The 72,089-nt window shown below is 32.9% G+C and overlaps 6 protein-coding genes and 1 pseudogene across 8 annotated transcripts; 3 read left to right on the top strand and 4 right to left on the bottom strand.

Annotated features, from left to right (window-relative positions):
- Positions 1 to 18,523: 18,523 nt before the first annotated feature.
- Positions 18,524 to 28,211, bottom strand: LOC130939157 (nicotinamide/nicotinic acid mononucleotide adenylyltransferase-like; annotated as a pseudogene).
- Positions 28,212 to 29,918: 1,707 nt separating this feature from the next.
- LOC130941858 (nicotinamide/nicotinic acid mononucleotide adenylyltransferase) lies at positions 29,919 to 33,378 on the bottom strand. 2 transcript variants are annotated; one of them, XM_057870482.1, is made up of 10 exons: positions 33,099 to 33,378; positions 32,900 to 32,976; positions 32,690 to 32,763; positions 32,187 to 32,272; positions 31,820 to 31,903; positions 31,606 to 31,690; positions 31,065 to 31,144; positions 30,628 to 30,729; positions 30,462 to 30,520; positions 29,919 to 30,358 (listed from the first exon to the last, which is right to left on the bottom strand). In XM_057870482.1, exons 2-10 carry the CDS (start codon positions 32,971 to 32,973, stop codon positions 30,256 to 30,258), a joined length of 747 nt encoding a protein of 248 aa, XP_057726465.1. In that variant the 5' UTR covers positions 32,974 to 32,976; positions 33,099 to 33,378; the 3' UTR covers positions 29,919 to 30,255. The 2 variants fall into 2 exon arrangements, with proteins under 2 accessions (XP_057726465.1, XP_057726466.1); XM_057870483.1 differs by having other exon boundaries at positions 32,690 to 32,760.
- Positions 33,379 to 33,773: 395 nt separating this feature from the next.
- LOC130941142 (probable L-type lectin-domain containing receptor kinase S.7) lies at positions 33,774 to 36,471 on the top strand. Its single transcript, XM_057869542.1, has 3 exons — positions 33,774 to 35,154; positions 35,252 to 35,581; positions 35,728 to 36,471. The coding sequence occupies exons 1-3, from the start codon at positions 33,774 to 33,776 to the stop codon at positions 36,168 to 36,170; spliced, it is 2,154 nt and encodes a 717-aa protein (XP_057725525.1). The 3' UTR covers positions 36,171 to 36,471.
- A 12,241-nt stretch (positions 36,472 to 48,712) lies between these two features.
- LOC130941152 (uncharacterized) lies at positions 48,713 to 55,998 on the bottom strand. The gene is made up of 16 exons (XM_057869557.1): positions 55,779 to 55,998; positions 55,595 to 55,657; positions 55,274 to 55,428; positions 54,992 to 55,102; positions 54,713 to 54,778; positions 54,241 to 54,324; positions 54,072 to 54,158; positions 53,814 to 53,905; positions 53,452 to 53,512; positions 53,290 to 53,349; positions 53,047 to 53,107; positions 52,867 to 52,974; positions 51,122 to 51,240; positions 50,881 to 51,038; positions 50,701 to 50,797; positions 48,713 to 50,614 (listed from the first exon to the last, which is right to left on the bottom strand). The coding sequence occupies exons 1-16, from the start codon at positions 55,924 to 55,926 to the stop codon at positions 50,483 to 50,485; spliced, it is 1,602 nt and encodes a 533-aa protein (XP_057725540.1). The 5' UTR covers positions 55,927 to 55,998; the 3' UTR covers positions 48,713 to 50,482.
- LOC130941154 (uncharacterized) lies at positions 51,435 to 52,750 on the top strand. The gene has a single exon (XM_057869558.1). The coding sequence runs from the start codon at positions 51,490 to 51,492 to the stop codon at positions 52,336 to 52,338; it is 849 nt and encodes a 282-aa protein (XP_057725541.1). The 5' UTR covers positions 51,435 to 51,489; the 3' UTR covers positions 52,339 to 52,750.
- A 1,465-nt stretch (positions 55,999 to 57,463) lies between the features above and the next one.
- LOC130940807 (protein NOI4-like) lies at positions 57,464 to 59,370 on the top strand. 2 transcript variants are annotated; one of them, XM_057869045.1, is made up of 3 exons: positions 57,464 to 57,645; positions 58,366 to 58,551; positions 58,987 to 59,370. In XM_057869045.1, exons 1-3 carry the CDS (start codon positions 57,640 to 57,642, stop codon positions 59,029 to 59,031), a joined length of 237 nt encoding a protein of 78 aa, XP_057725028.1. In that variant the 5' UTR covers positions 57,464 to 57,639; the 3' UTR covers positions 59,032 to 59,370. The 2 variants fall into 2 exon arrangements, with proteins under 2 accessions (XP_057725028.1, XP_057725027.1); XM_057869044.1 differs by having other exon boundaries at positions 57,467 to 57,645; positions 58,363 to 58,551.
- A 184-nt stretch (positions 59,371 to 59,554) lies between these two features.
- On the bottom strand, positions 59,555 to 65,059 carry LOC130940806 (cellulose synthase-like protein E1). Its single transcript, XM_057869043.1, has 8 exons — positions 64,584 to 65,059; positions 63,255 to 63,573; positions 62,466 to 62,606; positions 62,232 to 62,366; positions 61,450 to 61,662; positions 61,136 to 61,363; positions 60,313 to 60,660; positions 59,555 to 60,194 (listed from the first exon to the last, which is right to left on the bottom strand). Exons 1-8 carry the CDS (start codon positions 64,886 to 64,888, stop codon positions 59,637 to 59,639), a joined length of 2,247 nt encoding a protein of 748 aa, XP_057725026.1. The 5' UTR covers positions 64,889 to 65,059; the 3' UTR covers positions 59,555 to 59,636.
- Positions 65,060 to 72,089: the final 7,030 nt, after the last annotated feature.

The raw sequence follows: 72,089 nt of genomic DNA, 5'->3' as shown, positions 1-72,089 counted from the left end.
TAGGGTGTTGCTGTTACGTATTTCTGTAAATGTTATAACAACCATGTTAGGTGTCGTTTGCATATCACGCAGTGTAACGGTTAGCAAAGGGCAGCCTTTAAGTACTTGTGTAAAAATTTATTTTATAATTGCATATGTTTGCTGAAGTCACTGGTGACATGGTTTCAGGTTTATTTGGATTCACCAATGACATGTTTCTTTATGTTAAGGTTGATGTGATGCATCGAAAGTGCTTCCACCTAAAGTGGGAGAAGCCGTTGCTGAGTCGGACGTGGAAGAATCCGGGTTCCGGCCAAACGAGGGGGTCAGAGTGGGCATATTCGTATCGAAAGTTGGGATTCTGTCCTCCCACTGTGCTATAACGACGACAACTGTGTGAAGATTGCAGAGGTATGGTTGTTATTTTGGAATAGTTAAACTTGTTTCATCAGGTGTGTGCAACTAATTGACATGTACATGTTGTCGATGCAGCTGATGCATGACATAATCAGGGTTACCGAGAGGCTAGCAAGTAATCCGAGACAAGTTTGAGAGTAAGCATTCAATGAATGAATGGTTAGGTTTTGGGCAACATGTAATGTTATGTTACATTTTTTCAATTTGCTTGTATTAGACAACTAAGCTATACCAGCTGGATTATGTTGTTCGTGGTTATATTTAGTATACAGTGGATGAATGATGATAACTTGTATCCTCCATGTAGAGTGACTATCTTGTAGTGGTAGCTAAAAAGGCCTCGAACCCCTCGGAGACAAGCCTTTCTTTTTCCCTTGAAAATATTACAGTGACTGACCTCCTTCAGTTATATGACACAGTACTTGATGCTGAAAAGGTTCTCCTATATAAAATAGGAGAACAAAAGAATTTAATTTGGAAGCAGGACTTAATTTAAATTGTTTACTATACAATACACATAGGCTTTCTTTTTAAATTGTTTACTATATTTCTTCTCTGGTTTAGTATGCTTCATTGTGATTTGAACACACTGCTTAAATTTTGATGTGATTCTACTGTAATGAATTAGTTAGAAAATTATATTTGAATTAGCTTATTTAGCATAAATGTTCAGGGACCTCATCATCTTAATTTCTCAAACATCAGATATGTACTTGTCTTTTTGCTTACTTTTCTCAAGTCAAATTAATTTGGATGTTCAAAATTATATTTCTCATGAATTGGTGATGTTAAAGATGTGACTACCAAATTTTTATGAGAACCTCTAAAAAAATTACTATCAAGCTTTCATTGGGACAAAAAGTTGATTCGAAAATAAATTCAGGAATTCTGAAGCAACGGGAAAACAAAACAAGAAAATAGAAAGGGGAGAGGATGATGAGATAAAAGTGAACGTCGTCAAAAAAATGCTTCTGTAAGGCTAAACTCAAATACAATATGAAATATGCATATTTCGGGTAGGACTATATAGCACAATACACATAGGCTTTCTGCTCTGCAATGTGGACCACCCTAAAACCAGAAAAGAATGTCTATCCAATATACAAGAATATGCACTAGTGCATCTACTACTAAAGAGAACAACTCATGGTTATTGCTGGATCAATCATTCACTCATTACTCATTCTACCTTCCAGGTACCAATGCAGTACATACACAGAGAAAGGAAAGCATGATAAATCGAATATATTTTATTTCTCAGATAAGTTACAGTGCCTGGTTTGACTGGATCCCATTTCCCATGTAATCATAAAAAGTAAAATATCACACCAGTTGAAACTTAATGACACTATCAATATTATTATTAGTAGTATAAAATACCTTCACCAGAAAGCATGGTGAAACAAGACAAAGAATTTAAAAAAACAAACAAAGAAAAAAGAAATACCTGTTGCAGAATATGACAAAACAGTGTAAGAAGCATGATGTTCTTATGAGTGGACCCTTGAAAAACCTCAATGTTTTATTATTTTCTTTTTAGTAGAACCACAATAATCAAACACATAAATAAAGACAATAGGGTTTGAATGGTTTAGTGCAGCTTAAAATAGAAAAATAAACCAATAGAAGCAAACTCAGAAATTTAAGACAATTTCGATGAGCAAAAGGAAAGGGACCAAGAAAAGGCAAATAACTTTGGAAAAAACTTAGTAAAGCAAAAACCCGTCAAAAATGGGGAAAAACATTCAAAAGTAAATGTAATAGAGAGGGTCAAAAAGCATAATATTTTCAACCTGATTACGATAATAAAGTTAGGCATGAATATTAACACAGGTGACAAGGTTAAGTGTTTGTAAATGAGTTTCCCATGTTTGTTACATTCATGATCACTTGTTTAAAGACTAAATACATGAATGTCCCCAAACAAAGCATGGAGAATCAAATTCCAAGGGTATAAGTATCTCCTTCAGCTGCCAACAAAATCTGGGTAACACATACCATTGTTGACCCCTAACAAGTGTTCCTAAATAGTACTGGTGTAAGGTAAACTATTACATGCAGAAAATTCCTAAAGGAGTTGAATAAGGCGAAACGCATTCTCTAGAGTTAGGCAACCCCAAAAGCAATCAAAAGAAGGTCAGTGGTAGCTACAACTATATTCCAAAAAAATTCCAACACCAGCACACGAGGTGACGGTGGCAGCTACTCAAGCCTTCAGATTGAGGGGCTCAAGGGACCCGTAGGGGAGTTGGCCTTCTTCCCTTGTCTCTTTCCCTTCTTGTAGGATGCTCTATTTGACCTATCCCAATACCTCATTGCCTTTTCTGCCACTTCCTCGGTAATAGGGTTGTGACTGCCCATGACAAGGTCTATGGCCAATGCCATACGGGTGCTATCGTTAACCTCCTAAAGCAATAATTCCCTCATGAAATTAAGCAACGTAGGACAACAACAGGCTCAATCAACATGAACATACTAGCCATGAGATAACCCTTACCTCCAACTCATAAGATGCCCACAGATGGGTGAGGATCATTCATTGTGATACCCACACTCCACAATCCATCTTGTTTCAGATATTAAATTCTGTCACCAAACTAGAGTTACAGTTGTTTTAAATCATGTTTCAACATCAGAAAGTGGTGTGCTATGTTAATCACTAAACTAAACATATATGTACACGATGGATTCCAGAATCTAAACTAAACGGATCAATGCATTTAGGAAATTACTACTACAAATTAAATTAGCAACTACTTGAAATCATAAAAAGTAACATAGCACACCACTTGTTTTAAATCCTGTTTCATCCCCAAATAGATACAGCACGAAAAAAAATTATAACTAAAATCAGATCACCAAAATTCCTTCTAGTCGTGTTTCAACATGATTTGCAACTTACGAGTCCTCAGCTTGCTGGGAGACCAATGGCTCAAACACCTTAAAGCTGTACACCTTCTTAGGGGTGATATTTTGCTTTTCATAGCAACTCTTGTCAGCAAGTATGTGGTCGATAAACTTGGCCTGTATGTGGTAATCTGCAACTATTAATGTACGATGAATGAAGTCAAAAATGTTGCAGCAAGCACATAAGTTGCGGATATGACTCACCACGTCCAGCATTTGGTTGATCCTTCCTTCTCGTTCTGAGGTAAGCTTAAGCGAATCAAGGTACACCAGCTTCTCCTCCCACATGTCGACTATCATCAAGTACCAATGATGGCCACTATGAAGGGGAACGTATATCTAGTATTCAAAAGTTAATGAAACAACGACATGTACAGTCATGGAACAACCTTGTAATCCAATTCAGCAACATAGAAAAAAAACCATTAGTTGAAAGGGGGTACCTTTAGGAGGTTGTCTGCCAGCCCCATATATTTGGCTTTTATGTAATCCAGCGTAGATTTGTAATGAAAAGCTAGGTTCAATGTAATTTGCTGTCACGAGTAGGAATGAGGCATTGAGTATATGTTTTCCATTCGGGATTAATCTTTCAGGAAATGAATGAGAACTTACCGAAAAGGTCATCGGAAGCCACCATCGATGATGGTCCTTTCCCGTCGTTAACATTGCAACTACAAGGTTGATTACATCATCCACCACCTCTTCTCCAGGTCTCAATGTCCACAGTGCCTCTCTGTTACCGACACAGTGGTCATTTTGGACAAGCAGCTCGCTACGAATTAGAGAAACATGTTAAGCATATAGTAGAATAGTTTTAGTAAAAAAAGGATGAGAAGAGTTGAGCAATAAATTTTGCAATTATTCAGAGACGTGGCTAGCTGCACCTTTGTTCTAAGTCTTCAGCAAACACATTTGCAGCCACAGAAAGCTCATGGCCAAAGAATTGCATCCCCGGAGGGGGCCAGAAATAGATATCCATGCATTGTACAGCCAGTAAAAAAAATCATTCGTTCTTGGTTCATGCCAACTTAGTCATCGTAAAATCAATCTACCCAGTTAAGCATAGAATATCGCACACATGGAATATATCAAGTTTTTATTCGAGGGCCATCACACCTTATTCGGAACAACATAATCACATTCAAGCTACAACAAAGATAGTTGTTTATCATGAAAAGAACCACTTCGCTGTAAATCGTTGTCGGTTAAAGAAGGAAAATGTTTTTATGAGGACGAGTAGTCAATGCTGGAAAGTGGTGCCGGTTAGAAAATAAAAAATTTACATGGCCAAATATTCGTATAACGAGTTACTAGGGATGCTTGATACATATTACCGTGGGCATATCTTGTGACGTCATCTGCCAACCGGTGTGTGTGTGTGTGTAGAACGTGAAGGGAGATCCAAGTCCTCGCTGCTGTATGTTCCTCAACTCTCCGAAGTCAGAATCTTCTTCCTCACGGAACTCACGCTTTCTCCGGAACATTGGGTTGAAAAATGCGTCAGGTACAAAACCAGGTCCACATAGTAGGAAACTAAGGGCTTCACAAAGGAATATATGAAATCAGAACTGAGAACATAAAATTCCTACCTTGGGTGCACCAGGTTCACCCTCCTTCTTTACGTGTTTGGAAACACCTTTCCGACCAGCTTGACCAACCCCTAGCTTCTGGGATCCGTACTGCACAGCAGCCTTTGAGTTCTTCATAGTTTTTGGGTCGGTGAGAAACCATGTTACCTTTGCCGTTGCTGTCTCCCTGTGCAATACGATTGGTAAGAAACCCGATGACTCGATTGTGTTCGGCAAGAAGGTCTGTGATGGCCTGGATCTGCTTCTCCTGGCCACGTAGAATGGCCAGCATGGTCTCGCCGCGATAGACTAGATCCTGTACATCGAAGGACGACGACATTAGAACGACGAATCCATCAAGACATGTTATCACAACAATAAAATGAGCCAAACCATGCAACACGGTATATTCTTAGCACATTCAGCTACTAAGTTCGGACTTACTGTTCTCACTGTCATGAACTCTGCCTTGATCTGGTTGTCCACACCACTGAGGGGCTCTTCCGTCGACATCGAATGCTGCTGCGAATCATGCGATAGAGGGTGCAGACCTTGTTTCTCAGTGCTCTCCATGCTTTGTTTCCTCAATGGCAAATATTTCCACCGTTGACACTGTTAGGCGGGAGTAGATAAAATTAACGTTCCACATCACGCGTGCCAAGGAAGCTTCTTATTTATAAAGCAACCCCATATTAACTAGCTCACACGTGTGGGCACGTGACTCACTTAGTCTGCATAAACAATAAATTAATAATAATCTCAGCATTCGTAAGCCAAAATTTTGTAGATAGAAATGCAAGTGGGTCCAAGAGTTATATCACCCATGATGGCATAGTATGATATCTTGCAAGTGTAAAAGTTAAACGGTTAACAAACACATAAACAATATAAACATATCCCTTAACTTGATTAAGTTAATGAATGGAGTTTTAGTGCGTCGACACTGTACAAGCTGGCCCGGTATAACTTTGGTAGATCATTGCACGACCCGTTTACATATCCTAGCCCAGAAGATAAAAAACAAGAAGCCCAACCCAGATTCTGCAGGAAACAACCATCAACCGCATTTTATAAACTCACGTTTGTAATTTTATTATTCGTATTTAACAACCGAAGGGTTGAAGCCATGTTGTTTCTGGGAACGCCAAAAAATTAAGCAAACAACAGCACTCTCAACCAGGTACACAAAAAATCTAACCGAAAATCCGAAAATCTAACTGCCTAATCCAAACTCGTTCTATTATAACCTGCAACCAAAAATTTTAGGATTTTCATCCTAATATCAATTAAGCAACACAAGAAAAATGGCACCGTAATAAAAAAGCGTTATAATCAAAACTGAGTTGAAAGGTGATAAGACTAGTCACTGGAAACGTATGCCGCACTCAATGTCTCGATAACTTTGGCCTACCTCTTAGGGGTTAGAGAACTGATGGACCAAGAATTTATCATGGAAAAACAAACCCCTTCTCATCCAAATACACGAAGGATCCATGCCAGAATCCTAGTGTCTACTATCCCATTCTTTACCTACCAGGGAACTTATAGTAAAAGCTATTTAAAAAACATGAAATATAGAGCAACAGGGCTACTGAAGTGAAATAACAAGGGAAAAGTAATTGAGGCAAAACGTCTTAGCATCTATTAAGCGCAGCTTTGAATTCCAATAATGAAATGACAAATATTTATAATTTCAAAGGAAATGAACAGAGGGTCATCCCCAAATTTACATCAGCTTCACTTAATCATAATCAGAATTTAAATATGAATTACACAACACACCCAACTTCAAAATGGAATAGCAAACAACCTCAATTAAGTCAACTAAAACGTACTTAAGAACATAAAACAAACCAGCTGAATCTAATCCAAAGTAAACTAACCTAAGCTAAGTCCAACGATTACTCATTGAAGATCTCGTGAAACTTTTCCAGCTCAGACCGCATCCTTACATTCTCTTCTAAGAGCTCCCAAATTTTGTGATACGGAGGGGTAGACATCTGACCTTGGAGTTCCTCAACGTGCTGCTGCAAAGCTCCCACCTTTCTAAAGTTGTAATCAGAAATTTTCCTTCCGGTCATCGTTAAAACCTTGTCCAGCATTTGAAAGGCAGCATCTTGCCTTGCTTCCACCTCATCCTCCGAGAAATAGCCGTTCACTACCCAGTTGAGACCATGTTCCGCAGACTGAAGCACAACCCAATAACCATGTAAATGCTCGCCGTTTTGAGAGTACGACTCACGCCTGGTGAAGACCGGAATCAAGACGTAACTGATAACAAACCCAAATAAGATACACTTCCATGTCTTCGGTGATAATGAAATCAGTCCCCAATGTATCTCCTTCACCTGCCTTACCTGTAATGCCACAAAAGGTACAACAGTACATCACTCAGAAACATCGAGAACGGACATGCAAATTACCAAAAGCAATGAACATCCACAGTCTAATCAAAGTGTTACCCAGGGCTCGAATCTACCTTTGAGTGATACTTCGTGTTTTGAACGAACCCCTCCTGCTTCCAACCGTGTGCGATGAGAAGCACGTACCTGCATTGTATATGCAGCTGAGTTGCCAGAGAGCTACCACCTACAATCGCTGAGCTTCCTAGCAGAGCCAACCGTGGCGGTGACGGTGGAGGGGGTGATGGGGGTTCCAGTGGGGTGGGGGTGGGGGTGGCGGTGCCAACAACACACCCCCAGCACGGAGCCAACTTTCTGCCTCATCAACATTGGTGAACCCCTTGAACTCACAGTCCCTGAACCTAATGACCTGCCGCTTACAATCTGCCCACGTCGTGTATATCCCAGGAATTCGTCCCTGCTGTACAGCATAAAGACGGTGCCTTTCTGACTCCATCCTCTTGTTAACGTATTTCGACCTTGGCTCCAGACCAGGTTTCAAGAGAAAGAAAGGACCTTTATACGGCTGAGACTCTCCTGGCATCACTTGAAACAAATTTCATTAAATTTATTATTAAAATAAGTTATTCATTATTTAAATATATATTATTAAATTTCTTATCTTTCTATATCTAAATAGGCATATGAAGAGTTTAGCCCACATGACCATGGATCAGACATGTTAGGCTTTGTACACAAATTTTTTTTAATAGTAATAATTTGCTTCAGTGGATGCAGCTAACTTTAATAAATAAAACCTAACTAACCACCAAATAGAGACTTTTTAATGTAGATATGGAAAAAAAAATTAGTGTACGACGCAATTATAAAGTGAATTGACCATCTAATTTGTGTACTTCGAATTGGTTAAGTTTTTTTAACACACGTTCGAGATTTAAGTATGTATTTCTACAAAAATACGTTAAAGATTTAATTTTCATACAATTTGTTACTAACATGATTAAAAAATAAAATATTATTGTTCATAAAATTTGGTCATTTTTCGTGGAGTACAGGGATGGATTCAGAAATTTTAATAAGGAGGGCCGAATTTTAGTTAATTTTTTTCATTTCATAAAAATGATTGGCATATAGTTATTAAAGTTATTTTTTTAAAAGATTTATCAATATATATATATATATATATATATATATATAATTATAGTTTTTTTCAAAATTTTACTTTTACTATAAGAATTATGTAAAAGAAATATAAGAATATTAATAGTACATTATAAAATTATAAAATACCAAATATTTATAGCATGGTTAGTTAAAAATGAACACATATCTTATTAATTAAAATTAATTCTTTTAAAAATTGTAAAAATTTTGAAAATAAATTATAAATTATTAATTATTTAAAAGACACAGTACCCTTATAGAATAAAAGATATAAGATATCTTTAAAAAAAATTATTTTAGCAACGTAGTTTTAGAAGAAAAATGAGTATTTTTTATAAGAAAATAATATCTAAAATACATAATGTGATTATTAAAATATAACTACATAAGTCATTATTAATTTAATAATATAAATGTTAAATATATTGATATAAAAAAATAAATGATTTTTTAAATAAATATAAAAATTATTACATAAAAACTAATTTGGAAGGTAATAAAGACTGGAGGGTATGATATTAAATTAGTTAAGTAAAAAATATTGATGAATTAAAAACTTAAGACATAAATCCATCACATAATAAAAAATAACACATATAAAATTATTAAATTACATAATATTTTTTTTAAACACGTATCTAATATAGTTTCTTAAAATTTTGGGGGGCTGAGGCCACAACTCGGCCCCCTCTAGGTCCGTCCCTGGTGGAGTACATATTTTTCTTCTAATTTTTTGGGTTAACAACTAATAACACTTTTTACATACCACAAGAAACTACATACTCGTAAACAAATTAACAAATTTCAAAAATAATAATGTCTCATTTTTTTTGGGATATGGTTCTAAAAATTCGCATAACATTCAATCTCTGAGGCATGTTTTAAAAAATATGTATAATGACCGTTGGTATTGTTGGTGTATTTTCAAATTATTTAAACGCATTTATCTCGAGGGTAAAATTCAGGTGCATTTCAGCCAGCATTTGAATAATTCGGAGGCATTTTCTTGTGGTTAACCATTTATTTAAGCATGTGTCGTAATGAAAATCTTTTGTGATTACTATTTCTAAAAATATAAAATATATATTCTAAATTAATAAATTAATTAACTCATTTTAAAATTTTACATGCAACATAGTTACATATAATACAACAAAAACTCAAAAAGAAGTAATAAGTATGAATTATTTCAGAATAGAATAAAACACACAAAATCATCGAGAGAGTTAAGCATTAGATTTATAAGTAAAGTATGAGCGTTTGAATTAAAATTTGTAATAAAAAAAATAAAAAGGAGAAACAATGAAATTGGAAGATATACTGAGTTCTACTGAGCTTAGTCAACAAATGTGGTGTATTCGTAATTTACCTTCAGAAGCAACGAACAAGACTACTACACAAAGAATAACAACAGAAGGCAGTAAACGTAAGAATTAGAGATTTCAAGGAAATAAACAAGTGATGACACATAAATTAAATTCTATTAGTTTAAATATCAGTCGTAATTTTAAAACTTTGTCCGATTGAATGATATTGATTTCCGACGGAGTCATTTAAAGTTTGAGGCAAGTACACATTTAATATAAAATTATTTTTTATTGGAGAAACTAAAACTTAAAAGCACAGCGGGCAAGTGCTGGACCCGGGTTATTAAAACGGAACCGGATTGGTCGGTTTGACTAAAAAACCCTTAAACCGGACCTTACACCGCTCCGGTCTGAGATTTGGACGGCATAAAATAACAAATCGGTGTGAACCGCTCAAACACGAAATGAACCAAAAAAACCTGTTCGAATTCTTACACTCTATAAAAATACAGCCATTTAAAGCTACCAGCCTGTCATCATTCTTATTAACATATCTGCAAAGTATAACATATACATAGATATCTTTTATGGAATACTTTATTTCTCTCTAATTTATTTTAATTTTAGTTATAATTTCTCTCATTATTACATCAATTATGTTTTTATAATACTGTGATTTACATATCTGAATTAATAAATCACTGAAAATTATAAGCGATTCTTAACTTTTTTATCAACATCAAACATATTCATATAAACCCATATCGCAGCAAATCAATCGCCGCTCCACCCACTGTTACAGCAGAAGTAGTCTCTGTTTGGATCTCGCTCACCAACACGTGTCGCACTCACCTACGGCCATCTAATTTCATTACATGCAGAAATAAATTCTCTTTCAGCAACAGAGTATCGGCCTTAGGAGAAAACCTACTATAATATCATGTAAGAATAGAAAATGTCCAAATAAACTTGGTCGATACTACGGAGCTGAAACGAAATTTTTTACGATTTAGGATGCAAAAGGTAGTTTTAGAAAAATTTATTACTGCATATTGTCGTGAACGACAGAAATAAAAAATGCTGGAATAAAAGTACTTCAAAACAACTTACACACAAACATAACATTCTACGGACGCATGAGGAATCGAAAAATGTAGTGCTTACATGATAAAATTTTATGAAAAAATTATCAACCATTTTAGGCCTCATTGTTAAAAAGCTTTTCCACTACAACTCCCCATAACGGAGCAGATAGCTGTCATTCTTTGGATTCTCTCCACCAGTTTTTAGGGCTGGAAGTGACTCAAGCCAGCTAGCTTCATAACCTAAACTCGTAGGCTTCTCAGCCAAGCTTGCTCCATAAGATAGATAATATATAAATTTATTCTTTTCTACATGTCTTTAGAATATATAACTTATAATTTATAATTTACTCAAATAGAATTGTCGGTTAACTTCCTAACATATATTTGAGCCAGTTCATGAACTCGAGTCAACTCCTGAGCTTTCGGTGGGTCGACCTTCAACTTAAGAATTCAGCTTCATTGTTAACAACTCCGACTGTCAACCAAGCTAAATTTTCGTCAGCCGAACTTCGGCTTGAGCAACCTTGCCTCACATATGCTCACTTCCTGGCCTACCGGTGTTAAACAACAAAAGAAACAACTTAGAAGGAGTTCAAACTTTTCTTTCTATAACTACGTGACTTTAACACCAACCATTATTCACAAACTATTATTTATTCTTAAGACAAAGTAATAATTAATTCAATATTACTTAACCAAAAATTACATAATATCCCATCTAAATTATCAAACAAATTCATAAAATTTAAAATTTTATAACTTGAATTACATCTATTTAAATAAATTCCAAAAAAAATTATTTTTACAAAATTTTTAATTTAAACATCCTTTTTCGATTTAACATAGACTTTCAACAGTTATATTTAAACTCAAAATACTACTATTTAACATTTTCAATTCATTTAATTTAAAAATTAAACTTGAATTACATCTTAAATTATTTGTTTTCAAATATTTAATGATTTTCCTAACGATATATTATATTTCTGGTCCTTGAAGTTTGACAAAAATTTTAAAAATACCCCTAAATTTTATTTTATTTCAATTTTCTCACAGGAGTTTTCATTTTGCGTCAAATACACACCCTTCATAGCTAAATTTTTAAAGAATTTAAGACCAATCTAACAATAATGTATGAAAATTATGCTTGATTTGCTTGTCTTAAGGGTTTTTCTTACGATATTGTTGTTGAATTGATCTTAAATTTTTTTAAAAATTAGATATTGTTGTTGAATTGATCTTAAATTTTTTTAAAAATTAGCTGTCAGGGGTATATTTGATACAAATCAAAAATTTTTAGGACAAATTTAAAATAGAATAACACTTAAACATATATCCGCAATTGAACCTTCTCTTTTTAACTATATTTCTATGTAAAAAATCCAATAAAAATATTTCATTCACACTTTTAAATTTATTTAATCATACAATTTTTGTAAACCAACTTTTTATAAATAACAAAAATAAAATAATATAATATATGAACCATAATTATTAATTAAAACATATAAACAAATTAAAAAATACAAAATATACATATATTTATTTATTTTTTAATTATTACTGTGTATATCTGCAGATTCACGAATCGAATATGCAGATGTAGAACACATTTAGCATTTATTGTTTTAGAATTTGGGTTTTAGGTTAAAAGGTTACGAATTTTAAGTTTAAGGTTAAAAGTTTAATGATTCCGATTGAATGTTTCGGATCTCAGATTCAAGATTCAAAGAAATTTGCTTCACTTACAAACGAACGATTAATAAAAACCTTCAAAATTTTATTTTCAATATTAAAATACATAGAATATAACGGTTCCTTTAATTATTCTTATTCTTAAATAAAAGAATTTTATCAGAAATTTTTTTATAATCCTGACACCGACTACATAATCAACATTGTATATATTATTCCATTTTTTAATATATATATATATATATATATATATAACGTGAATAAATTATTTTTATAATTAAATTTAATTATTATTTTTTTTATGTCTTCCATAACTTATTACATTAATTTAATCAAACTTAGTTACTAATTAAAATAATTCAATTATATAATATCATCGTATTATATTTATATATTGTTTATTTATTTATTCGGTATATTTTTTTACTGCATATATAATACTATATTAATTTTTAATTATTAAATGAATTAATGAAGCATTTTTTATTAGATACTTAAGTCGTCAATATTTTAGTTGTCAAATTTTTTGTCCAAAATTGAAAAGAGTGAAAAATTTGAAAAGAAATTTCCTCCATTATAATAGCTATGTAGCTTAAACTGTACTTTCTTTTTTTATTATTATTATTTTTTTTTCAAAGAAGGTGCTTTTTTCTTTATTTTTTTTCCGACAACTTTCATTTTTGGGACATCATTCATTTAAATATAACAAAAATATGCTTATTTTAAATTTAAAAGATTAGTTTATCCAAATTAAATAAACTTGTTGACTAAAATTATATCTATTTAATTTTTAAATTAAATTTTCTATTAATTAGTAGCATTAAATTAAGGTGGGGTGTATTTTTATTTGAATAAAGATTTAGCTCATATAGGGCATATGTTAAAATTATTAATGAAGAAATTTATTATAAAAAATTGTGTAAAGTTTGATTCTCAATATAATTATTGTACATTCATTAAAACAAAAATGTTTAAAATTTTTTAAAAATAATAATCTTAACATGTGCCAGCTAAATTCATAAAATAATAGAGATCCCAGACATTATTTATCAGAAGAAGGCAATCTCAAAAACAATGTCTTAAAGCTTATTTTGATCATTTAGTGTTGTCTTTTCACTATGCAATTGCAAACAACAAAATTAATTAATAACATACGATAATATATTTTTTTTAGATAATAACATAAAATAATATTAATAGTAAAATTAATAATTTATTATTTGTTATAGTTCCACAAGAATTTAAAGATAATTAATGATCTCTTACTTTTTCACCTTTATATATATAATATCAACTATATCCTTAAATATTATCTTAATCTCTTTATATATAATTGATCAACATCTATTAATTAATAATATAATAAACTTTTGTCCATCATAATAAATAATTTTCAAATCACGAAATTATACATACACCCTCTTCAATAAAACCAGTCAAAGCACAAGGATTTGATTTCTGTCTCCTGTTTTGGTTAAATTATGATTTCACCATATATATAATAAGTACTTTAGATTATGTGCTGAATACACAATAAAAAAAAAAACCATACATTCATATCTTAGTTCTTTTGTTTGAATACACAACAAGAAATATTTATTTTTTTCGACAAGCAAGGGCATGGAGAGTGGTGGTTTGTCCTCTCACCATGGCGAGCACTCGTAAACCTCTCACCGTTTGGAAGAGGAACCAAAAAAAAATTTATTATAACACTATTTATGAAAATATGACATTTTATTTGTAGATTTTCAGAATTCTCTTCTTTCTGCATGTCTGTTTGGAAGAGGAGGCTGTTATTGTCTTGTTGAGACCACTAGCACTCCCTTAAATCAAACGAGTATGGTATTTCAATACAACACAATGTAGAAAAGAAATCATATGGAAGGGAGTAATGTATTGAATAAGTAGTAAGCAAATATATTCAATACAATACAGCAGTCAATGAAAGAGTAGCATAAATTCAGTATTTAATGGAACCAAAAAGTCTGGTATAAAGTAATTACTGAGAGTAAAGAAAAAGAGACAAATTCAAAAAAGAAGAATAACACAAATACCACTAGTGGTGTGAACATTATACACTTGTAGCTGTGATTTTAAATTTTGAATTTGCACATTGTCCTTCTTGTTAACCATTTTTTCATCATCACGAGTGGTGAACACCTCATTAATTTTGGATTATAACATTTTTTTTTATTTGCCCTTTTACTCATAACATTCTATTATTATTATCCATTATATAATCTTTTAGGTGAATTATATATTAAAGATCTAAGTTTACAGATTTTTTTTTAATAGAATAAAAGAGAGATTAATAAAGATAAGACTTATATTTTGAATAATAATAAAACAATAAAAAATAACTATAAAAAAATTATATTTTTTTTATAACGTTCTAATCTGTACAGCAGAATGTCTCAATTTTTTAATATCACTAATTTTACAAATTTTTCATGTCTTGTTGACAAATTCACGTCAAACTTGAAATTGCATGATGGTTTATATATAGTATTGTCAATTTTTTTTTTTTACATGTCATTGTTTTTGTTTTAATAGTTAAGAATAGTAAATAGCATGCTTCATCAGCAAAAAAATAAATAAATATGAGTTTTCTTTTTGTTTATTACTATAGACTTATAGAAAAGGAAAAGAGATCCCAAATGTTATTTATCAGAAGAAGGCAGTCTCAAAATTAATTAACATAAGATAATATTTTTTTTATATAATAACATAAAATAATATTAATAGTAAAATTAATAACTTATTATTTGTTATAGTAGTTCCACAAGAATTCAAAGATAATTAATGATTTCTTACTTTTTCATCTTTATATATAAAATATTACGGGTAATAGTCAAATTAATTCTTATAAAATAAGATGTTCTTTAAATTTATTTCTAAAATATTTTTTTAATTAAATTAATACTTCAAAAATTATGAGTTAATTATATTTATTCTCTGGTCATTTCATTAACAATTTTTTTAAAGATTGATGTTGTAAAACGTTAATTGATAACATATATAATACCTAATATGTCTAATTAGATATTGACCAAATATGTTTATGAAAATTTATTAATTTAATCATTCTCTCCACTTACAAAAAATCTTATTCCCAATATGATCTAATGACTAAATTGATAAATTTTCATAAGATTTTCGTAAATATATTTAGTCAACGTCCAATTGAAACATGTTATGTGTCATGTATGTTATCAGTTAACATTTCACATTATCAATGACGAAAATTGTGAGTAAAGTAACTGAATGAATGACAGATATGATTAATTCGTAATATTTAAAGGACTAATTTGATTGAAAAAAATTTTAACGACGAATTTAAAAAATACCTTATCTTTTAAAGACTAAATTGACTATTAACTCGTAATATCACCTATATCGTTAAATATTATGTTAATCGCTTCATATATAATTGATTAACATCTAAACTTTTTGTCCATCATAATAAATAATTTTCAAACCACGAAATTTTACCCACACCCTCTTCAATAAAACCAGTCAAAGCACAAGGATTTGATTTCTGCCTCCTGTTTTGGTTAAATTATGGTATTTCACCATATATATAGTAAGTACTTCAGCTTATGTGCTGAATACACAATAAGAAAAACCATACATTTAAATCTTAGTTCTTTTATTTGAATACACAATAAGAAATATTTATTTGTTTTCGACAAGCAAGGGCATGGAGAGTGGTGGTTCGTCCTCTCACCATGGCGAGCCTCAAAACTCAAGCACTCGTAAGTCGTAAGCCTCTCACTGTTCGTTATTGTTCTTATGCGTAATAAATATTTATTATAACGGGAACCAAAAAAATATTTATTATAACACTATATTTATGAAAATACGACATTTTATTTGTAGATTTTTAGAATTCTCTTCTTTCGCGTTTTATTTTGATTTTTGAGTTTGATTTTTCACAATTTTTTAAAAAGGTTATGCATTTCATATCGATTTCAATGGTCCATTCACTCCATTGTGTAGTTTCAAATAAAGTAATACTACAATAATACTCTTATATACAGTGATGGATTTAAAAATTTTTGATAGTGAAACAAAATATATATAATAAAATAATAATTTTTATAATAAAAATATTATATATATATAAAAATCAGTTATTAATTATTATATATTTGTATATAAATATATATATTATTTAATTTATTTTTAATATGTATTTTTTATTTTAATAGGTATACATGTGGTTATTTTTTATATACATATAACATGATTAATCTTTAAAATATCTAATTTATAAATTAAAACACTAAAATAGTAATTTAAATAATAATATATAATTTAAAATTTTATTATTTAAGTTTTATATTTTAAAAAAATTGAGTAATCTTTTTCTTAACTATCCAATCAAAATATTTCTCTTTTTATATTGAATAATAATAATAATATTATACATTCAAATTTTTTTGTTAACTAAATCCAACCAAGTTAATTAGTTAATTTAAGATAACAAAAATCAGATATGACTAACATTATTCTAAATCTTATTGTTTAACTTGATTAGACTTAATTAATAAAAAGACTTAGATGTGTAATATTACTTATATATATATAACTACTTAAAAATTTACTTCTCATACAATTAGAAATAAGTCAATTTTTACTGAGATTCATAGTTGAGAAGATTTTTTCAATTAATACGGTTGTTACCGAGAAGAAATTAAAATTAATATAAAAATAAATAAATAATACTTTTTCAAATCGATTCCTAAAAAAAAAAAAGACAAATTTCATTTAAATTGAGAATGGATCGTTCTAACGATATCTAATAAAAAATTGGGTAAAGTATACTTTTTGTCCCTAAAGTTTGGCAAAAATTTTAAAAATACCCCTAAATTTTATTTTGTTTCAATTTTGTCCGAAAAGTTTTCGATTTGCATCAAATATACTCCTATCGGCTAAATTTTCAAAAAAAATAAGTCCAATCTAACAATAATGCATGAAAATTATGCTTGATTTGCTTGTGTTGAGGGTTGTTCTTATGAAATTGTTGTTGAATTGATTTTAAATTTTTTGAAAAATTAGCCGTTAGGGGTATATTTGATGCAAATAAAAAACTTTTGGGATAAAATTGAAACAAAATAAAATTTAAGAGTATTTTTAAAACTTTTATCAAACTGACAAAAATATATTTTATCCTATAAAATTTTTAAATTGACTATAAAATATTAAAAATTGAATAAAAAATTATTATAAAGGCAAATTCAATAATTTAGAAAGACAAATAAATATTACTCGTAAAAAATTTAAATTGGATCAAATTGGAGTGGGGCGCTTGTCCCCACAGACACATACATACATCCGTCAATGCTTATATATAAACTTGTGTTTATTATTATTGGTGAGTTCTATGATCATATGATGTTTTTTACTATGGTGTTTAAATTATCTAACTTTTTTTTAAAGGTAAAAAATAAAATGTTTAAAACAAAAAATAAAATATTTAAAATTTATTAAATATTATCTATTTATCTTTTTTTGATAAGTTAGGCACAATCTTAAAACCACTATAGCCTTCACCATTATTATTATTATCTTATTCATGCATTCAGATATTTCTAGCGTTACACTGACTAGTTACAACAGAATGATTGACTAGATCATATGTGCATTAAAGCACATTGATTATGCCACCTCACACACTGATAAGATTTTTGTCCTTTTTTCTTTATGGAGTTTGTTACCTTGACCTTGACCACCTTCATAATCTCCATTAAATTTTACTAAATTGAATATATATATATATATATATATATATATATATATAATCCTCCATCATTTTTATTATTAAATATTTCTACTATGTCAATGTCATCCAACTATAAGGTACGAGAATTTCTTAGAGAAAACAAATGTGAAAGTAAATGGTTAAAGTATTTTTAATAATGCAACTATTTTTTTTAGACTATTTACTTTTTTAGTTTCTTTTAGACTCAAGAATTGGAGGAAGCAACCAGAAAGAAGAAAACCTGATAACGTTGCCCATGTCAAGCGTGCATAGGATATGAGACAAATTGTTCCAAAGCATGCAAAGATTTGTGATGACACCAAAGAAATTGTTCGTAGCTGCGTTTGTGAGTTCATAGGAATAGTTACCTACGTAGGGCTCTTGCTGCTGAGGACATCATATGGGCCATGTCGAGCCTTGGTTTCGACAACTACGCCGAGCTTCTCAAGGCTCATCTTAGCCATGTGCGCTATATTGGCGCTGAGGCACACTACACTGATGCTCCTCAACGCCGTGACGAGAATGTTGCTCCACCACCAACCCCTACACGTGGAGGTGTTGGTGGACTTGATCCACCAACATCCTTTGCGTGAAGGAGTGACTATGACCCAAGGGAGACTGGGAAGGTTTGTGGTGGGTTCGGGTTGGGTGGTGGGGCTTGGTCAACTAGTGGTGACAATGTTGGAGGGAGTGAGTTTGATCCTCTTGCTTACCTCAATCGTGACAAGTTCCTTTGAGTTGGTAGAAGAACAAAGCAATGGTTAAGTAGTAGAATAGAACCATGCAATTGTAAGAACTACTATGGAATAAGAACATGCAAAACTTTTGACTGTGTTCATGGCTATTGTAATGAATTATTGTTAGCTAAGACTCTAATTATTCTTCAAAATACAGGGTAATTGAATGATTAAGAAGATGCTAAACGCAAGTTAAGGTAATATTAGTAACTTGCATGCAGTTTGATTTTCATCTAGTAATTGATTATTGAATATTGGCCTCATAGTTACATCACAATTCTTACAGATTATAAGGTGAATAAACCTCATCATATCACAACACTACTAATTATTTATCATCCAAGGTTAAGTATAATTTCTGATCTCTGATATAATCAATCACTTCATCTGCTGTCAGGTATTTTATTGATAATCCTCTTGCAATGCAGTCCCTGAAATTAGACAATTAGTAAAGACAGCAAAAACAAAATAATATGTCTTTTGTTAAATCATTGTACTAAACTCTTATAGAAGCAAACAAGGTCATAGGATTACCTTAATCTCGTTGAACTGATTTGGTTCGGTACAAGGTCATGCACAACTTTGATATTAGCCTAAAAATCGTAATGGCAACTTTGATGATAAGTATAAAAGCTAACTAGCAAAAGTTCATTCTGAAGCTTGATAAGCAATTTGGACAAGTTATATAAGTCTGATATATACCTGATTCTCCTTCAAAATTTCATCATCGGATATAATCTTCTCAACATCTTGTCCTTCTCTGCGAATGCAGACTATTCCGTAATCTCTGCATATACTCTTAACCTAAAGTGAAATCACCAAATCATAGTCCATTACTTCCACAATCTATCACTAACAACTAACAAGCATATTTAAAGTCTATCTGTTAATATCATATATAGGAGCTACTAGAGGTAAACTTCTAAGCTCAGTAATCTTATCAATTCTAACAATAAAACCCCACAGAAACATAACCAATCCAATTCCTATCTTTGAATTCCACAACCATCTGTGGATGGTTTTCAAAAATATTACGTGGTCCCATTAGAATAGCATTTATGTCCAAGATTCACCAAATGATTCAATGTGAAGCTACTGATATTATAAACAACATTTATATTTATGTATTGAATATTTACCTGGTCAGGAATCCAAAATCCTGGAATGCTAAAAGAATGAATCAAATCAGAACCACAGACAAGCATGACCTTGAGGGTTCCTGGACTAACAAATAAAAAGGAGAGTTATTCTATTTGAAATGTTTATAACGTGAAAAGAAAATATCAAAGTTTCTTTCTAGTCTACAGCCCCATTTAATAACAATAAGCATCTAGAAAAACTTTGAAGGCTTTAGTAAAACACAATCAAAATAAGCTGGCTGACTATGTATTGTCGTAGCACCAAGAACTTCTGAAAAACTACAGGGAGGACAACATGCCCTAATATTGAAACCAATGCAATAATTATTTAAATAACAAGAACTTCTGAAAAACTACAGGGAGGACAACATGCCCTAATATTGAAACCAATGCAATAATTATTTAAATAACAAAGCGTTCAAAATGAAAACATAACCCTAAGCATTCAATTTTAAAATTTCATCAATAGTGGGGACTAGCGCTCTTAAAGGAGATTAAGATAACCACTATTGCTTCTTCTTCTTTCCCTTGGTTTACATATTAACAGTGGGCTGGGGAGAAATCTTATACGGACAGAAGACTACTTTTCTTTCGTTAAAGTTTTGTTTTAGAACATACCTCTAGATATTAATCCTTTCCCACATATTGAACTGTGGACTCTGGACAGCACGGTTAAAGTGCGTTGATAGGTGCTTTGATTTGCCTATAGGAGTTACAACCATATAAAAATTCAAAATATGAGGAAATGAGGCCACCACAGACCATTGTACTTCTCACATTTGCACGGGTGATAAAGGGATGTTTGCAAACTGGCAGATAGATAGGGGCTAATTTACCTCCCATGGATCAACCATTACAAAATCTGAACTTTTGCAAGCTAGATTACATAATTGCATTCGATGTTCGGCAGATATTAGGTTCTGTATCAGCATAAAAGAGGCAGAATATTAGAATGTGCAACTGCGAAGGAGATATATTCATTTAAATAGGTGAATAAAAGAGAAATATTATAGATGCATAAAAGAAAGTTAAATTAAAAATAATATTTCAAGGAGTCTTCCAAATCTCAAATAGATTGCCTATTGACTCTCATAATAACTTCAGTGTTTCTCACATGGCAAGCATATATTTCCCTTATTAAGAAGTTATACACATGCACATTTGATAGTAGCGTACCTTTTTCTTATACGCATCGATCACAGGAGACATGTAAGCTCCAATTACACAGTAACCTTCTGAATTCAGTGCATCTCTTGCAAGCTCTAACGTTAATATCCATAAAAAGGAAGGGGGAGGGGATTACATTATAAATGAAGTAAAAAATGAATAAATACATAAATAAAATACCAAGAAATTATATCAATGAATTTTCATTAAGTAGTAGTGGGGGAGACTAGAGGTAAAATTATGAACGTAGATTGCTCCCCTCTGCTGACTTATTTAGTATAAACTCAGACATCATAACTTAAGGAAGTTGACAATATAAGAAGACACCACATCCACATGTATAAATTGGTTCTCATCCAAATTCCACAACTTATTTGAACATTTTTGCAAAGCTTTTAATTTCAATAACAATTCTCATTCATCATATTAACTTTTCAGAGTTTAAAGCTACAAAGCACTGGCAACTCAGCTGTAAATAAGGAAAAGAAAGTGAGGCGCAAATGGAGCTCACCGAACATTCGCAAATCCATGAAGGTAGTGGATTGAAGCTCCCCGTAGCGACAAGAACAACATATATCTTACTGCTGATTTTTTGGACAGAGATACAGAAAGTATGTCATAAACTCAACAATTGATAGTGAAGTTCACAGAATAATTCAACCACAAAATTGACCATTACATTAACCAAAGAAATGCATAATAAGATAAGGAACATACTTGGTTGTGTTTGGAGGGGGTTCATTGTTGATCAAAGCTAATTTATCCACCAGCAACGGAATATCCATTAGCTAGAACACATTACAAACAAGAAATCATAAAGTTATAGATTTAAAAAAAATCGTTTTTTTTTTTTAAGTTAAAGGCTGAAGAATGGAATTACGAATATGAAAGAAAGAAATGCTTAATTTTTCTTAATCAATGAAGCGTAGCAATCACGTCACTAATGTGATGAAGAAAGGAGAATTTCTCTAATGTTATTGGATTGGAATTGGAAGCTGGAAGGATACGGCGCGTAGAACCAACGGCAAAGTAGAGAAATGATGCAGCAGATAGATAAGAAATGGAAGAGCCTTTGGGAACTTATATCAAACACCTTGTGCGCTATGCACCCACAAATCCCATTATCCTTTCTTTACTTTTAGTTGAAAGTCAGCAAGTCCAGGAAACAAAACCCCACTCTAATTCTCTAAACCAAGCACAGAGTAAGGTTCTACTTAGTTCTACTTTTTGTCAATACTTTTGGGCCTTTGGGCCTGGAAATGAGTATATCTAGCCCAAGTAAAAGACGATGAAGTGAGTCATATAATATAATCTCTTCCATTTACCAAAAAAATATATATATAATATCTTTGTTTTAAATGTGAATAATGTAATGTTTAAGAGTATTTATAACTGGCTATATTTAAATGTGAATAATGCAATGTTTAAGATGGAAGCATGTGTATGTGACGTTGCTAGAATCATCTACGGACAATCCTCCATAATCTTTTCATGGGCTATATGCAAACCTGAGTGTGTCTTTTGCACTTATTTTTGTACTATTGTATTTGTATGGAACCCCCAACTGTGTTAGTATTCCAAAGTGTATATATATGAGAATACAATGATATACCAACAGAGTATATAAAATCAACATTAGTAAGATTGAGTGTAATTGATTTAAGTGTAAGAAAGGTTCTTGCATTAGTTATGTATAATCAATTACACTCAATCTTGCTCATCTTGATTTCATATACTCTATTAGCATTAGTTGCTACATTAGGATGCATTTTGATTTTCGATATGCAAAAAAGCTCAATACATCTATTCATTGCTCTATTAGAAGCAACATCAATATGGGTCTTAGCTTTATTCTTAAAGGATATCCTAACCTTCACAGAGTGGAGCTCATCACAAGAAATTCATTATCATTACTTGATATTCTATCTAGTTTGGACCCTCGTCACAAATTGAGATACGCTATTCCTATTTAAATTGACATGGTTGGTGATGAACGGATTCAGGCAGTGGCTGAGACATGTATTGACCTTGGTAGATTTAAAATTTACCGGTGCTATAGTTTGCCCAGTCCAATTTTTGAAGTTGGACTAGAAGCAGTTTCCAAGAGTTGTAGAAGCTGCAATTGATTTGTTTTAGCAGCAAAATAACGACAAACCAAGCTCTGGTCTCTCAAACAACTATCCAAATCTTATAAAGTTTCAAAATCACATCCCTGGCATGTCTTTGGAAGAGGATTTTGAGACTATTGCTAAGAATGGCAAGAAACTCACTAAGCTTAGTTTGGTGAGAGTTTTTGAGCATATTGCCATGCATGGAATACTGATTAAGACATTATATGTTCATCGCTCTGCTATTACCGATCTTAGCTTTGTTCTTAAAAGATGTTCTAACCTCACAAGGTGGAGCTCAAGAAAAATGACTCATAATCATCACTTGATTTTCTATCTAGTTTGAACCCTGATCACAAATTGAGATACATTTGGCTAACCCCGTTTATATTGAAAGCGCAAGATTACAGAGATGTTACGGCGGGACTCCTTGTTTTAAAAGTGTTCAAGGATGGTAACAATAATATTCCTGATATACTACATGTGTATCCATTTCTTGATGGGCCTAAGAATAATATTCTATCTGATATACTATATTTTATGATCCCAATAACATCAAGTACCAAGCCCTAAGACCACAGTGAGAAAGGAGGCCACCAGTTTGGATGAAGAACAATGAGACATTAAGGAAAGTTAGTTGTATCGAGAGAAGTGTCATATAATATGTTATATTTTAACTCCAATGAATGTTAGATTTTACTATTAGGGTTGGGATATAAATGTCTTTGCATATCTCTGTTTTTATTTTTAGATGTGTTTCTTTGAATTTAGTGTGAAATTATTCTAGTAAATCTAATACAATCAGGTAACTTTAAGTGTTAGGTTGTTTTGTCATTCATTATTATTATAAATGGATGACAAACCAACCCAACATGATTGTATTAGATTTACTAAAATAATTTCACACGAAATCAAAAAAAAATACCGCTAAAAACAAAAATAAAAATATGCAAAGACATTTATACCCCCAACACTAATTGTAAAATATAACATCCATTGGAGTTAAAATATAACCTATTGTATAGCACTTCTCTCCATCCATAACTAACTCTCCATATTTCATAGTCCTTCATCCAAACTGATAGCCTCTTTTTCTGTTGTGGTCTTGGGTTAGGATTGATACTTGATGTTTTTAAACTCATAAAATAGAGTACATCAGATAGAATATCATTCCTAGGCTCATCAAAAGATGGATACACATAGTACATCAGAAATATTATTATTACCATCCTTTTACACTTCCAAAACAAAGAGGTCCGTGACATTTTCTGTAAGAGTTTAAACTAGACAGGAAATGGGATAGTCAAATGTACCTCAATTTGTGGTCAATGTTTAAACTAGACAAAAAATTTGATAATAATGAGTTATTTCTCATGAGCTCGACTTTGTAAATGTTAGGACATCCTTTTAAGAATAAAGCTAATAACAGTAATAACAGAGCAATGAACACATTGTGTCTTAATCAGTTTCCCATGCATACCAATATACTCAAACTCTCTCTCACCAAATCAGACATATCAAGCTTAGTAAGATTTTTGTAATTCTTAACAACAGTCTCAAAATTCTTGTCCAAACGCATGCCAGTAATGTGATCATATAAATCCTTACCAACTATGCGTAGTTAAAACTTTGTAAGATCAGTTGTTTGAGAGATTCACCATAGTCTAATTTGTTATTATTTCGATGTTAAAACGAATTTATTGCAGCTTCCTACAACCCATAGAAACTACTTGTAAAGCGCCCGTAAATTCCGAGTTTTCCAAGGTCAATATATGTCTTAGCCACTTTCAAAACCCTTCATAAAGTAATCTATAATTTTTATTGTAGGTAGGTATTAGATCACAAGGTTGGTGATGAAGGCTTCACATAGTGGCTGAGACATGTATTGACCTTGGTGAACTTGAAATTTACTTTGCCTAGTCAAGTTTGTGAAGTTGAGCTAGAAGCAGTTTCAGGAGTTGTAGAAAGCTGCAATCGATTCGTTTAGCAGTAAAATAATGACAAACCAAGCTTTGATGAATCTCTTAAACAATTGTCCAGATTTTATGAAGTTTCAACTACACATAGTTGCTACGGATTTGCATGATCACATCACTTGCATGCCTTTGGACGAGGATTTTTGAGAATTGCAAGAAACCCACTAAACTTTTTGTCTGGTTTAGTTTGGCGAGTCAAAAAATTTTTGAGCATATTGACATGCATAGAAACTAATTAAGACACTATGTTTATTGCTTTTTGCTAGTATGGGTCTTAGCTTTATTCTTAAAGGATGTCTTAACCTTCACAAAGTAGAACTCAGAAAAAATAACTCATTATTATCACTTGATTTTCTGTCTAATTTAGACCCTGATCACAAATTGAGGTACATTTGGCTATCTCCATCTACCTTGAAAACGCAAGATAGCAAAGGTCACGAGCATCCTTGTTTTGGAAGTGTTCAAGGATAGTAATAATAGTTTTGGAAGTGTTCAATGATAGTAATAATAATATTCCAAAACAAGGAGTTCCGTGACCTTTGCGGTAACATCTTGCGCTTCCAAATGGAGATAGCCAAATATACCTCAATTTGTGATCAAAGTCCAAACAAGACAGAAAATCAAATAATAATAATGAATTATTTCTCCTAAGCTCCACCTTGTGGAAATTAGGACGTCCTTTAGAAACAAAGCTAAGAGCATAACAACAGAGCAATGAACACATAGTGTTTTAATCAGTTTCCATGCATGCTAATATATTCAAAAACTTTCCCCCTCAACAAACTAGACAAACTAAGAGCATGTCATTCTTAACAACAGCCTTTAAAACCCTCGTCCAAAAGCATGCCAGTGATGTGATCATGCAAATTCTTATCAACTATGCATAGATAAAACTTCATAAGATTTGAACGGTTATTTAAGAGATTCACGAGCATGGTTTGTCATTGTTTCACTGCTAAAACGAATAGATTGCAGCTTCCTACAACTCCTTCTAGTCCAACTTCAGAAACTGAACTAGGCAAACTATAGCCGGTAAATTCCAAGTGCACAAAGATCAATACATATCTCTGCCATTGCCTGAAGCCATTCATCACCAACAATGTAATTTAATACCAACACACAATAAAAATTCTAACCCAACATACATGTCTCGGCAACTTAGTAATGCTTGTCTAGAACACAGAAATAATAATAATAAAACACACCAATAAAGTTTGAAGTTTATGACAATAACATATGATGGGAATGAAAGAATCCTCAGGATGTTCATAGCAAAAATCCAAGAAAAATATGTTGACACGAGATAGAGAATGGGAAGGTACACACATGTGCCGGACAAACCACTCAAAGAGGTGCAGTTTGCAAATGCATTGGCATAGTTTCGTTACTCTATATCATCATTATCACCTGGTTGTACCAAGGTGAGTGAGTTGTGGTGCCTTAAGTATCAGGTACAACCCGAAATGGGCACTTTATCAAGCAACTCAAGCTTCTTCAAAGGTGACCTCGCCACTAGACTCTCCAAAGCCTCCAAATTAATGGGGCAATGGGCTTGAGAAAAGGCAAGAAACTCAAGATTAGTAGTGTCAATATGTTTGGCCCTATGGGATCTTGGCCCTACTTTATATTTTTTTTACCTTACTCTTTCAATAAATCTATTAAAAGCCATTGGCTTCTTTTATCCCTTTATTATTTTTTATATATAGAAAATAACGAAGTTGAAAAATAGATATCAAACTAAACTTCTAGAAGTGCTATAGTTTTGTACCAATACCAGGCACCAAAACCACCTCCATGAACAAGAACAAAATGATTCGTCTCGAGATCATCAACCTTTATACCCTGTCAAATTGATAAGAAAAGAAGAACTCCTATTATTTGAGTTCCAAGAAAAATAAGAACTAAATAATCATAGTTTGCTCTAATAGGAGTACACCAATTTTTGCAATAGATAAAAAATAAATAAGTTAATAAACACATTCAACAAAATCCAAATCAAGGAAGCTAAAAATTCTTAATACATTTTTTTGTTTAAAAATGACACTACACAGTCATTGCATCCTCAATACTTAGATTTTGAATGTCAATTATTATTTTAGAAACCATGTCTTTGTCCACATAATGTCTCTGTTTTGTGATAAGAAAGAGACAAAACAAGGTTACCTTCAAAGTTATACACAACTTGCAGTAGAAAACACTTGAAAGGGCATCAAACCTCACATCCTCAATTCAATGACTGAAACACAACATATTTGAATAATTGAATTATAAATAAGTGATAAAATAGATAAAAATGAACAACAGAAGCTTAATCATGATTCATGTTAAGGGTTTCGTTAATAATTAACCGCCAACCCAGATAAAACTTATGCATTAACAAACCCAACCCACAAATAAAATAATTTCATAAGGGGATCAATTCAAAACACATTGCAAATAACCACACGTTCCCAGTGCAAATTCCTGTAAAAGGGATTCAACAAAATTCAAATTCAAGTATAAGAAAATCCAAACACCACAACTGAACCCATTTTGAAATCAAGCAGAAATAAGCAAACTAGAAAGGCAGAAACTCTAAGAGAGGGAGAGAAGAAGAAGAAAATCACCTCCGAGACTCTGAAGCAGAAACAAGCTGAATCGCTGATAGGAGGACGAGCACCGTCACGGGGTCAGGGAGGAGGACGAGTACGGCGTCAGGGAGGAGGAGGATCACCGTGTCACGGCGTCAGGGAAGAAGAGGAGCACCGCGTCAGGGAGGAGGAGGAGCACCATGTCACGGCGTCAGGGAGGAAGAGGACCACCGCGTCAGGGAGGAGGAGGAGGAGCACCGCGCACGGCGTCAGGGAGGAGCGCACCGAATTCGTCTTCACTCTTCAGCAGGTTTCACGTTTCAACGCAGGTAAATTATTTTAAAGGTTTTAAGATCAGCCCTAGAGTCTTAGGCTCAATTGACACCACCATTGAAGATGGATTTCATTGTCTGAAAAAGATGAAATCCAATCAACTACTACTTTACCCTTTTGGCCACTATCAATTCTTCCCATCACAATCTCAAACACTCTCAGCATTCTGCAATAATTAAAGAATAAAAAGAAGACAGCAGAGGCTTAGTTTCGATCATAAGTAATGTGTTTCTTAATTAGGTGCACTCAAAGAGCTTGTTTGGATGATCTTCTTCCAAACAAAAGATCTTTTTTTTAGTTATTTTTTTTAAAAATTTAATAAAAAAATAAAAATAATTTTATATTTAGATATTTTATATAAAAAAATATTTTTATTTGTCAATTATATTTATATATAACAATATAAAAATATTTTTTTATTTATTTATTATATAAAAAATATTTTTTTTTTTTAAATATTTTAAAAAATATAAATTACTTTTTTTTTAAAAAATATTTTTTAATTTTTTTAGTACTTTTATTTTTAAATTTATTAAATACGCTAAAAAATAAAAAAATATTTTTTTATTGAAACAAAAATTTTTTTAACAAAATAATGACATATAAACAAGCACAAAATCAAACTTGTTTAAGATTGGAGGTCGTCCACAGATTAAAAAAATAAAATAAAACAAAAGAAACACGGATTTAAAAAAAAAACAATTTATAATTCTGATTTCTCAAGTGTGGTTCCCAAGCATTTTTGAGATAAATAACCAATAATTTCTATTCATAAAATAAAATGATTCATAATATAATTTCTATCAGAAAACTTGAAAGATATGATTTTTATATAGATATGATCACAGTGAGTAAAAACTAAAAGAATAGTTAAGTATTAAATCCTTACTTGCATTTAGAAGTGATTGTAACAACGCTCTTGGCGGTGAAGCCGATGCAGCCATGAAGAACGAGGCCATGCAAGTTGGGGAAACAGTCGGCGACATGGGAGAGATCATCGTCGTTGACAAACATGCGTTTAAGGCGAAGCTTCTGATCTGGAGTGTGGTATTTCAATCAAAGGAGTATGGTATTTCAATACAACACAATGTAAAAAAGAAATCCTATGGAAGGGAGTAATGTATTGAATAAGTATTCAATACAATACAGCAGTAAATGAAAGAGTAGCATAAATTCAGCATTTAATGCAACCAAGAAGTTTGGTATGAAGCAATTATTGAGAGTAAGGAATAAGACAAATTAAAAATAAAAAGGAAAAGAAAACAAATACCACTAGTGGTGTGCACATTGTACATTGTACATTTTTAGCTGTGATTTTGAATTTTGAATTTGGAAATTGTCCTTTTTGTTGAATCAATTCCTCATCATCACTAGTGATGGACACTTCATTAATTTTGGAATTTGTTATAATTTTTTTTATTAATTTTTTAATATCACTAATTTTACAATTTTTTTTTCATTCACGTCAGATTTAGAATCGCATGATGATTTATATTATTGTCAATTTTTCTTCTTACATGTCATTGTTTTTGTCTAAGTAGTTAAGAATAGTAAATAGCGTGCTCCATCAGCCAAAAAATGAATAAATGTGAGTTTTCTCTGTTTATTACTATAGACTTATTACAATAATACTCTTATATATAAAGTTGTGTTTATTATTATTTTATTCATGCATTCAGATATTTCTAGCGTTACAGTGACTAGTTACAACAGAATAATTGACTAGACCTTATGTGCATTAAAGCACATTGATTTTGCCACCCTACACACTTGTACGATTTTTGTCCTTTTTTTTCTTTTATGGGGTTTGTTACCTTGACCTTGACCACCACATTCATCTCCATTAAATTTTAATAAATTGAATATATATATATATATATATATATATATATATCCTCCATATTTTAAACCTCATCATATCACAATTCTTACAGATTATAAGATGAATAAACCTCATCATATCACAACACTACTAATTATTTATCATCCAAGGTTAAGTATAATTTCTGATCTCTGATATAATCAATCACTTCATCTGCTGTCAGGTATTTTATTGATAATCCTCTTGCAATGCAGTCCCTGAAATTAGACAATTAGTAAAGACAGCAAAAACAAAATAATATGTCTTTTGTTAAATCATTGTACTAAACTCTTATAGAAGCAAACAAGGTCATAGGATTACCTTAATCTCGTTGAACTGATTTGGTTCGGTACAAGGTCATGCACAACTTTGATATTAGCCTAAAAATCGTAATGGCAACTTTGATGATAAGTATAAAAGCTAACTAGCAAAAGTTCATTCTGAAGATTGATAAGCAATTTGGACAAGTTATATAAGTCTGATATACCTGATTCTCCTTCAAAATTTCATCATCGGATATAATCTTCTCAACATCTTGTCCTTCTCTGCGAATGCAGACTATTCCGTAATCTCTGCATATACTCTTAACCTAAAGTGAAATCACCAAATTATAGTCCATTACTTCCACAATCTATCACTAACAACTAACAAGCATATTTAAACTCTATCCGTTATTATCATATATAGGTGCAAGTAGAGGTAAACTTCTAAGCTCACTAATCTTATCAATTTTAACAATAAAACTCTACAGAAACATAGCCAATCCAATTCCTATCTTTGAATTCCACAACCATCTGTGGATGGTTTTCAAAAATATTATGTGGTCCCATTAGAATAGCATTTATGTCCAAGATTCACCAAATGATTCAATGTGAAGCTACTGATATTATAAACAACATTTATATTTATGTATTGAATATTTACCTGGTCAGGAATCCAAAATCCTGGAATGCTAAAAGAATGAATCAGATCAGAACCACAGACAAGCATGACCTTGAGGGTTCCTGGACTAACAAATAAAAAGGAGAGTTATTCTATTTGAAATGTTTATAACGTGAAAAGAAAATATCAAAGTTTCTTTCTAGTCTACATCCCCATTTAATAACAATAAGCATCTAGAAAAACTTTGAAGGCTTTAGTAGAACACAATCAAAATAAGCTGGCTGACTATGTATTGTCGTAGCACCAAGAAATTCTGAAAAACTACAGGGAGGAAAACATGCCCTAATATTGAAACCAATGCAATAATTATTTAAATAACAAAGCGTTCAAAATGGAAACATAACCCTAAGCATTCAATTTTAAAATTTTATCAATAGTGGGGACTAGCGCTCTTAAAGGAGATTAAGATAACCACTATTGCTTCTTCTTTCCCTTGGTTTACATATTAACAGTGGGCTGGGGAGAAATCTTATAAGGACAGAAGACTACTTTTCTTTCGTTACAGTTTTGTTTTAGAACATACCTCTAGATATTAATCCTTTCCCACATATTGAACTGTGGACTCTGGACAGCACGGTTAAAGTGCGTTGATAGGTGCTTTGATTTGCCTATAGGAGTTACAACCATATAAAAATTCAAATATGAGGAAATGAGGCCACCAGACCATTGTACTTCTCACATTTGCGAGGTGATAAAGGGATGTTTGCAAACTGGCAGATAGATAGGGGCTAATTTACCTCCCATGGATCAACCATTACAAAGTCTGAACTTTTGCAAGCTAGATTACATAATTGCATTCGATGTTCAGCAGATATTAGGTTCTGTATCAGCATGAAAGAGGCAGAATATTAGAATGTGCAACTGCGAAGGAGATATATTCATTTAAATAGGCGAATAAAAGAGAAATATTATAGATGCATAAAAGAAAGTTAAGCTTTGTTCTCATAGAATTTCTACAAAATTAAAAATAAAATTTCAAGGAGTCTTCCAAATCTCAAATAGATTGCCTATTGACTCTCATAATAACTTCAGTGTTTCTCACATGGCAAGCATATATTTCCCTTATTAAGAAGTTATACAGATGCACATTTGATAGTAGCGTACCTTTTTCTTATACGCATCGTTCACAGGAGACATGTAAGCTCCAATTACGCAGTAACCTTCTGAATTCAGTGCATCTCTTGCAAGCTCTAACATTAATATCCATAAAAAGGAGGGGGAGGGGATTACATTATATAAAGGAAGTAAAAATTGAATAAATACATAAATAAAATACCAAGAAATTATATCAATGAATTTTCATTAAGTAGTAGTCGGGGAGACTAGAGGTAAAATTATGAACGTAGATTGCTCCCCTCTGCTGATTTATTTAGTATAAACTCAGACATCATAACTTAAGGAAGTTGACAATATAAGAAGACACCACTTCCACATGTATTAATTGGTTCTCATCCAAATTCCACAACTTATGTGAACATTTTTGCAAAGCATTTAATTTCAATAACAATTCTCATTCATCATATTAACTTTTCGAAGTTTAAAGCTACAAAGCACTGGCAACTCAGCTGTAAATAAGGAAAAGAAAGTGAGGCGTAAATGGAACTCACCGAACATTCGCAAATGCATGAAGGTAGGTGGATTGAAGCTCCCAGTAGCAACAAGAACAACATATATCTTACTGCTGATTTTTTGGACAGAGATACAGAAAGTATGTCATAAACTCAACAATTGATAGTGAAGTTCACAGAATAATTCGACCACAAAAATTGCCCATTACATTAACCAAAGAAAAATGCATAATAAGATAAGGGACATACTTGGTTGTGTATGGAGCGGGTTCGTTGTTGATCAATTGCAAAGATAATTTATCCACCGGCAACGGAATATCCATTAGCTAGAACACATTACAAACAAGAAATCATAAAGTTATAGATTTAAAAAAAAAAAATCGACTTTTTGTTTTTAAGTTAGAAGCTGAAGAATGGAATTACGAATATGAAAGAAAGCAATGCTTACTTTTTCTTAATCAATGAAGCGTAGAAATCACGTCACTGATGTGATGAAGAAAGAAGAGAATTTCTCTAATGTTATTGGATTGGAATTGGAAGCTGGATGGATACGGAGCGTAGAACCAACGGCAAAGTAGAGAAATGATGCAGCAGATAAATAAGAAATGGAAGAGCCTTTGGGAACTTTTATCAAACACCTTGTGTGCTATACGGTATACACCCACAAATCTAAGTATATTATCCTTCCTTTATTTTTAGTTGCAAGTCAGCAAGTCCAGGAAACAAAACCCCACTCTAAACCAAGCACAGAGCAAGGTTCTACTTAGTTCTAATTTTTGTTAATTTTTTTGGGCTTTTTGGCCATGTTTGTTGGAATTTGGGCCTGGAAATGAGTATATCTGGCCCAAGTAAAAGATGATGAAGTGACTCATATAATATAATCTCTTCCTTTTTAAATGTGAATAATGTAATGTTTAACAGTATATTTATAACGGCTATATGGCAACATAAGCACAATACAATACACCCTAATAATAATAATAAAAAAAAATCATTTTATAAAACGAAACAGAGGCGCCATCTTTGTAACGGTTTAAACTCCCTGTGTTGTCTGTTCCCACCATCTTCTTCTTCTCTTTACTCCATTCTTGGAGAAACTATCTTCAACCTCTGTATCTCAACCATGCACTCCACCATTTTAATAATCTTCTTCTTCTTTTTCTTCTTGTTAACCTCAACCTCATTGATTGTTTCGGCAGAGAACGTCAGTTTCGAATTCTCTTCTTTCACACTCCGAAACATAACCCTCGTCGGAGATTCCTACCTCAGGAACGGACTCGTCGGACTCACACGCGCCACCGACGTCCCCACCACCTCCTCCGGCGCCCTCCTCTACGACCACCCTATCCCTCTCTTCGACCCACCCACCAACACCACCTCCTCCTTCTCCACTACCTTCTCATTCTCCATCACCAACCTCAACCCTTCCTCCTTCGGCGACGGCATCGCCTTCTTCCTCTCCCCTTCCAACACCACCGCTTCCGCCACCGTCTCCCCCGCCGGTCGCCTCGGTCTTCCAACCTCCACGCGCTTCCTCGCCGTCGAATTCGACACGCGCGATGATTCCGCCTTCCACGACCCTAACCAGAACCACGTCGGCTTCAACTTCAACTCTTTGAACTCCATAGCCACCGTTGACCCTATAACCCACGGCATTGACCTTAAATCCGGCAACACAATAACGTCTTGGATCGATTACAGCACTGAAAAAGAAACCTTAACGGTTTTCTTGAGCTATTCTTCTTCTTCCAAACCCTCCAGCCCTGTTCTCACAGTGCGCAACGTCGATCTCTCCAAGCTCTTGAAAGAAGAAAGGGTTTACGTTGGATTCTCAGGCTCCACCAGTGGAAGCACCGAGGTTCACTTGATCGAGCGTTGGAGCTTCAAGAGCTTCGGTTTCGTCCCTAAAAGACAGAACTTGAACCCTCACAATGTTTCTGATAACACCGTTGGAGTAACGGGAAATGGTGCCACTGTTAATTTTCCACCTGCTACAACTTCTTCTTCTAATGACGGTATAGGTGATGATGATGATGATGACGACGATGATGTTGATGGAGATAGAAAGAACAAGAACAAGAGGAGGAAAATTGGTATTGCTGTTGCGGTTGCGGGTCCTGCGTTTTTCTTTGTTCTGTTCTCGATTTTGGTGTTCTTTGCGGTTCGAAAATGGAAGGGTATAAAGAGAGGTGGTAACAACAATAATTCTAAGAGCAACAGTGTCACAAGTTTTAAGGCTGAATCATTTGTTACGTGTCCAAGGCAATTTGATTACAAGGATCTGAAAACTGCAACGAGAGAGTTTCATCCAAGCAGAATCATTGGTCATGGCTCTTTTGGGACTGTATACAAAGCTTTCTTTGTGTCTTCTGGTACCATTGCTGCTGTTAAGAGATCAAGGCATTCTCATGAAGGGAAAACTGAGTTCCTTGCTGAGTTGTCAATCATTGCTGGTTTGAGGCACAAGAACTTGGTTCAGCTCCAAGGTTGGTGTGTTGAGAAAGGTGAGTGGATCCTTGTGATGGTCAAACTTAAATTTGTAACTATTGTTTCATAAAATTGTCGAATTTATGTGTCTGTATTTGTGTTCGTGCAATGTAGGTGAGTTGCTTCTTGTGTATGATTTCATGCCTAATGGAAGCTTGGACAAGATGCTATACAAGGAACCTGAGAGGGGAAGGTTGTTGAATTGGTCTCATAGGGTGAACATTGCTGTTGGTTTGGCTTCTGTTCTTGTTTACCTTCACCAAGAATGTGAACAAAGGGTGATTCATAGGGATATCAAAACTGGCAACATTTTGCTTGATGGGAATTTCAATCCAAGGTTGGGTGATTTTGGTTTGGCAAAGCTTATGGATCATGACAAGAGTCCTGTTTCTACTTTGACTGCTGGAACAATGGGGTACCTTGCACCTGAGTATCTTCAATATGGTAAAGCTCTATGATGCTCAAATGCTTTAGTTTTGCTCTGTATCTATTAGTCTATCTGATATGTGGCACAATCTATGGTCTCTAATATAATTATTGAGGAAATTATTATCATGTTTAATAGTTGTATTCATATCTGTTAAATATAGGTAAAGCGACCGATAAGACTGATGTGTTTAGCTATGGAGTGGTGATTCTTGAGGTGGCTTGTGGGAAGAGGCCAATTGAGAGGGAAGGGCAAAAGATGATGAATTTGGTGGATTGGGTTTGGGGGTTGCATTCTGAAGGGAAGGTTATTGATGCTGCAGATAAGAGGCTTAATGGTGAGTTTGTTGAGGAAGAGATGAGGAAGCTTTTGCTTTTGGGGTTGTGTTGTGCTAACCCAGATAGTGCTGAGAGGCCTTCAATGAGGAAGGTGCTTCAGATTCTCAACAATGAAGCTGCACCAATTAGTGTTCCTAAAGTGAAGCCAAGTTTAACTTTCTCTTCTGATTTGCCATGCACAATTGATGACATTGTTTCTGATACTGAAGAGTTCAACACCAGCCAGAGCATGTGTGAGATCAAGATTGATTCATCATCAAGTTGCTGAATTTATAATAATTCCAATTTGATTCTTTAATTCCTTTTTTTCTTTTGCCCTTTAATTCTTTGTGTAATGTTGCTGTTCCATAAGTCTGAATATGATGTGCAAGAAAAGTTGATGTCGTCATGGTTCATTGAATGAAGTTCAAAGCTAATCCATTGAACTTCATTGATTTCATGCTTTATATGTTCAAGGCACATAAGCTTAGGTAGTATAGTGTACACTTAAACTAATTTTTGTATGCAAATTCCTTTTAAGTGTACAAAATCAAACCGTAAAGACCATTATTATGTATGCTTTCTTTTGATAGAAATGGAGCAGTTCATTATTATTTGGCATGGTCCACTACAATATTTACAGAACATCTGTGTTTAAATTATTCTGTCCCATATGTACCTAACAAAGTGGCATTTGACCATGTGAGTTTTGGAAAGAAAATGACACCAAGAAATGGAACTTTTTGCAACGGCTATATGCATATTGAGCATCATCATCATTGGAGTGTATACACAAGTACACATGAACTTTATTGAAAGGGCCAAACTTCTTGAATTATGGATTACTAAAATCTAAAATTAACTTCATCTATGGTAAAATCAGCTAAATTTGAACTGGATTTGGCATCAAGAGTTTCAATGGAGCAAAGATTTTTATTAATATTTTTTTTTCTGGACAGAGGGCCTCCCCTTTTGAGAGGGTGAAATAGAACTGCTTTATGTATGGCAAATAAGACATGGGCAGAGACATTATGTTTAGAGATACTGAATTAGTGTATTTTATATCTATCTTATACATAAACAATAACAAGAGACACGATTTATTTTTTATTATTTTTTTCAAATTTTTATAATTATATTTTTTTTCCTAAATTCTTTTATGAAAAAATAGAGAAAATTAAATTTTTATCATTTGTTCTAATTTATTACCAAACAAAATACAAAAACACTCATTTTTGTATTGTTTTTTGTGTCTTCTGTTCATTGTCCTACCTTATCCTGTTCTCAAATACAAACAAACGCAATCTAGAATCCTTCATGAGTACCATCAGTCATCAAATTGGGAATTGGTGATGGCATTGTATTAGTTTTGGGCATGGAGGGCATGGATTAATTGAATTTAGAATTATGTTTTCAGTATAGGAAGGTTTTACCACCGTATCAAAGTGATATTGGATTTGGGTTTACTAATTTACTTCTGATTGGTTTGTTGTTGGCGCAATCTAATCCTTTTAATTTGTGTGGTTTAAAATGTTTAATCTGGTTTGACCAACTTGACTTGGTTTTTTAACTTCTAAGTAACATTTACTTTTGAATTAAAGCACACTTATTAATTTTTAATATAGGGAACGGAAAACACTACACTTGACAAAATTTTTCCTAGGAATTTGTAATGTCATATTTGAAATTTGTATTTTCCATTTTCAATTAATTGTTGGCCTATATTCCTATAATATATAAAGGCACAAGTAGTAGTCCCACTCCCATCACAACACATTTGTATTGAAGGGAAAAAAATGAAGTCTTCCTCCTTTGCCTTATTCCTAGTCTTTTCATTTCTCCTGGTGAAACTTTAAATGTTTTTTTGTCCATTTTATATAAATCATTTTTAAATTTTATGATATCTAAGTATATATAATTTGTTTCTCTTTTCTCTTTCTTCTCCCTTGTTTCTAGGTTGCAAATAATGTGTGCCATGGGAGAAAAGATCAAGGTGAATATTGGAAGGATATGATGGATAAGCAAACTATGCCTGAAGCAATCAAAGACCTTCTTGTTGAAGATCCACAAGTTTCATCATCACATGCAAGAAAAAATAAGGATCAATTTATTAAGGACTTTGATATTAAGACTAATGTCATACTCTATCACAGCCATGTTGGACCCAAGAAGCAGAAAGCATAAGTCTTTTGAAAAACCTTTTGTTTAAGTATGTGACTTTGTAGAATAATCATGCATGTACTTTCTTAGTTCATGCACGTGTGATAAGTATATATTACTTTTGTTTTTTCTGAATGTTATATGTTTTTTCTCCCTTTTTTCCTTTTCAAGTTATATTCAAAAAAGTCTGGACAATTAAAATGGTAACAACAAATTATATATTAAATATATATTTAAAAAAAAAATAGAGATTAAATTTTAAAGTATTTTTTTGTAATTAGTATTGAAAAATAATATTCTTTTATCTTTAACCCTTGGTTATTTTTATGTCAAGTAATTTTTTATTTTTTTAATTAATGATCATAATTTTTAAAAAATAAGAAAATATTAAAGATTAAATTTTCTTTCGAATTTTTGACATGATAAAAAATAAGGTGAGAATTGTTCTTCCTTGATTCTCTGCATTCCCACACGAACAAATGAATGCTTCATTTATTTTTATTTTTTTTGAGGGAAATGGTTCATCTGTTTGTACATTGCATCTGTAAGTTTTTAATGTGACGTTACATACCAAGCAAGCACCTGCCGTTCAAAATTAAATTCAATTGATGATTTCTCTCCTCTTTTTCTTCTTTTATAAATAATGTCATTAAGTTTTAATTTATTTCACTTTGATTAGAATTAAACTATTTCTTAATACTACATAGATTGTCTTTTTCCTTTGCTTTCACATTATTCAACAAACAAAATAATTTTAAGCTTTAGTCAAGTAAACAAAAAAAAAATACTAATATGTGAATCATCGATATAATCATTCTATCTAATTAGTGTAAATAAAATTGATTATTTATTTATTATAAATTAAATTAATTTATTATAATAAATTTAATTATTCTAAGGATTAATTTTTTAATTAAAAAATATATAAATTAATATGTATAAATATATATAAATATATATTATTTATTAATTAAATTTTAATATATTAATAAAAATATATTCTCTCAATTTTTTTCTCACTTAAAAGAATGTGTAATCTTTTACACTTAATTTTATAAATAAGATTAAAAAATATATAAAAAATATTAAAAAATTAAAAAGTACACTTTATTTTTTCAATTAAAAAAATTAAAAAAATCTATTCTCAACTTTGGTTTACTATATAAATTTAGTTACTAAGATTATTAATTAAAAATGTTACTCAAGGCAAATTCGTTTGTTCTGACTTTTAATATGCTAGCATAGGTTTTAATTTGGAGTTTCAAGGAGATGATCAGAGCAGAAAAATAGAACATTTTGGATGACACGTTGTAGACATGCACAGGAATTGATGCTACTGCTCCTAAAATAGAAGATGATAACAATAAATATTGTACAATAATATTAATAAATAGAAGAAGATATTTCAAGGGTCATTTTCTCTAAAGCTGATATTAATTTCCACAAACCAATAAAAGAAAAAAAATAACTATAAAACAGCACAACATTATCTTATCAGATCAGATCCTTATTTTCTCCTAAAGTAGCGACCGTAAACATGAAAGGTTGGCCCAAATATTGGTCTTTCTGAAAAAGCCAAATTACAGATATTGACTTTAATTTCATGTTGCTGTGCTTGATTTGATTCTGCTCCATCACCATCATCGATAATCACCATCATCATTCTCGATCATTCTTAGCTTCTTGCACCGTACATACTTTCTACTAGTTATAAATACACATATACTAAAATAAAAATATTATTTACACACTAAAATATAAATCAATCAATAAAATTAATTATTATATATAATTTAATTTATTTTAATATATATTGTATTTTAAATATATTTTATAATAGGGTAAAGTATATTTTTTGTCCCTAAAGTTTGACAAAAATTTCAAAAATATCCCTAAGTTTTATTTTGTTTCAATTTTGTCCCAAAAATTTTCGATTTGTATCAAATATACCCCTAACGGCTAATTTTTCAAAAAATTTAAGACCAATTCAACAACAATTTCATAAGAACAACCCTCAACACAAGCAAATCAAGCATAATTTTCATGCATTATTGTTAGATTGGTCTTAATTTTTTTGAAAATTTAGTGGATAGGGACATATTTGATGCAAATTGAAAACTTTTGGGACAAAATTGAAACAAAATAAAACTTAGGGGTATTTTTAAAACTTTTGTCAAACTTCAAGGACAAAAAGTATACTTTACCCTTTATAATAATAACTAATTTTAATAGTTAATTTTAATATACTTTTAATATATAATTATATTAAAAATTATAAATTTCATATCAAGTCTCAAATATTAATCAAGGTTTTTCAAAAAGAGCCTCTCTAACTATTAACACTATGGTTTTTCTGTTTGTGAACCAAAAACTAAACAGAGGAATATGATTATCATTATCCACATACTTTGCATGAAATCTTAAACTTTAGTTAAATCTTAATTTTTTAATCCTAAATTATAATAATTCTAATATTTTTTTAAAATATATGTGTTTTTACAATTAAAAAGTTAATTAATTAAAAATTAATGTTCACTACTTATTCTCATAATATATAATTATCATTTGAGTTCAACTAAAGAGTTAACCTTTTTAGTTATTTTTTAAATTATTAAATATAAATTCTAAATCCTTAAACTAAAAAAAAAACTTTTATAATGAAAAAAATTAATTAATATTATTGACTAATTAAAAATTAATTTTCAATACTTATCTTCTATCCCGACAAGTTAAGAATTAATCTGTCGTGATATTGATCTTCATTTAAGAGTTTATTATTGGTCAATGAATTGCTGCATTATGCAGCAGACAAAATTCGAAATAGTGAGCTAATTATTAGGCCAACTCAACTCGATTTTATTCTCACCATTTTAGTAGAAAGAAAATTTTTACCTCATTACATACCTTAGCTAGTTGGCTTGAATGATAATTAAGATATATAGTAGCGATTATTAAGAGAAAAAGATCTATACTATATAAATAAAGATAAAGATGATGACAGAAGAGTAGAGAGTACACTCCCAACAAAGGTAAAAGATTCTTTGACCATTTCTCGGGTTGTGCTCTCTCTCTTCTGTCAACATTTATAATCTCTTCAGCGTCCAAATACTTGTATATCATCCTTTTTTGCAACGTTTTGTGACCACTAATTGTATATCACTCTTCTCCTTGATCAACAAAATTAAAACAGCATCAACAATATATTCATCAGTAGGTGAAACAATATATGCACACATCTAGGTATATATATGCAGGTTTTGGTGCAATTAAATATGATATTATTCTTGCTTAATAACTAGTATTTAATGCGAAATTATAGGAATAAAATGGTTGAAGTCCTACTTAAGTACTCCTCCTCTTAAACCTAATGAAACACAGACAAGTGACGAGGTTTTTACAGGGATTAGGTAGAACTAGGGTTTAAGATATAATTATTAGGGTTTAGGTTATAATGAGATGTGTTTGTTATCTATCTTCTACTTTTGCTAAAATATTTTATGTTAGTGAAAATTCAGGTGTAATCGATTTTAAGTTGATACTTAAAAATTATTAGATAAAAAATTTAATCAAATCAATTAAATCATTTATTAACTTTTTAAGTATTAATTTTACGTAAAATTGCCTATACCTGAGTTTCTACCTGTTATATTATCTATATCTATCAAGACACTGATCAAGGAATATATTTCTGATAACATGGATTCGGAATATGTCAATACATACAAGATCTACAGACTTTTTAGATGGTAGAAACTCAAATTACTATGAAATTGATAGTTAAGTATGTTAAATGATTTAACAAATTTAACTAAATTATCACTTAAGAATTCTCAACTATCACTTTCACGTAAAATTAATTGTTTCTAAATTTTTATCTTTTTAGATATATAAATCTTGATAACTTAACAATACTATAGAATATCAAAAGTAATCTCTACAATGAGCTACTTCATCACATCTATACTAAATATGTAAAATTTTAAAAGCAACTATGAATAATAAATAGATGGTTGATTAAGAAATAAGAATGAATAATTCACCTGCATATATATATCTGATCTTGTCTCTTCTTGAACATATTGATCATATAGAGTTAGATTTATTAGGAAAGATATATAGTAGCAAAGATAAATCTGAGGAGAAGGGCACAAGATCTAAGAGTAGGGGGAAAGAGAAAAATAATTTATAATGGAAAGGAAATTATTGATTGAAGAAGATGTATTGGGAAAGAATGAATAAGGAGCTGAGATGAAATTGATGAAGAATGGTTTGAACTTTGAAGAGAGAGAGAAACGTATGAAACAGAAACTCTATCTGAAAGGTGCTAGAAAATCACCTTGGATAGGTCGCCAAAGGTGGTGGTCTTATATATCAATGTCACAATATACTTAACCGACTATATGATATATGAGTGGTGTTTGATTTGGCTAAATGCATTTTGCTTATTGGCCTAGTTAATTTATGTGTCTTCTCTTCATTATCTACTTTTTTTCTTTAATTAAAAATAAGATTCGAATTCGCAAATTCATAATTTTTAGACGAGAATAAAGAGATTATGACATTTGAATTATAATTCATTAGTTTTTATTACTTATTTATTATATAAAATTAATTAGATTTTATTTTAGTATTTTGTATATATATGGATAAAACATCTGATCTATTTTGTTATATATATTAAAGGGTTTTTTCTTTTTGCAAAAATAATTAGTAGGTGTAAAAATTAGTTATTTTTATCTAATAGAATAGTAATTAGTTGGTTGTCAATATAATTCTTGTGTGTGATCATCTAAGTAGAGATACCTAGGATGACTGGGGAAACATTCTTCCATGGATATAAATTAACTCTACATTTAAAAAAATTATTTAATTAATTAACAATTGACATTCTAATATAATACATTTAGTATTATATAAAAATTAAAAATCAAAGCCAACTCTTTTCTTAACAAGTAACATAATGATGTCTTTAGACTCAACCAAAATAAATAATAGTAACAATGATGTATGTCAAATTCTATTATAAGTTGTTAAAAGTAGATTGAACTTTGACAGTTAGATAATAGTAGTCAAAATACAGGTCGCACATAGATGATAGATTAATCACTAATTCAGTGGGTGGCTTCTTTGTTTAATTTATATCTGACAATGGGTGGCTGTTCAGTGTTTATTTTGAAAAACATTTATTTTTTATTTTTTCGGTATTATAGATTTGGATGGCTGTCAGTGTTATTAATTTCTATGTACATTAAACGGCTGAATTGTAATATTTGACTTTTTGTGGGTCATACAATGTTGCATGTGACATGGCAAATTTGTCCTTTCCAGTTTCCAGGTTATTTTATTTGCATTCCCATTTTGTCCAAACTCCACCTACTACACTTTTCAAACCACAAATCTTCAGTGCCTAAGATACGAATATAATCTAATTACTGAGTGCTTCCAGTGCTAAAGATACACCTCGAAATGTCAAACAACTTCATGAGACACACTATTAAATATTAATATTAAGAAAAAAGACAAATCGATCTCTCTGATTTTTTAGTTTGTTGATTTTTAAGTTTTTAAAAATTTAAAAATATATTAAAATTTTTTATTTTTTTAAAATTTGAATACATTGATCTTTGAATTTAATTTATCTAATTTTAAAAATTCTCTCATGTATACATTTATAATAACCAGATCATAATAATGAAAGTCACATCTCACAGACCTAAATAAACATAAAGAATTGATATGTCCAAATTTTGAAAAAGTCAAGAACTTAAATGTATTTTCAAATTCTTAATGACTTAAATATCTACGGATAAAAAATTCAAAGGACCTATTTATCCTTTTTACGTAAGAAAATCTATTATATTTTTAATCAGAGAAATGTTTAATAATAAATTTATTAATATTTTTTATATTTCAACTTCCAGCATATATATTGAAAGTTTAAATCATGTCTTATTTATGCAGTTAATTTATCTAATACAGAGCCTTAAATGTACTCGAGATGAATAAATGACCATTTGTACCCATGAGAGATGAAAACGCTGACATTCGTACCCATGATAGCCCGAAACTAGACTTGTACCCATGAGAGATGAGGTCCGTGTGACAAAAGTGACCCGCCTTGGTTCTGAGCTTGGTTCGTGGCATTCCGAACCTACGTGGCACTTCCACCCCCCCAAAAGCCTTTCTGACGTGGAATTGAACGTTGTTAATCAAAAGGGATAGGAAAAAGAAACGTCAATTCCCGCGAGAATCAGTGGAGCCCTAGCAGAGGTTCATCGTCACTGTTGGTCCATTCGAAGGAGGAGAAGACGGCCAGAGTGTGACGAATCGAGTAGCAAGGAGGGGCTTTTACCAGTCCTTTGGTATTCGACATCGAGGTGGTCACTCCCTTTGAAGAGTTACACAGGTATGTCGTTTCCCACCAATGAATAATTTGATATGTTGTTGCAAGTGGTTAGACAAACGTTACTGGCTAATGAAACCGAAAGAGTTGCTGTATTTCGTTCAGAATTGATAGAGAGTACTTTTAGGGTTTGTGTTAGCATCAGTTACAGAGAATGTGTGTTTATTGGTTTCTTAAATTTGACTTCCAGGGATGGCCACCGTCCACATAACTTTGTCAATTCATCATAGAGGAAGGTTTGAGAGAGAGCTAGTCGGTAAGGTTAGCTACATTGGTGGAGAAGTGACGGAGATAGAGAGGGTAAACGTTGATACCCTGAATGGTTTTTTCATCTCTGACTTGCTGAAGGACATTGGTTATACGTCCATTTCTGAGTTTTACTGGCTAGAACCTGGGAAGGAGCTTCATGATGGGTTGAGACTACTAAGGGTTGATATGGATGTAGTTAGGATGTATGAGGCAGCCATGAAGAATGGAAATAGAATTAATCTGTACACAGAGCATCCTGTGGATCAGCCTGTTGTAGTGGAGGTTAAGGAATTGACTCCATCAAAGGGGAGAAGAAAGGTGTGTGTTAAAAGGGTACCAACTCCAAAGAAGACTCCAAGAAGAAGGTTAGCAGTAGTGGAAGATGATGATGATGCTGAGATAGTTAGTAATGTGCAAGTTGAAAAGCAGGCCCAAAAAAGTGATGGCCCACAGCCCATGGTACAGGCCCATCAAGAGAACAGCCCAGCTCCTGTAGCAACTCAGGAACCGATTAACATTTCTGAACCTCCTCCAACACCTGTCCAGCCGGATGAGCCACCATCAACTCATTCCCAACCTACACAGCCACCTCTTGAGGTAGAGCAGCAACCATGTGAAACTCATGGGACAGACCCAATCCCTCCCCATGATGCCAATGTATCTGAAGCTTCACAGCAACCTTGGCAGTCTGATGATACATACCAATTCATTCCCTCTCAGGCCAATGTATCTGACCATATTGCACCAGAGCAGCTCACCCAATACATCCCACATCCTTACACAAATCCACTTTCACAAGAAATCCCTGAGTCAGCCCCACCTTCTGACTCCAACAGGACTCCCCAGAACAATGAAACCAATCCTTCAGATGAGGCTGAGGGTGAGAGAAAAAAGAACAGGAGAAGATCAACAAAGAGGCCCCCTCCTACAGGACAGTCATTCATACCTAATCCTGATCCAGACAAGCCTCCAACCTTCTATGTCCCAGTTGATCAGGAAGATTTTTCTGATGACAACGCTGGGTATCATTGCTATGAGTCTGAGGACTTGCATAGCATACCTAGTGATTCTGATTCTGATGAGACCACAGCCTTTCCTCAGAGTAATGCCGATGCCCCTGTTAGCCAGGTGAGGCTAGAAGTTGGAATGGAATTTGAGACTCTAAATCAATTTAGGAAAGCAGTCCGGAAATTTAATATAAACATCGGAAGAAGCATTTTCTTTGCACGCTGTGACTCTACAAGGTCGAAGGCTATATGCTATGATGAAGATTGTCCTTGGCAGATATACTGTGCCAAGAGGACATTTCCAGCAAGTTATCAGGTTAAGACCTTTGTCAACGAACACAGTTGCAGTAGGGACAATCACTGCAAGTCAGCAGATGGTAAATGGGTGATTGATGAGCTAGAAGAAAGAATAAGACTTCAGCCAAACTTGAGTGTGAGAGAGGCTGACCAGTTTTTCAGATCTGAGTATGATATACTTATCAACGAGAGAAAGATTTATAGATCTATGAAGAAGGCGAAGGAGATGATTGAGGGATCCGAGATTGCACAGTATGCAATTCTTCGCGACTATGCTAATGAGATTCTTAAGACTAACCCTGGGTCTACAGTTAGGATACACACAAATCCCATGCCTGATTCAAATCCAATTTTTCTGAGGATATATGTATGTTTTGAGACTTGCAAGAAGGGATTTGTAGGTGGTTGTAGACCATTCATAGGATTGGATGGCACATTCCTTAGAGGGTATTATGGGGGGCAGCTTTTAACAGCTATAGGGCAGGATGCGAATAACCACATCTACCCCATTGCATATGCAATTGTTGAATCAGAAAACAAGGACAGCTGGAAGTGGTTTTTAGATATCCTTCAGGATGATGTGGGAGACTTTCAGGCAAACGGAATTAACTTCATGTCGGACATGCAGAAGGTATGTATGTTTTAATGCTGCACATGTGTTTTACATATGCTATGTATAGTTTTTCATGCTTCATAAATCAATTAGATATACATGCTTAGTGTATAATACTGATTAGTCTGGTTTAGATTTACATGGTTAGATTTACATGCTTCAAATGACATTATCATGAATGCTGTTTATGGTCACTGAAGTATGAAAGTTGAACAATTGTACCAGGATTGTTGTTGAAATATTGTTAATGTCATTATTAAGGTGATAAGTGATTGCTGGTCATATGAATGGTTATATGCAGGGGTTAATTCCTGCAGTCCAAGAAATTTACCCAAATGCCAACCACAGGTTCTGTGCCATGCATATATGGCAAAATTTTCGCAAGAAATGGGGTGACTTGCAGTTGAAGAAGTGTATGTGGTCATGTGCTAAGGCCTCTACGACACAAGACTTCAGTGCTGCAATGGATAAGCTTAAAAAGATCAACGTAGGGGCTTGGGAATACTTGGACAAGATCAGTCCAAAACAGTGGAGTAGAGCACATTTTAGCGAGTATCCAAAGATGGACAACTACACCAATAACAACTGCGAGGTGTTTAATGCCAAGGTAAAAAAGATGAGGGGGAAGCCTATCATAACCATGTTGGAAGAAGTTAGGTGCTACGTCATGCGAATCATGGCAAGAAACAAAAAGGCCTTGATTGGGTACAGTGGGAGGTTAACCCCAACCCAACAGAGCAGATTAGAAAGAGAAAAGAGAGAGAGCAACAAATGGAGACCCCTTCCAACCGGAGATGACGCGGGAAATGTTTATGAAGTCCAATGTCTTCCCATTAAGGTCAGTGTGGACTTGGGCAAAGGTACATGTAGTTGTAGACTGTGGCAGTTGACTGGGCTACCTTGTAGACATGCATGTGCTGCTCTAGCTTACCAGAATAGAAGACCTGAAGAGTATGCACATAACTGGCTAACTATGGGTGCTTATAATGCTGCATATCAGATTTCAATGCGCCCAGTTCCAAGCCAAGAGTTCTGGGAGCATATGGACAGCCTACCAATTCTGCCACCCAGGTACAAGAAGCCAATCGGAAGACCTTCAATGAAAAGAGACAAAAGAAATGATGCCCCTAAGGATAAGAGTGATCCTCATAGAACTAAGCGGAGGATTGCAACCATCGTGTGCAAATACTGCCTCCAGGTGTGTGCAGTGAACTATAATTCGTTGTTTAAGTTCATCTTTACTATAATTCGTTGTTTAAGTTCATCTTTACTATTATTCGTTGTTTAATTCGTTGTTTAAGTTCATGTGTAGCCTGGTCATAACAAGCGAAGCTGCAAGAAGAGAAAGGAAGCAATGGGTGAAGCGAGTGCTGCCCCACAAGTCCCTGCAAGTGATGAGGATGAAGATATGCTGGCTGAAATGAACTATGAGGAGACATTAGAAGCTGCTGAGGCTGAAGCAGCAGCAACTGAGGTGGGAAACGGTTCAACAGCAGCCCAGACTTCACAGGTCAGTTAGTTACTTGATTCAGTTCGTTAATTATATTTGTTTAACGACCCATGTTGGTAAACTGGTTGTTCTTTCGAATCCAGCCTCCACCTTCGATGCCACAACCACCAGCCACACAACCCCATGATGCCACAACCACTGGAGCAGGCAAGAAACAACATAAAAGGAGAAGTGTCAAGCGACCACCCCTTTCTGCACATACCACAGAAGCTTCTGCACCATCTCCAAGGCATCCAACCACAACCCCTTCCACACACAACTCTCAAACAACCCCAAATCCACTGCAGGGTGCTAGTGCAGGCACAACCACAAGGTTCGTGCAGTTCATGCCTACAATGGATGTGGACGGTATTTCTAGGACTAGAGGCATACATGTTAGAGGCAGGGGTGAAGGAAGAGGTCGAGGCAGGAGGGGTGCATCAAGCGGAGCAAAAAATGGAATTTCCAGCGGGAGCAGTAACTCAACACCAATGTCATAGACTGTGTTGCTTATGTTTTTTTGCTATTCTGATGTAATTGCCATTACTCATATACTTATTTTTGAACCACTTCCTGGTTTATTACACTATGTTGGAGTAGGCAGCATTCATGTTTTGCTTGTTCTGCCTGTGACATGCTACTCTTACTCTATTTAACTATGTTTTTTGGTTTATATCATGCTCAGTCCAGTTTTTGAGCTAGCTTTCATGCTTTTATACTTCATCCCCACAACCATCAGGTCTCTATGTCACATATTGAGCTTAATTCTGATTCTTTTAGTAGAAAATGTACTTGCATGTGCATATATATCCAACTGAGTACCAATAACAGTTCTCATATAGAAGTAATAGGGCAGCAACAGAATAAAACTGTGTATGTCAAAAACAGGAAACACATTCATAGTCTCATGATTTACAAAGACCCTAATTCCATACAAATTTTACATTTTCAGAAAGAAATACAGCAGAAATATCAAACAAAATGCAACAGCCAAGGCTATCCATACAAGCAACACTCTAATACCCCTAATTTCACCCCTAATTTCAACCCTAAGTTTCTCTATCCCTGTCGCCAGGATTGATGATGCTTCGTGATTTTCCCCAACTTCAGTGACAATGAGCCCATCATCATGCCTTGGATAAGAACTCCCTGACTGTCTTCTGGCCAAACATCTTGCTATGCCCTCCCATCCTTCTTCGATTTCATCAACCCATACAAAGTATTTGCAGTCTCTTGTCTGCCAAACAACTTAAATGCAAACAAAACTTTCTCACCTGGACTCCAACAGCATCTGCCCTTACCGCCCATAGAGGACATCTGATGAACCATCGATTAGGGTTCGTAACGGTGCCAGACTCCATCAACGCAAAGTCTCTTCCACAGAAGCATCTGCCATCCACCTTCTTCACCTTCTTCTTCTTCGAACTTGACGAAGAACTGCCACTGCCATCACTTGGAGCAGGGGTAAATCTGCGGGAAGACATTGAGGGAGGTACGAACCAAGCTTCGATTGAGATTCAACGTCACACTCGTTGACATCCAACAAGTTTCGATTCTCTGGATCCTGGTTTGTATTGGGGAGGGTTGAAGCTACCTAGGGTTTTCATTTCGTGAGTTCAGCTATCCCTTTTGATTAACAACGTTCAATTCCACGTCAGAAAGGCTTTTGGGGGGGTGGAAGTGCCACGTAGGTTCAGAATGCCACGAACCAAGCTCAGAACCAAGGCGGGTCACTTTTGTCACACGGACCTCATCTCTCATGGGTACAAGTCTAGTTTCGGGCTATCATGGGTACGAATGTCAGCGTTTTCATCTCTCATGGGTACAAATGGTCATTTATTCTTCTAATGGATTAATCTTTAACTGACTAGGTTGAGAAATTATGGAAAAAATAAAAAATTATTGTCTCAAATTCAATTCAAGTTCTAAGTGTGTCAAGTGTGATGAACAATAAAAACAAACTGTATCAATATGTCCCTGAAATTATCTACAAAATTGTGGGATACAACAGCTGCATAACAGTTTTAGAAAAAAAAAAACATTACTTGTTAACAGCTACTCAATTTTGCTTCAACCAATTTCCCTAAAGCAGCATAAGTATGTGGATTATTTTCCCTACAAAAATTTCCTGCTCGGATAGAAATCATGATGCTTTGAAAGTGTATATGGATTTGGAGAAAATTTTGAAGCATGGATTGCATTCAAAACTGCAAGTATGTTGTTAAGGATTACCAGCCTGATGAAACTGAAGTTGCAGACATCTCAGATATAAACCTTTTTCAGAGACGGACTGCGGCCGCAGCAACTCAGCCGCTCTGTTTTCCATTGAATGCCATCCCGAAATGGGGGACAGTCGCGGAGGGTCAGTTTCCCTAGTTGATTTTTAGGAAGCGCGCACCAATCGAGCCGCAAAGGAGCCATCGAGCGAATGCTTTACCGGGTTAGAAAAATAGAAACCACTGTCCGTCACAAAATCAGGTGGAACAAATCTGTCTACAGGATCAATGCGAAATTCCTGAAAAATTCAGATAAAGATTGATTAGCACTTCAGAAAAATTGAAAGTAAAAGCCATAGTACAAGAATTTTATGATAACGGTTACCGCATGTCTTAGAAGAAATGCTGCTACCCTCTCCTCATTCTCTTCAGGATCTATGGAGCATGTACTATAAACTAATACTCCACCAGGTTTTACCAATCTACACTTGTGGAAAAGAAGAATTATCACGTTTTTGATCTTCATAATAAACAAAGGGAACACCGAAAAGAATCTTGGCCTTACTTGGCCGCCGCGTCGAGGAGCTCGTCCTGTAATTTCTTCAGCTCTTCCATATCTTCCAGCTTCCGGTTCCATCGCAAATCCGCTCTCTTCGAAAGAACACCAAGCCCAGAGCATGGAGCATCCAACAGAACTTTGTTACTCTTTAGCGCTTCACCATCCTGGATAATCCAAAACAAACAAAACATATTAGAAAGAAACAACTCCTCCGATTTCAACATGATAACGGCGCGATACAACGTACCGTTAACACGCGAAGATCGGCGTGGACGGTGGTAACAACGCCGTCTACTTGGTGCAACTTTGCTGTCTCTTTGAGAATCCTCAATCTGCCACGATTTACATCAACTGCAAATACCAAACCTGCAAAACACAAATCGTTAGTTGCGTGCAATGCAAGTTTTAAACAAACTAAGCAAGAAACTATTATATGGCTTAATTTTTTAGGCGGAATAAATAATTGACAATAAAATGATAGATATTAGCAATAGTTTGTTTTCTTTGCAAGTTGGCAACTTGCTTCAAAGAAATGAAAGCTCAGTCACTTCGAATATAAAAGGGGATTCAAAAATAAAAAACCCTAAAACGAAGAACGAAAGCAGTCAAAGCACAATGGCTACTCGGGAAGATGACGATGACGAAATAAACCCCTTCACCACCGTCCTAAACGATCAAGACCACCACGAACAACAACCTAACAGCTTAACCACCGTACACGACGGCGCACCGGAGCAACAGAGCTACTCACTCCGTTCGATCGAGTCAACGGTCCTGATTCGCCAGCTCCCTTCCGAGGGACTCTCCTTCCAGCTCTGGCCGGCCGCCACCGCACTCATCTCTCTTCTTGATAGCTACCGTTCCAGCCCTTCCACCAGCCCCCTCTCCGCTGCTTTCTCCGGCAGCCAGCGCCAGCTTAGGATCCTCGAGCTAGGCTCCGGCACAGGAATCGTCGGGATCGTCGCCGCCGCCACGCTCGGCGGCAATGTGACCATCACGGACCTTCCTCACGTCGTTCCGAATCTCCAATTCAACACAGATGCCAACAAAGAAGTTGTTACGTCCAATGGCGGCGCCGTAACTGTCGCGGCGCTCAGATGGGGAAACGTTGATGACGTGGCAGAGATAGGGCGCGATTTCGACGTTGTTCTAGCTTCGGATGTGGTTTATCACGATCACCTGTATGAACCGCTCCTCGAAACGCTGCGTTTTTTGTTGTTAGGGTTCGAGGAGGAGAAAGAGATGAAGAAGAAGAAGAAGAAGAAGAAGAAGAAGGAGAAGGAGAAGGTGTTTGTGATGGCTCACTTGAAGAGGTGGAAGAAGGAATCGGCGTTCTTCAAGAAAGCAAAGAAGCTCTTCGACGTTGACGTTTTGCACACTTGTGCTCCCTCCGATCGTGCTAGGGTTGGTGTTGTTGTTTATCGCTTTGTTCCCAAGGGTTTGATTGCTCCTTCAGAAGTGTGAAGTTTCAACCATAATTCCATGTTTCATTTCAAAGTTTCATATTTTTGGTATAGCTTCTGCAACTGTTGATTAAGTTCAACTTAGCTTCTTTTTTTACTTTGTTTGAAGGTGGTTAAGCATTTGGTTCAAATTTCTTGAAATAGCTCTGGTAGCTTTTGATGTTTGTTTCTCCAATTGATGAAGCTTGTTGATATTGGTCAAATTCTGCTTTGAGTGGTTGAACTGTATTAGTCTTTGGCATTTGATAATTTGTTGAGGAAGGAACTGTATTAGTCTTCTCAAATCAGATTCTTCCTTTGTGGGGTTAGTTAGAAATTGTTAACAGAGATTAGTAACTGAGTTGTGATTGGCTGATTGGTTATAGTTTTGTTGGTGTATAAAAGATCTATTGTATCAAATTGTATTCACCTTTTATTGTTCTCTCAATATATAACCTTCTCTGCTTTTGTCTCAATTCTCAAAATTCTGTGATGGCCACCATGGTTCTCATCAAAATATGAAGTGGATTAAGGAGGAGTAGTAATTTACCTTGGCCACATAAACGAGAGGCCATGTATAAGGTCTTTCCACCAGGAGCAGCACAGCAATCAATCACAGTTTCACCCGGCTGAGGATCCACAATAGAGACTACCAGACCTGAAATCATCAATCTGTGAGTTTCATCCCTCACTAAGTAGAGTCGGCTACATGAAAAGGTGAAAACCAAACCTGCACTTTCATCTTGAACTGAACATAAGCCTTTTCTGAGTAATCCGGCCTGAATTACAGTCTGAAATATGAAAGTACAAATACTCAGTAACATAATCTAGGCATGCTAAAACTCTCACAATTGATAATGTAGATCAGAAGTTATATACTGATAGAGTATTAGAGTTCAGTCTCCACCATGCAATTAACAACATTCACATATGAAAATAGTCATATAATCAACTCATCTCCTCACTGTCATACCTGCAATCCGGTTTTGACGCGAACAAATTCATCCAAATGTGGTGAAACGCTGTGTGGGACCTGAAGTTTAAGAAAAGGAAGCAAAGACCAGATTATCCATGGAAGAAGAGGTAAAATGCAAAAGGAAAGGATTGTGCAAACAAGAAAACTTATCAGTACTACCTTCAATGCATTAAGCTGCATCACAAGGTCATCTCTCGAAAAACCTCTTGCCTGGTTTGCTCTGAGACAAACACAAAATATATAGCTTCAGTTTTTCATTTTCTGTGTTATTGATAGATCCCGGTTTGGCTTTTGATTTTCACTGCTTAATTCCTAATTGCTGCTGCCTATAATACTAGGGTTAGCTAGTTTTTTGAGGCAGTTAGAGAAAAATCTGCAAGTCTGTTAGTTCAGGAGAGAAAAACTCTCTCCACAGTTGGTTAGATCCCCTAATTCTGCTAGTCCCTTGAACCTATCAGTTATACACTTATATGGTGCTTTATAAGGAACAAAGGAAAAAAGGAAGCAACATATTTACTTGCCTTAAGCTGAAACTAGGTTCACTGTTGTTCCATTTCATCAATTTAATGGTTTCTTCCTGGCCAAGATACTTTGTCCATCTCCTTACCATCCACTGCAAACAAGAAATTAGAAAATATTCAATGTTAATCTTTTTAAGTTTGACATATGACAATGTTTCTGCTACTCTTCATAGTGTTAGTTTAATCAAGTTGTATTTTTCTGACACTGGTTTATTCCTTATAACTGGCGCAAAAAAGACATGTCAGTTACACACTAACAACTGGGTGTGAGTATAGAGTTGCTAAAGCACGGGCTTGGGCACGATCATCACCCTCCACTCTGGGCAAAGGAAGAACCTCATCTTCCTGCAAACCAAACAACAATGGAGTTTATAAACTCTTCATGGTTTCTCCACTCAGAGTTTATGAAATTTGTGAAAAGGAAAACCTTGAGTGCAACTAGCTTTCGGAGGATTCCGTTGACCATGTTGCCGGCACCAGGTCTAAGCGCAACTTTGGCAAGCCTAACATTCTGCATTTCCATTCGGTATATCAAAAATTAATGAAGAAAAGGTTGGACTTTGAAAAACAATTATTGTCACTTAATAATAATAAATAATAATGCAAGAACAGCTGTCTCCTAACACCTGTATCAAACTTAAAATTTATTGAAGCCATACCAGACTTTACTGTTACAAATGAATTCTTCCTAACATAAGAAATTGAAGTTGAATTTTATACCAAGAATCAACAATTTATCATAAAACAAATAATCTCTAATGGCTGTAAACAACATAAAAGATAAATAGATAAATTCAACAGATGATAATTCTTTCTGTCTGATACTGCTTGAGCTTCAAGCAACATCAACCCAATCTATTCAACTGGAAACAAGGGATAAAATGAACAGAAAAACATACCTCATCTACAACAGCATATGGCGGCATATCTAATTTGACAATCTCATAGAATCCTATTCTTAGAATCTGAAACAGACAATGTAATAAGGTCTCAGATCAATAAATGTTTGAGTACACCAGCCATCTTTGCTACAAAACTTTCACCTAGAAACTCTATATTGAGAAATGCCAAACTAAAACAATGGTTAAGGTTTTTCTTTAGTAGTATTTACTCAGTTGAAGACTCATGGCGCATGCAAACATGCTCATAAGAAATATGTGACAGAACATTTTTATCACCTGTAAGAGAAGAGGTTCCATACTAGATATATCTTTATCATGACAAAGTGAACTGATCAGATGATCAAGATATCTTCTCCAACGAATTGTGCCCCCAACAATGTCAGTAACCTATGCAATTTAAAAATAAATAAATAAGAATCAACAACTTTGTTCATGAATGGTAACTAAGTGACATGAACTTAAAGTCTCAAAGTCCAAAATACTTCAACTTCAAGCCTAACCATTGACCACAACATGAAAATTTTAAGAGTACAGCAGAGAATGGTTGAAAGTGATAACCAATCTAAGATCATGATGATTCAATTCCCGGGTTCGAAAGCCGAGCGTTCTCTGGACATATCCCATCTCATTCTCGCCAGAACCTTTGCCTTTCTCATTGAGAAGGTCAGCAAAAGCACCACCAAGCTCTATCCTCATCAATCTCACAGATGAGACTGCAATATTATAGTAGCCAAAAAAAAAAAAAAAACAGCAAAAAATTGATAAGAGAACAAGAAGAAAACACCATAAACCAATTCTGATGCAGGGTTCAAACTGAAGGCACCCCATTAGCCAAATTCTGATGGTAACAATAACATAGATAGTAAAATGAGTATATACCAGCTCTGTGAGGAGAAACCTCTGAATTCAGCTTCTGGGTTTTGAGCAAGCGACTGGAACCACCTGAAAGTTTCAATTTTTAATCTTGGGTCATTGTGATTGAGCTGGTAGAATAATAGCAGAAGCGGTGAAAGCATCAATGAAGTTTTTTTTTTTTTGGTCTTTATAGTTAATAGTTAATTACCTTTGGTGGTGGCAGGAATGGATACGTTGGAGCTTCGAGTTCTTTGTGGAAGCTTCAGTGAAGGTTTGGAAGAAGAAGAAGAAGAAGAAGGTGAGAATTTTCGGGATTCTGCAGGGAGAGACAAACGCAGGTACAGCACTTGCGCCATGTTTTCGCTTCGTTCTTTCGAATCGTTATGTTTTTTGGATTATGATATGTTGTAGATATTTTTTCATTTTCATTTTCATTTTTCCTTCTAAAACATCTATTTATCTATTTTATCTACTAATCATCTTAATTTAATACCCCTTAGATATTAATATAATTAATTCATTCAACATCTTTTAAAACGTTAGTGTAATGCATGAAAGTGATATAAATGAAGTCAAAATTAAAAGATATTATTACTTCATTAGTTTTTATTATAATTAGTGTATAAAAAATTTATTTAAGATTTTCGTTTTTCAAATATTTTTCTTTTTTTTTAACAAAATATCGATGATTAAATTTTTGTTTTTAAATATGAAATTTTTATAAGTCAACTATCAATATTATATATACTTAAATGTGAAATAAGAAGAATAATAGACAAATTATAGGGTAAAGTATATATTTTGTCCATGAAATTTGATAAAAATTTTAAAAATATTCCTAAATTTTATTTTGTTTCAATTTTGTTCCAAAAGTTTTTTATTTGCATCAAATATACCCTGACAACTAATTTTTTAAAAAATTTAAGATCGATTCAACAACAATTTTATAAGAACAACCCTCAATACAAGCAAATCAAGCATCATTTTCATGCATTATTGTTAGATTGGTCTTAGATTTTTAGAAAATTTAGCCATCAAGAATATATTTGATGCAAATCAAAAATTTTTAGGACAAAATTAGAACAAAATAAAATTTAGAGATATTTTTAAAAAATTTTCCAAACTTTTTACCCAAAATTATATAAGCTAGTTAATAGTATTTCCATTTGCATAATTCTATAATTTAGATTTTCCAAAGGACCTTGTAAAGAGGAATAAATGATGAGGAACACACACTCATAACTTTAGGAAAACTTTAAAGCTAAAAAAAAAAAGGAAGAAGACAACTAGATTGATGCAAGTGTCATTTTGCCATGACTTAAATAAAAGATATATATGACTTGTGAGAATATATTCCTCTTGACACATGATCAAAGTTTATGGGGTACCACCATAGACAAATTGAGCACTACTACTACTTTTTATCAAATTAATTAATTAAAAAAATATAAGAATAAGTTGATAACTAAATAAATTGATTGATAAAATAGTTGTAGACATTACATGATTGATTTGGTCATGCTAACAACAATAAAACCTTTCCATATTTTTTTCCTACCGTATCCATCAATTCAGTAAATCAAAAACTAATTTTTTATGAATTTAAATTTTATTTAAATAAATTAATAAATTAACTACCATACCTACTCAAGTTGATTATAAAACATTTTTATATAAGCATTAGGATTTAGGATTATCATTAGCGTTAAGCATAATTAGTAGATAGATTCCATTACTAAACTTTTTCTTTCTGTTTTTTTCTGTTTTACTCAAATAGTCTAATACAGCGTTAAAGTCAAACGGCGCCGTTAGGACGCGCCGTCACTGATTCCTTCTTCACTGTGGCATCCGTTTAACACGTTACGCAAACGCCGTTATAACTCAAACACTGCGCCTCCAAAATTTCTTTCACTTAGTCCCAACCATTCTCGCTCTTCTCTCTCTCTCTCTCTCTCTCTCTCTCTCAAAAGACGCACACTCTTCTTTTCATTTCGTCTCTGAAATTTTCTCGTCTTCTATTTTTCCCACTCTTTTTTCTTTTCCCGGAAAATCTTTCCAATCCGGTATTCATGTCGGTATGTGTTCCTATTTCATTTTTTTTCTTCCTCTTTGGAATTTTCTGATTAGCGTCATTCTAAATTTGTACCGATTATGTTTCTCTTAATCGGTTCTGTTTGCTCTGCTCGATTCCTCGACGATGATTGCGTTTAGCAATTTCTGCTACGATTTCCGTGATTTTGGTTCGATAATCGCTATATTTTTATGATTTTTTTTGTAATTTCGATGATTGATTTTGGTGATATGATCTGCGTTTCGATTGTTCGAATTTTAGGTTAAACTCTGTGATGAAACAACAACGGAGTTTAGAAATATCTCAGATCTAAGATCTAAAGAGAAGATGAGGTTAACAATACACTGAACTAAACACTGTTAGGTGGCTTTGCTCTTTATCCAAAGACTATTGATGACTGAACATCTTTTACTGCGGAGTTAGATGATGTAGTTTATTGCAGAGAGCATTCCTTACCTGGATCTAGGGTTGGGGGAAAGAGAAGAGAGAAAACACACCTCACAGAGAGGGATGAGTTCAATGTATTAACAGTTAGTATAGAAAGGAGTTAGATGTGTTAGTTAATTGCTTTTAGATTAATTTCTCTAATCCCCATAGATAGTTCAAGTTTATGATTAAATCATCAGGTTTAGTTTTGAATTGTGTTGAAAAATGAGAATTAGTTACTTTTGAAGTTTACTAGGGTTTGAATGTTGGTTGACTGAGTTGACTTAATATACAGCAGGAAAAGGGTCAGCCACTACCTAAGTTTGGTGAATGGGATGTTAATGATCCAGCTTCAGCGGAAGGGTACACTGTAATCTTTAACAAAGCTAGGGATGAGAAGAAGACTGGTGGCAAACCTGAGTCACCTGGAAAAGCTGATCCTCATACTGCCAAGCCTGCATTAGATCCCGGCAAAACTGCGAGTGTAAGATGTTCTAAACCTGTGCATGTCTTTAATGTTTTCTATTGTTTAGGATATTTGAGTGGCTGTCTGTGTGTGTATTGTATATAATGCATGTGTATTTATTTCAAATGGATTTAGGAACATTGTTAGTTAACAAGCTCTGCTCTATGTTGCATTAACTTGTCTTGAGTACAAGTATATCTTAGCTAAATAACCTGGCACCTTGATGTATATGAGGTAATAAGGTAATGAAGTAATGAACCTTATCATTCTTGTCTGTGTAGTTTGTTGTTCTAGCTCAGGGATCATTTGTAGACTAACTCAGGAAGGTGTTTCTATTTCCTTGTCCAAGTTTAGATTGTCAAATGGCAATGTAATCATTGAATAGATGCGTGGTACTTGAATTAATCGTAAGGTATAGCGTGTTAACCTTCTCATGAATGAATTGATTTTCAGAAGAAATGGTTTTGCTGCATACAAAATCCTCCTGCAGAATCATAGTATTGGTTGCTTCTGTCTAAAAGCCTGAACAGAAGAACATGTTTATATCCAACTAGCTCCCAGTGTTTCCAAGATCTGAGCTACAGAGCCATAAATGAATTCTGTTTGAATATAAGTTTATGTACTGTAAAATTGAGTTGCACTGTGGGGAGAGTTAAGAAAACAGACTATTTTGTTATCTGTACGTATCTGTATTGATGTGGTGCCTTATAATTAGGAGCAAAGATTGCTTCCTTTTTTTTCTTTGTCTTGCGCTATGGCCTATAGTGATTGCTTCTCACATTGTATTCCTTGTTGTATAATTTAAACAAATCTTATTTTATCAACAGATTTTATTCCTTTGATTTTCTACAAACCTGATTTGATGCATACCTTACTTTCCTAAACATTCTGTATTATACATAATATAATTATAATCAAAATGGTATTATTGCGTACAGTTAGCTAAGAAGATAGCGAATTTCTTTCACCATGGATCTTCTAGTACATCTTTCTAAAGTAAACATTATACAATTCCTTCAAATGACAATAAGAATCCCTTATTTCATTATGAAATTATTTTATTTTTCTTCCAAATAAAAGACAAATGCACACAATACAATAATTTAATCTTTCAACATGCTGAAGAGGATGCATGTGCTTAGAGCCAATACTGTTGATTTAATGGCAATAGAGCTTGGTAATCTGCCCTTATCCTTCCTTAAGAAAAGTCCTTGGTATATAGGAATATTGATAAGTACCAAGAACCCACACAACAGAATTTGCAAGGACACTTTCTTACAAGTTTCAAACCAGTCTTCACTAAGGGCTAACTCCTTCAAAATGCCAAGTAAACAGAACAAATTGAGCAATGCAATTGTTGCCAATACAGTGAACAATGGAGAAGCTGCTCCAAACTCCATAACTTGTTTCTCGTATCGTTCGGAAACATCTTCCTCCATGACCTTAGCTGTGACTGTAAAGGGAGAATCTGGAAGGCCAAATAACTTGGAGATGCTGTCTATGAGAGCAAATAGGTAAGAGCTTGTTCCCTTGTACAGCACCATCCTTAGGTCATTCCACCAACCTTGGATTGTGCTTCCAAATAACACAAACTCCAACAAACTGCGAGCACTTTCACCCACTATTACATATGCAAAAGGTATGAACCATATGCTAGGCATCTGATCAGCACAAGAAATGTATTCAGTGTATAAGACAAATGAGTACATAAAACATTCTTTATTATGAAGTTATACAACAAAAACGCAATTGCAAGATACTTCTAAATAATCACATTACCTTTGGAAACAAGGGAATGCCTCTAAGGAGATAGAGTGAAGGGATGATGGAGTAATATAGCTTTGATAAGGAGGTGAGTGCCCAACAATTGCAGTAAGAATATCCCAATTGGTGGCCTAAGCTGATCCTTCCATGGCCATATAATGCTGGACAATGCTCAGAAAGAAGAATTTGAACTTGTCCTTCAGCCCATCTCTTGTGCTGAACAAGTGCTTGAAGCAAGGTGGTTGGAGCAACACCATAGAAAGCCTTCCTTGGTGGGCTATAGTACACTGATTTCCATCCTTGCAAATGTATACACAATCCTGTCATCACATCCTCCACTAGACACCCATATCTCACACCCATCTACATTTGGAATGAACCATTATTCATTAATTTGTAGTATGCATATTAAGAAATCTTTTAAATTAAGATATCTTGGTTTTCTTAAAATTTTCAATTAGTTTTTCAAATAATTATGCTACAGGTACATAAAAAAATCAACCATCAATAAACCACTTCATATAAAAATATATATATTTGACATCTCATAATTTTTTACCATACTACTGTAAACAAGTTTGATTATTCATCTATTACAAGTTTGATTTTACTATAACATGTGAAACATATATTTATACACAAATTTATAACGACTAATTTAGTGGCTAATTTTTTGTATAGATATAGCATTTTTGTTTTTCAAATCATACGATATTTTACCAACTTTTATACGCGTGCATATGAATATATAAGGATAAACTTCTTCTCATATATGAAAATTTCATTTTATAAATAGGAATTTTGTTCAACTAAAAAAGGATATGGAGATATAAGGCACCTCTTTTCCCCATAGTGTGTTTTCTTCATAGGTGCAACTTGCTAGAGCCTTTGATTTTACTTCTAATTCATGCAAGTTTTCTTCTATGGAATTGTCTCTCTCACTCTTTAATAATTCATTCTTGTATCCAACACTAAACTTCATCCCACTTAGAGCATCTCTCCTATGAAAGCAGCATGTTCCAATATAGAAAGGGCCACCATAATGATCCGCACCATGCATCTCCACCTTCATATAATAGTAGAATAATCATCAATACAAGTTTGAATATTTCTCAATTCATTATATTGGTGAAGATGAAGGGGATGGCTCACATCAACAATTGATAATAGAGTGCTGCTGTATATGTCATGTTTGAGAATGTTCTCAAAAGTCTGAGGGAATTGCACAAAAGCAATTTCATGACCTTTCTTTTCATCCATCAAAAAGCAAAGAGCATCCCTCACTGATTCTGAACTGTTTGAGTACATGTCACAATCTACATTTAGAATGATCTTCGCATTGCTAATCACTGATGACACCCTTAGCTACAATTAATTAATTAGGTGCAACATAAGAAGAATTAATATAATGTTTCATTAATGAAATTGGTATAATTTATACTAATGTAGCATATATATTATATATGTGTAAAGTATACATTTTGTCCCTAACGTTTGTGATTGTTTTCAAAAATATCTCTTAACATTTAATTTTATTCAATTTGGTATCTAAAGTTTTTGATTAATTCAATTTTGTTTCTAATGTTTTCGATTTGTGTCAAAATTACCTTTGGAAGTTTTTAATTTTGTTTCTAATATTTTATATGAAATTAATGTTAAGAGATAATTTTAATACAAATCAAAAATTTAAAGACAAAATTGAATTTAACTAAACATTAGAAATATTTTTGAAGAAAATCGCAAATTTTAAGTACAAAAAACATACTTTATCTTAGTATGTATTAATAAAACTAGCACTTAATTTTTATGCAAATAAATAATTAATCGTATAGCACTATATCAATAAAAGTAACTAATTTTTAAAGTTACTATTCAAAAAATTATCCGCGTGAATTTTTTTAGATGACTGTAAAATTATGATAAAACATCTATACCAAAGAGTTCATGGCTCCAGCTTTGAAATTGTGATGATGTTGGGGTCTCTTCTCACGAGCCAAATACACAAGAGTTGGCAAATAATTCCCATCTTCATCTTTAGAATTATGCGGCTCCTTTTTATGCAGTATTATCTATTATCGTAACATCATCAAATTAATTAATTAATATAAATGATCACCTAATTAATTGAATGAAAAAATTGTATAATAAATAATGTTACTATATTATACTTGGAGAATTGTGTCATGGTCACGTCGAGAAGAATATGAATTCCATTGAGAAAATCCTCTATGCTTCAAGCGTTCTTCACTCGCAACTCTTCCCAATTTAGTTGCATCTTCAATTCTTTTTTTCATTTCATCATATAATTTCTATACCATTAAATATATATGAACACAAAATTGCTTTGTCAGAAGTAAGTACATCATGACATTATATTAAAATTTAATTTTTCTATAACTTTAAGGACAAATTATATATTAAAGATGATTCCTTCTTTAAATTTATTTTTTGAACAATTTTATCAATTAAATTAGTCATTTAAAAATTATAAATTAATCATCATGAATGAATAATTTTCATAAACGATTGATGACATAGAATATTAATTCATATCATAACATGACACCTAATATATTTAATTAGACCATAAATAAATATATTTGTAAAAATTTGTCAATTTAGTGTCGTTAGGTTGTATTACGATTAAAGATTATATAATTGAAAAAATAGACTAAATTGATAAATTTTCATAAACATATTTATGTATAACATACATTTAGAGACATGTTAGATATCAGGTGTCATGTATACTATCAGTTAATGGTTTATATCATCAATTATTGACAAAAACTATTAATTAAGTGACAAAAAGATAAAAATAATTAATTTATAATCTTTAAAAGACTAAAACTGATAAATTTTTTCAGAGACAAATTTAGAGAATGATACATTTTTCAAAAACTAATTTCACCATTCACCCAAGAATATATATATATATTAAAGTTACATGATTATACCTTAATGTTTGCGAATTCTTTAGTAGCATGATTATGGTGAAGAAGGATATTATTAAAATAAGCAGCTGGAGACGTAGGTTGAACATTGAATTTCTTGCAGAAAGGTAACCAATGCTTGGCAAAGAGAGAAGCCTCCAAAAGAGCATAGAAAGTGAGCTCAGAAGCAGCATCATCAGAGAGATAAACACTCAGCTTCTCAGAAGGATAGTCATAAGCCATATGAGACAGCACTGTATTGATCACCATTATTGGTGGCTCAACTTCTGGATCTGCTGTGCACACAAATATGTCCACTTCTGGTAACTTGCTTTCTTCATATCTGTTATTATTATTTAATTTACACCATTAATTATAATTATTATATTATCTCTACTCCTATATATTTTTATTGATTGTCTTATTATCACTACTACTATATATGTTAAATATATCTTACTAATACATATATAAATATTTTATTATTAATTATAACCACAATATCTTTTGGTTCAAGTTTTATTATACTTTGATATATGTATTGATAGTAAAATTTAGTCATACAACAAAAAACATCTATATATAAACTAAAATTCAACCACTGAATAAATTATTATATATTTATATATTAATTCATATATTATTAAAATAATCAAACTTAACTTTTATAATAAAATAATTAAACCTACAATAAACAAATAATCATATTAAATTTGTTTATAATGATATATTTTTAACTTTAAAATATTAAATATATATTTTTATACATAAATATATATTTTTATACATAATAATCAATTGATGATTGATGTTTAATATATATATATATAAGTGATACACTCAAGTAATAATAAGAGAGGAGTAGTCCTGCTGAAAAGGTCATAATGTCAAAGATGTTGAAAGGACTAATAACGTATTAACGTGAACGTAATAATATATTAATATGGACAAAAAAAATTATTTAAAAAATTTAAATTTATCTTATTTAATATTTATTTGTTATAAAATATATTAAATAAAATTAAAAATAATAAATTTTGATATTTTTTATTAATATTTTTATTATTAAATATTGGTGAAAACTCAGGTATAGTCAATTTCACGTGAAGTTGATAGTTAAAAACCGTTAAATAATTTGACTAATTTGGTTAAATTTTTATTTAAGAGTTCTCATTTATTAACTTTATATGAAGTTAATTGTACTTGAGTTTCCACCTTAAATATTTTTTTAATATAAAATGATACTTACCAACAAGTTATAACTCAAATATTATAATTTTAATATACGTACTCATCTAAAAGTTGTGGATTCAAATCTTTTAATTTTGGAGAAAAAAAAATATAAAATGATACCTTTGAGCGAGTCTCTTTTTGAAGGTTTTCCTAAACACTAAGTTCCACCGGACGGCTTGAGTCAAGACCCAGTAGAGGCCGAACCACAGCTCCGCCGCGAGCAACCCGAGCCAAGTCCATGTCCCATAGTAGTAATCTTCGCCGCCGTGGTCTTCTCCTCCGGTGGGTACGTGGGTCAACCGGTAAGCATAGACAAAGCAGATGGCCACAAACAAAGACAGTGAAAACAGCCTATGTAGGAACCTCCCTCTTGATTTGGTTGTCTCAAACAATGATTCTTCATCATCACTCCTCTTTACAACCATATCTTTCTAATGACTTTAATTCTATGTATTTCGAAATATATATAACAATTAATAATAATAACAATAATACTAGTTTTCTGTTATTATTACAAAACTAATCATAAGCTAGTTAACATATATAGAGTGATGAAAGAATGTAAACTTGTAAAGTGTAATCATATATAACTTGTATTATTAGAGGAAGAAATACGCAGCATATATATATAGTGATACAAGAACAGGCAACAAAGGCTTGCATTGATAAATAGCTAACTTGTTTCATTGATAGTTACTTTACACTTAAAAAAATAAATAAATAATAAAGTTTTTGTTTCGTTTTGTTTTCGTTGATGAAAATAAAGACATTAATGATGTGTTTAATGGAAATGTAAAATTTAAAAAATATATATATAAGGAAAAGAATATAATGAAATTTATAAAAAATATTAAAGATAAAATTAAAATAAGTTAAATATTAAAAATATATTTAAAACTTGTTAAGAATATAAAAAAAAATATATACTTTATCTAAAAATAAAAGTAGAGAATAGGAAACATGTTAAATATCTTTATTTTGAAACAAAATTGAGGGTTTCTGAAGCAATATTATTGGTTGAGAATTTCTTGGTAGAATGATATATATTATTCTGGTCAAGGAGGTGAGGTATATTCTGGTCAAGCAATAATGGTTAAGGTTGTGGCTTGTGGAGGCTTTTTGCACTATATGATTATGATTACAGAGGCCTAAAGACAAAAAGGGTACCATTTTTTCTGTCTTTTTCTCTTTTTAATGAGGCAATGATGGATAAGTTTAGCTAAACATTGATATCTTTTACATTCAATTTGGATCACATGTAGCATTATTGCCGTATCAACATTATTTAAGATTTTTTATAAATATATTTTAATTTTTATAAATTCAATATGTTTGACTTATGCAAATATTTTTTTTAAATAAAGAGATTGGGTTATTGAGTGTGAAATTGTGAATAAATAAATACTAATAATAACAAAACTCTGGCTGCAAAATAAAATATATATTAAGACAATATATATATACAAAAAAGATTATTTGTACACTAAAATTAGCATCTAAAATTAATCATTAATATATTTATATATAAATATATATATAATTTAATTTATTTTTAATATGTATTTATATTATATTTTAACATGTATTTTATATAATAACTGACTTTAGTAACTAATTTTAGTATATATTTTTAAGATCTCTAATAATAAACTAAAACAAAATTGGAAAGAGATCGACAGAGATTCAAGATTTTTATCAATATTATTGATTGGAACACAAATATATACTACTTCAATATCATTAATTCATTATTGAGCATTTCTTTGACTTTTAGCTCTACAATAATTAGAGGACAAAGGTTGCAATGAAGCATGCCAATGAGGCCAATATTTGTAGTATAGTGTTTTTTTTCTAATGTTATCTATTGGCAGTTAATTAACTAGTTTTCATTGGTATATCTTACTAGTCATGTCGTTAGAAAAAGTTTAGAATGCGTGTTTGGAATAATGGTTAAGGTTGTGGCTTGTGATGGCTTTTTGCACTATGATTACAGAGCCCTAAAGACAAAAAAAAAAATGTACCATTTTTTCTCTGTCTTTTTTTAATAATTATTTTAATCGCTCTCTAAAAATTTTAAAAAAAGATATTTTAATTTTTAAAAAAAATTAATACACATATCAATTCTTAAAATTTTATTCCAGCAAATGAATAAGTTTTCAGTTCATTTTTTAACAGAGTAATTATTTAGATTAGTCTCTAAAAATTAAAAGCGAACATTTTAATTTCCAAAAAAAATTAATACATAAATCAATTTTCAGCGTTTTTTACTATCAGACATAACAGTCCCCATCTATTTTACTTTTACTATATGTCGACCTTTATTATTATTAACTTAGATTTGTGCATGCGAATTATGACACTAGCATATTAATATGCTCTTTTCGTTAGAAACAAGTAAGGTGAATAATGATGCTTTGAAATCCAAATTAAAATATTTTCTTTTAATACAAACATATTTTTTTAAAATAAGACATCTTTTAATTATATTAAATACAAAAATACCAAATGGTTTCAATCTTAAATTTTTTGTAGAATTATCTCTAATAATTTTTTTAATTATTATTATTATTATTATTATTATTATTATTATTATTATTATTATTATTGAGTGAATATATATATATATATATATATATTTTATATTATAAATATATACGTAAAAATCTAATGAATAAATTTATTATTATTTTTATTCAAAAAATACAATAAATTATGGTACAGTATTATTGTGTAATTAATAATATTAATAATTTTATTTTTTTTTATAGAAAAATGTTATCTCTGACAGAAAAAATCTTAATAATTGATTTGTGTGTTAATTTTTTTAGAAACTAATAAAATATTTACTTTTAAATTTCTTGAAGACTAACCCAAATAATTACTATGCTAAAATATAAACTAAAAACTGATTTATCTACTAAAATAAAATTTTAAAAATTAGTCATTGTATTATTTTTTAAAAAATTAAAATATTCATTTTTTAAATTCTTAGGACCGATTTGGTAATTACCAATTTTTTTAATGAGGCAATGATGGATACGTTTAGCTAAACATTGATATTTTTTACATCCAATTTGGATCACATGTAGCATTGCCTTGTCAACATTATTAACCCTCTTTTTTTTGATAAATGTTTTCTCGATATTATTTTATATTATGATATTAATATTCATTTAGGATTAATTTGGATAGATTTATAAATATATTTTTTATTTTTAATTTATAAAAAAATTATAATGTTCTAAAAAGTTATTTAAGTGTTTATGAAATAGTTTTAAAAAATAAATTTTTTATAATAAATTTTTTTATCATTTTTTTTAAAATAAACACTTTTAGAACTAAAAAATCAAATACAAAATAATTTATTTATAAGTTACTTTTACTATAAATATTTATTATCTAAACTCTTTTTTCAAAAAAAAAATTAATTAAACTATTTTCGCAAACTGTGTCTTAATTTATTACTATTAGATACCAGGTGTTGGTGTTGTTTCTATTCTAATACTCTCTCGTTTTCAAATAATAATATAATTTAAAATTATAAAAATATTATTTTTTAAATTTTTATTCTTATTCGATAATATATAATTAGAAAAATAAGAAAAAAAATATTAGTAAAATACTAAACAACAATAAATAAATAATTTAAAATTTTTTATAAATATATTTTAATTTTTTTCAATTCAATATTTTTAACCTATGCAAATATTTTTTAAAAAATAAAGAGATTGAGTTATTGAGTGTGAAATTGTGAATAAACCTATACTAATAAAGACACAAAAAGAAAACACATACTAATAATAACAAAACTCGGCTGCAAAACAAAATATATATTAAGAACTCCAATACGCTAAAACAAAATTGGAAATATCTTAATCGATTCTGTGGCTTTTTTTATCTAAATAAATATTAGGAAAACATTATTTCGAAAATATGCGGCGTAGAAATCTCTTCCACAAATATGTAGGGCATTTTTTGGAAGGTGCCTACAATATGGGTTTGCAATTTCATTCCAGGGTGGAGTCAATGAAGAACATGCTGGTCGTTTCCACCGGGAAATTCGAATTCCTGCGTGTAGCACAGGCGGCATATTGGGTCACGAGCACCATTAGCATTATGTTAGTTGTTCTCTGTTATATATTTTACCGTTCAGTATTGTTGTGACTTATTCTATGTTGCTTTCATTCACTGTTTTGTTACTTGTTCAAAGTTGATGTACTCTTTCCATTATGTATTGTTTTACTTGCTTCTATTAAGTATGGTTTTAGTGTCTTATCATCATTTGATGTATATATGTAGTTTTAGTAATGATTGTCCTCATTTTATTATGATTATACCATAACAATAACACAGCCGTAAGATAAACAACACACGCAAATATGCATTAAACAAAAGAAAAAGAAACATTTGGCATTTTTTAGTACAACAAAACTCAAATATTGCAAAAACATACTACAATAAACCAAATTGGTGGCATTCTAGGTGGCAGAAACATGCGGACAATATCGCCTTGTATGTCCTGGTTGCCTACAAAGGCCACACCGCTTATCTTATTCTGACTCAATCTCGTCTATCTCATTCCGAAATCTCGTAGACACTGGACGTCCTTCCATTGTACGTCGTAAGAGGGGGTTGGGACGGACACGTTGTCCTTCATACGAGGGCCACATCTCCTCATCCGGCATTGGCTGGAATTCCATTTCGTAGACCCGAAACACGCTTTCAACCCGGTAAACCACATCGACATACTGTTGCCAGTCCAGTCTCGCGTATGCGCAAGCGGCCAGTGCATGAGCACATGGGTAGTGTAACGCCTGGAAGTAACCACAGTCACATCTACGACGCTGAAGGTAAACCCGAAACCGAGACTGCACCCCTACAGCAGTTATCTCATCAACTGTGAATATGGAAGTAGCTCTGTTGTACGACGTCACTAGCATCTGGGAAATTCCCTCACGGTTCGCTAATATGACTTTTTGCAAGAACTGTGAGAACACCTGACCACATGCAATCTGTGCTTGTGCTTGCCGACCTTTGACGATGAATAACTCATTCAGGCGATGGTAGGTAGATTTGACAATTGCACAGACTGGTAGATTTCTAGTTCCCTTGAGGATGGAGTTGATACACTCAGAAAGATTGGTCGTCATGTGATCATATCGTCGCCCGTCATCAAGGTGCTGCAGCCATTTAGGTGGCTCTAACCCTCGGATCCAGGCCATCATCTGCAGAGATGTTACAGGATCCTCGCTACTGATTAACTCCAGGTAGTACTGCGCCTGCTCTTGCGTCTTCGAATACGCGGCATTAACCAGGTGTCTTTTGGCTTCCTTACTCTTGAAATTGGTTGCGAAGTTGGAGGCAATATGTCGTACACAGTAAACATTGTGTTCCCAGCCACATCCTTCACGCTCCAATGCGGCCTTTATTGCCGCATGCCTATCGGAGATAAGCAGAACTCCTGGCCGAGTCGCTACATGTCTCCTCAAATTGGTAAGGAAGAAGTACCATGAATCTGTGTTCTCTCTTTCGACAATTGCGAAAGCGACGGGTAGAATGTTGTTATTTCCGTCCTGTGCTATACCCATGAGAAGGGTGCCTGTGTACTTACCATACAGGTGTGTACTGTCCACCGACACCAGCGGCTTACAATGCCTAAAAGCTTGAACACATGATGGGAACGACCAGAAAACCTGGTGAAATATGACACTATCACCGTCTAGAGTGTTCCCAACATAGTACGGCCGCGTTTGGAGGTCAACAATTGTCCCTGGTGTGAAAATGCTTACTTAATCAAACATGTCAAGGAGTAAACGGACAATGAATAGCAAAGACCATACCATACTGAAATGCAAGTAATACCTGGGACGAAAGCTTGGAATACATTGAAGTATCTATGCAACTGGTCATACGAATCGTCCCAATCACCATAGATCTTTGCGATTGCCTTCTGCTTTGCGTGCCAAACCTTCTTGTAAGACACCTTGTACCCGTACGCTGACTCTACCGATCCTTGCAACACCTTTACACAAATCGTCACATCAGCATGCACTATGGAGAATATATGCTGGCAGATGACATTGATGTCAAGTTGAGCGTGATCTTGAGACATCGAACTTGCCAAGCAACTATGAGGCCCTTCGTATTTTCGAATTTCCCAAAATCTTGAAGACCTTGTCTTCGCGACCCGTACCATCCAACGACATTGATCCTCGAACTGCTTGCATCGACATACATACCTACTTTGGTCTGACTCTACCACCTTATATTCTGCACTCCTACGGATGTTGTAGTTTTTGACTGCCAGCATTGCTGTTTCCCGGTTGAGAAACTTCAACCCAATCTCGAGCTCCATCTCGCCTGACAAAGCGTAGCTGCTCGGTCTGTCCTCTGCGACACTCGAATGCATTGCTCCAAGATTTAAAGACAGGTAGTGTGCTGGTGTGCTGGAGGATACACCACCACCTCCCGATGCAACATGTGTTGGAGGAACAGAATCGCCATGTAGAGGTTGCGTTTCCGGAACGGCTTCTGCTTCATCACCGCTGAAATCTTCAATATCATTCTCGTCAGACATTTCTGCAACGCCAGCATCAGGATACTTATCGAACCCAACAAGGGTAGAAGGGGAGGGGCGTGCTTCACGAATATCTGCATTCTGTTCCCGCGTAATAAACACGTTAAAGCTTGGACTACGAGCCCTACTAGTATCTTGAGGAACAAAATCATCCGCTCCCAGATTTCTCACACCCTCCACATTATTGGAACTGGACAAGCTTCCACCAATATCCTGAAGATTTAGACAAAGCTCCAACAAATAGATGTTTCTTATGCTGCGATGATAAGAAAACATCATCGACACATGCTGATCAGATTTTATCTGTATTTTTTGATACGTAAACGAGTTGGCCACTGCAACTGGCATCCTGTAAGACAGCTTTGTGATTTCTTTTTTTCCAACCATTCCAGTATGCATCAGAATCATATTCTTCAGCTCTTGCAACGATGTTTGTGGCGGAATCATTATCCATAGTAGATTGTCGTCAATGAATGTAATACCTTCTGCCGTATGAAAATTTTTTCTATTAGAGTATATAATCACGTAAACATTCTCCAAAGCCATAAACAAAGCAAACCAAACTTAATACCCAAAAATTTTTGGCCAATACTATGGTGCTAAAAAGAAATTTTTTCAGTTGGTGCTGAAATTATGTGTCATAAGAAAAAAACAACACGTGTTTATGTTGTTGGTAAAGTCCTAGACAATTCTGCAGTGTGCCAGAGAGTACTATATAAGATAATTAATTACATAATCTCAACTCATGCGTTAATGAAGATGATTATGATTTTGGATTTTTTTTTATGGCCCAGCAACAATTTAGTAAATAATTGGGCTTACACTAAGGTTTGGGTTTTTTGATTGTATTATTGAATAAAGATAAAGTTTATAAATGACAAAAGATCCTGTCCAAAAAAATAATAATAATAAATGTCAAAAGAAAACTAAAATTGTAAAAAAGAATTTATTACTACTAAATATGTGTTTAGATTGAAGTTTATAAATAAGAAGTTGCATAAACTTAATTTTGATTAAAAATGAGCTGAGATTAGCATAGTTTATGTTTG

Source organism: Arachis stenosperma, chromosome 7 (genome assembly GCF_014773155.1).
Source record: "Arachis stenosperma cultivar V10309 chromosome 7, arast.V10309.gnm1.PFL2, whole genome shotgun sequence".
Lineage (NCBI taxonomy): Eukaryota > Viridiplantae > Streptophyta > Magnoliopsida > Fabales > Fabaceae > Arachis > Arachis stenosperma.
This window is presented reverse-complemented; position numbering and strand designations above follow the sequence as displayed.

Excerpts from the sequence above, each read along its gene's own strand:
- LOC130941152 (XM_057869557.1), bottom strand. The coding sequence starts at position 55,926 with ATGGCGCAAGTGCTGTACCTGCGTTTGTCTCTCCCTGCAGAATCCCGA. Across the intron at positions 55,658-55,778 it reads CATTCCTGCCACCACCAAAG|GTGGTTCCAGTCGCTTGCTC; the intron begins GTAATTAACTAT and ends TGAAACTTTCAG. Across the intron at positions 51,241-52,866 it reads CTCTCGTTTATGTGGCCAAG|GTTTGGTATTTGCAGTTGAT; the intron begins GTAAATTACTAC and ends TGTGTTTTGCAG.
- LOC130940807 (XM_057869044.1), top strand. Across the intron at positions 58,552-58,986 it reads ATCCCGGCAAAACTGCGAGT|AAGAAATGGTTTTGCTGCAT; the intron begins GTAAGATGTTCT and ends ATTGATTTTCAG.
- LOC130940806 (XM_057869043.1), bottom strand. The coding sequence starts at position 64,888 with ATGGTTGTAAAGAGGAGTGATGATGAAGAATCATTGTTTGAGACAACC. Across the intron at positions 62,607-63,254 it reads AAGAATTCGCAAACATTAAG|AAATTATATGATGAAATGAA; the intron begins GTATAATCATGT and ends TTAATGGTATAG. Across the intron at positions 61,663-62,231 it reads CTGGAGCCATGAACTCTTTG|CTAAGGGTGTCATCAGTGAT; the intron begins GTATAGATGTTT and ends AATTAATTGTAG.
- LOC130941858 (XM_057870482.1), bottom strand. The coding sequence starts at position 32,973 with ATGGATATTCCGTTGCCGGTGGATAAATTATCTTTGCAATTGATCAAC. Across the intron at positions 31,904-32,186 it reads ACGATGCGTATAAGAAAAAG|AACCTAATATCTGCTGAACA; the intron begins GTACGCTACTAT and ends ATGCTGATACAG. Across the intron at positions 30,730-31,064 it reads GATTTTGGATTCCTGACCAG|GTTAAGAGTATATGCAGAGA; the intron begins GTAAATATTCAA and ends ATTTCACTTTAG.
- LOC130941154 (XM_057869558.1), top strand. The coding sequence starts at position 51,490 with ATGGCTACTCGGGAAGATGACGATGACGAAATAAACCCCTTCACCACC.
- LOC130941142 (XM_057869542.1), top strand. The coding sequence starts at position 33,774 with ATGCACTCCACCATTTTAATAATCTTCTTCTTCTTTTTCTTCTTGTTA. Across the intron at positions 35,155-35,251 it reads AGGTTGGTGTGTTGAGAAAG|GTGAGTTGCTTCTTGTGTAT; the intron begins GTGAGTGGATCC and ends CGTGCAATGTAG. Across the intron at positions 35,582-35,727 it reads ACCTGAGTATCTTCAATATG|GTAAAGCGACCGATAAGACT; the intron begins GTAAAGCTCTAT and ends TGTTAAATATAG.